General features: G+C 39.0%; 1 protein-coding gene across 1 annotated transcript; it reads left to right on the forward strand.

Annotated features, from left to right (window-relative positions):
* Positions 1-13,113: 13,113 nt before the first annotated feature.
* Positions 13,114-50,214, forward strand: tox3 (TOX high mobility group box family member 3). The gene is made up of 7 exons (XM_085156573.1): positions 13,114-13,943; positions 34,139-34,204; positions 40,635-40,886; positions 47,088-47,351; positions 47,466-47,696; positions 47,812-47,892; positions 48,123-50,214. Exons 1-7 carry the CDS (start codon positions 13,842-13,844, stop codon positions 48,963-48,965), a joined length of 1,839 nt encoding a protein of 612 aa, XP_085012699.1. The 5' UTR covers positions 13,114-13,841; the 3' UTR covers positions 48,966-50,214.
* The last annotated feature ends 21,875 nt before the right edge of the window (positions 50,215-72,089 follow it).

Here is a 72,089-nt window from a genome sequence, read left to right on the forward strand (position 1 = left end):
GAAGGGTCATGGCTCAGATCCAGCCACCCCTCTGTTTCTCTCCTGTTCAAACTGGCTGCCCTCCTGAGCCTCGTCTCGCACAACTTAATACACCGCTCTACTGAAAATACTGCATTTGTCTGGAAATAATTGCACAGTGGAAATCAATTACAATGAAAAAATATGAGTGGAGGAATCAACAAATTGGTCCCCACGAACAACCAACAATTAGTTTTGACTAGTTAAAGGATGGACCGCACGTGTTTGTTCAGCTGAAAGTGTGACGTTAGGGTGTTTTCTTTCACTTACATTAGCAAAAGTGTAACTTTTAGAGGTTGCGTGACATGTCATTTATTTGATGGTGGTGTATTCCTTATTCCTCTGCATGGCAGTCTAGAAGACAAGATACAGCAAGAAATTACAGCTTGGTGGGTTTGGATTGAAATTAACTGCTTGCAACAAATCAAAGATGTGTCACTCAACCTCGGACAGCCCCTAGTTAATTTATGAGCCTCTTTCTCTTCCAGACTCATCTATATCAGTAAATGGCACATTTATATTCAGCAGAATATGAGGTTACATTTTGTTTTACACCTGTGTTGACATTTAATTCAAAAGACAACGGCCAAGAGGGCAAGGCTATTCTCAGACCCATTTTAATGTATTTCAACATTCAGCCATCATAAAAATGAGCTCCGATTTTATAGTGATAATGGAAAAGTAGACTGGAAAAGTGGATTTGCAATTGGTTTGCACATAATATCTTGTGCTATAAAAATGAGATTTGCAGCCATAGGGAGAAACAAATCAAGAACCTTTCTTCAGTTATTGGACCATGGAAGAGAAAATGCAGTTCACTGTGCACGATGTGATTGTCAGGCAACAGACATACGTGTCTAAAAAGAAATTAAGAAGTAATACATGTATCCTTTTTAATCCAAAGAGTCAAAACCCATTGAACATGTAAATTAAACACTAAATGGGGAGCATAACTGATAAGAAAAAAAATATCCACTTTAGATGGGATCTTAATATTTCAACTAGATTACGAGATAGATGGATGCGTCCTGCAGGTTGAAGCATATAGCACTATTATTTGTATGCAATGGGCAATATGTAGATTTAGATTTGTGTCTCACGGCAAACAACCCTCAAGCAGCGCAGTATTTCATTTCATTTCATGCTGAGCATTCTGTTGTAGTGGAGCATAAATATTCATAAGGATTCCTCCAAACCCATGATATAAACATAAGAAAATAGCCAGTGACAGGCATTAGAGAGCGGTCACACTGGATCAAATAGAATAACCTGTCTTTGATGCTGAGAAGGTATCAGAATTATTACTGTGATTAGAGGACATATGAGGGTGAATACGACTTGGTAACAGATTTCTCCCTCTTCCTTCAAAGAAAGTTGAGCTGTAATCACAGTAGAGTTTAAAGTACACTGGGAATGATTAGACTCTGTTGTAACCATACCAAACCAGACCAATGCAATGCATGTGAACACGATTAAAAAAATCCCCAAATATTATTTGATACATTCAAGTGGAAAGAATTATGGGCCCAAACTAAAGCTAATGGCAACAAACAATCAAACCTCAGATGCAACAGCTATCACTGAGATTAGTCAATAGCCACAGAGCAATTCTATTAGACTGGGCTGCTTTGTGGTTAGCTGCTTTGCTAACAGCACCATGTCAAAATGTTCATGCTGACAATACTGACTGTTAGCATGCTGATGCTGATTAGGCATGGCTATTTTTAATTTTCTAATTAGAAGTTCAGTCTAAAAACAGTATTCTTTTTATTCAGTCAAATAAAATAAAGGTAATAGATGATCATAGCATTGGATGAAAAGCGAAGAGATTACCAAAACTGAACACATTTATTCTGAGGGAGACAAGAATGTTGGTGCCAAGTTTTATGGAAGTCCATCAACCAATTTACAAATTTGAATCTCGTGGTGCTGGTAGGGAAAGATTAAACGATCACTAAAGTCATCAGGATTAATCATAGAAGCTATCAATGTCTGCACAAAATGTTATGCCAATTCAACTAGCAGATTATACCATAATTCACAGGATGAGTAAAAGGATGGTCAAGAAGAGCATGTAGGGATTAAATATGTCTCATCCTCATCCTTTAGACAACATGAATGTTCTTCTTTCGGCTACTACCTTTAGGAATTACCACAGAAGATCCTGTGCCTCCATTTCACCGTATCCTTTGCATTTACAGCCGTCATACCAACAATCTGAATGTCCTTTCTCACCACTTCTCTCAAGGGACATGTCAATGCCAAGCCCCTGTGCTGAGAATGACATCCTTATAAGATGATTCTGGAGCTCACAACCTTCGATCTACTGCAAATATTCAGAACCAACCCAATAAGTATCCTCCCCTTTATATAGTACCTGAATAAACTAAAGAAACAAGAGTAGGTGTGGTGTGGAGCTTGGAATTAAACATACACAGTTTCTTTACCATTAACTGCACCACATTGGTGGTGTCTTTAGAAAATAAATAAATACATTAAAAACTCTGTCACTGAACATAAGCTATTGCATAGTTATTGCAAAGTTGCCAGGTAACAGCAGTCTTACACAATGATAAGACTGGTCAGTTCACATCATAGTGTCCAACCACAAGACAGTAAAATATCAGCATATCTGCATTTCCTACTGTGTCTGCATATGCCCACATTCAGCTCTCTACTGTCTGTTATCGGAGTTAATATAACAAAGGTGTGGCTGCAGCACAGTCTGTAAACATTTTTCGAATACAGGTTTACATTACTAATATCAACACTTTTTGTACTGTTAAAAGAAACCCATTTAGGCACCATTATACAAGAGACAGGAACTAAATGTTCATTGTGTGAATTCTGTAACTTAAAAAGGTCACGGCTGTGGGCGGGCACACAAAGGAGATACATTAACTACAACCAAGGGCGTGATTGACTTATCCTGAATACATTTTAATACTGATTATAATAGCATTGTATTGACATTGATATTACAGCACTAGCATCTGTATTGTACTGTACTGTATGGTACTTTGGGGTTAGAATCACCAAACAAATGTATAATATCCTGAATTAGGTCATGATACAGGAAAAGGTCAGGGATAGCTACAATTACTATGTGAAGGACTGATTTTGATTAAACAATATGATTTAGTGAAAAATGCTTGGACTTGCAATATGGCGAGCAAAATCCAGATCGCAAATTACGATGTATTAAAATCCCTGCATGTATTAATATTCTTGTAATTGTTCTTATGCCCCCCCTATCTTCATTGTATCTTGACACTCATACTGTGGTGAGATAGGCTGTAATCTTTGTGTCTGGTGACAGTTTCCTTCTTCACTATATTATAAGGAGACAATTACCCCGTGGACACTGTAATTTACATGTAAAGCTTTCCAAAAAAAATCTATGTTAAGACTATGAGACAGGAAAAAAAAGGTTAGCCCTGACGTGTTACAGAATAACAGATTGCATTCTGCAAATAAGAGCTCAGAACTATTCATCATGATGCTTTGGACATTCATTACAAAAAACTCATTACATTAGACCATTTAGAATATGTGCAGCGCCATGGGACACATTTATAAAAAAATTTCATGAGGAAGCCTTTCTGGAGTAACAGATGTTCTGTCAAAACACCCAGTAATTAACATTTTTGTGGAGTAATCGTTGCATTGAAGTAAATATTTTAAAAGACATCAACAATGCATGGAGGTTTACACGCACATGTTTTCAATTAAGCTATGAAGTTTGGGTTCTAATTACTTTGCTATATAAGGCAAATAAAAACCAAACAAAGCAGTCGTTAAATGGATAATATCTGCAATCCACGCTGGTATAATGACAAAAAGATTCAGTTTGATGAATCACAATATATTTATATAATTACAGTGTCCCACTTCCTTACAAGGCATTTTGCTTAATTTTAATCTATGTTTTATACCTCTGAGATGTCACCTTCACCCACAGTTCAACAGAGGTGCAAAACTTTTGAAAGTGCATTATTAAAATTCACCAGCAACACATTTTACACAAGAATTTCCTTTTTTTCTTAGTAGTCTTTACTGTATGCATTTTTCAGTCTCCTTTTTTTCTTTTCCATGCGAATGGGTTCTAATGAAATCTGCTGACTGTGAGGTAGATGCAAATTTAGGAAGCTCATCTAGGTATGTGCTGTATCAGCTCAGCATGAGGACCCATTTAGGCCTCTGTGCATCTAAGCAAGTGAGTAAACTGAGTGAAGCAAAGACTTTATACTGTAGAAATGTGGCACTTAAATATAGTTAAACAGATATGGAAGTCAATTTAGCTAAATGATTATATTATAATTCAGTAAATGGCTTTGTGTAAATGTGGTCACTGTGTAGTTTTGGATTTATTCTAATTAAGTAATACTTTGCAAGTCATGTAATGCAGTAATGCTTAAGAGCTTCACTCATTAACTGAATGAGTGTCCCAGGATGTCTTGTATTTATGTTTCTCTGTTTCTTTTTACGCAGTGTAGATATGGATAAATCTAAGACAAATTAAATATGAAACTCAAAAAACCTGGGGAAATCGAAAATTATTAAAAGAAAACCAAAGCGTATAATGTAATTACTTTCCGGGTTTAAGGGAACGTCAATCAAGGGCATATCTTGGAATCGCTTAATGGGATATTGAAATATCCTCTTTCAGCATGTGGCAAGGAAGGCAAGTGCTAATTAGTATGAATGACGAGAGCTAAGATGACTAATGTTGCTGAGTACAGGTTTTAATTGAGAATAATGTAATTAAGTGTCCTGTAGATTTGTCAGTATGTAGTCCTTGTTCCTTATTGGTCCACACAGGCCTAAGAAGTGCAATAAAATAGCCAGCAGTAGGTCCAGCAGCAAAAAGTGTTTTTTCTTTTTCTGCAGAACTAATTCATTATTAGTTTATTTGGGATGTGGTGCACATCATTTCATTTTGTGTGCAACGGATTAAATTGTGTATTTTATGTATGCATGTTTTGGTACAACACAATAAGAATATTAAGTAGAAGGGGAGGAACAAAAAAATAAATAAATCAATAAGCACATCTACCAGTAATGTTGTGTGCTTTAATGGATGATCATTTCTGATAAGGGTAATAGCCTATACTGGCCCCAACAGCTCAACATGAAAAGCAAACCTCGTGGTTAAAGGGCGCACATGGGGTTTTGGGTGGGATTTTATGCAGTAGTGTGCGGTGAGTTTTACAGCAAGCCAAGCAGAGATAAATAAAATCTAAACAAAACACCACCCTGAAACACAGAATACAAATCTTCCTCCGTTGTTTAACGAGACAGATTGGGCCAGATTAAAACATACCGTTTCAAGATTTTGTCACGCTTGTCTTTTACTTTTTTTTCTGGATGCTGACATCCTCCTGCAACATGCTGCACTCTGCAAGGATATTTTTATTTCTACACTCCTTTCTCACTGAAAAATTGTAAAATATTATCACTTCTACAGTTATCAAAAACATTTACCATTAGCTGACAATGCCACGCACATTTTTAATAACATTTCCTTTAGTAAATTTAGCAATAAAGCTGTTTTCACAGAATGGACTAATTGTAACTGACCTCAGAACAGCCAAGTTAAAGCCAGTGGCAGCTTGTCTTGCACACTACCAACCTTTGTCAATGGGACTTGGACACACTTATGAAGACAATAGAGACTAAAGATTCCCATGACTCTGAGTTAAACAGAGTTAACACTGCATCCACAGACGACAGCCAACTGTGGCCACGAGATGCTATTTGAAGGATGGACACAAATAAATGAGAAGCTTCATGGCAGAAGTGCGAAAAAACAGAATGGGAAAGCCAAGTTTGTTGAAAACACTTATTTAGTAGATTAGAGATGAAAATAGATTAAACATGGAAAAATTGTGTTTGTGTTTCTCAACTGATCATTTTAAAGCTATACCTACCAGGGTGTTACTAATGTAAACTAAAGGCTAGTCCCTTTAGGGGTTACCACAGCAGATCATCTGTCTGCATTCCACCATATCCCTATAGCATCTGTCACATCAACTCTCTGTATGTCATCCTTCAATTCATACATAAATCTTCTCGCTGATTTTCCCCTTTTCCTCCTTCCTGGTGGCTTCATTAAACAGTATTAAGAAAATAACAGATCTATATAGTTATCACATATTAGTTGGTTGTGGGTAGCCAGTCGCTTAGCTCTAATCTAAAACAATAAGCTGAAATAAGCCAAAACGCTCTATTAAAAGTTGTAGATCATCCGAATCATTACATAAATTAATGTAACTTGTTGTATTAATCAAGCTTTAAATACTTCACTCATACAATATCCAGCGACATATACAGTATACTCTCGAGATAAATTGACCTATAGAATGCACCTGAACTAGATAAAATAGTCTGAACTACTTGGTATACTAAAGTCAGATCTTATATCTCTTTATAAAAAGCAGACCTCTTTTCCACGTTCATGGTGTAATGATTATGATTAAGGAAATAGTCTGTCCAGAAGGCAATAGAAGGATAAAGGTGACGCATAATGACTTAAGACCTAAAAGCTATTCTCTACAAAAAGACGTTCTCTGACCTAATAAACAGATTATCACTGCTGTAACATCATTGATTAGGTTTTATTGCCTTCTCCTCTTTTGGCCTCACAGCCTTTTAAGGTTTTTAATAAAATGTGAATGGTAACTGAAGAGCATAATTATTATCATATTTTATATGGGACATGCCATTCAGAACAGTAATGAAACTTGTGATTTGCTGTGAGGTGTGTAGTGCGTTACCCCCTCATGTTTTCAGTGTGTGGCTCGGGGCCACTGTATATCTCTGAGAGGGTGTCAGACTTAAATTTGCCAGTGATGAGTGTGTGAGTGTGTGTTTTTTTAAGTCTTAGTGGAGTGACTGCTCAGTGACACTTCACTGAAATGGCTGTGTAGTTGTTCAGCCATTTCACTCCTCTAATGACGTATATCATGTTTGCCTGATATATAATAACACTTTGAATTTTACCAAAGGTTTTTTGTGCCCTATCTCTGTCACACTACAAATAAAAACAAAGTAGTTAACCTCAGTTGACTGATTATCAATATTAGGAAGAATTTAAAGATTCAAATTTCTAATGTACAGACCTACCATTTAAAGGGACCAGCTGAAAGCAACTACACCAATGTGCTTGGCTCCAGCAGCCTTGTTCTTCATTCACTGCACATACTTCAAATAAAAATTTAACTCCTTTCATTAAATTGTATCTGATAATTGCACTGCTCCCACCTGTTTCTCTCCCACTAATAATTTAAGTTTAACAAATTAATTAATGTTTCTCAACAGTTCCAACTACAGCACAATTGACTGTCCATAACATAATGCTTATTTCTTCAACTACTTGCAGTGACATTTAACTGACATTTCAAGTGCTTTCTGCTGTGTTAATCGCATACTGATAGATTCTCCTTTTTTCCACATTTTCAGGATTTCAGTCCTAAGAGTTTGAATCTTCAGGTCCTTTCAGCAGGTCCATTCAATTTCACTCAACACTTTCACTTACTGTAAAATAATACCTCAACTTCAGTAAACGCTTTCACTTACACTGATATTTCAACCTCTTTCAGGGCTCGCTGGTAGTTTGGTTTTCTTTTACAATTTGCAATTTGAATTGATCTCGCCTTATTTTATCGTTTTGGTAAGTCTCCGCCCGACAATTAAACACAAATTTCCGCATTAGGGTGTATATTTACACTGTGAATTATGGTGATAGTAACCATAATAGCTCTGAGGATGACAGGTACCCGAGGCCAGATGAAAGCGAGATATTGTGACACTTACACAAAAACAGACTTCAGTGGGGCTCCAATGACTAACATCAGACAGCAGTTATTTGTGAAGGTGTCACTCACCGACAGAATTCAGCACTTAATATGAAGGGGGGGTTGCAATAAATAAAGATTATTAGGTTAATTAATTATTTTGCATTTATTACTCTTTTGTATCTCCATATAATTACTCTGCACCGCTTTAATTGAATCTGAGCAGGAGCCAGCAGAAGATAATTTGTTTTCACGTTACCAAATGGTTCCAGTGTTGCCAGGCTGAGAGGAAATCGCATATAGTAGAAAAGCATAATTCATCTGGCTGAGACACTGATACTCAACCATCAGAAAGGAAATTAATTCCACTGCCTGGCTGCACAGCCAAACAACATTAAAAACAGGAATAAATAACAACAGCAACCAGGCTGAATTGGGAATGTGCAGCTTGCTTATCTGATATGTGGTGTGTGGGAGACTGCGTGGGTTTTTCTTATGTGCCCGTATGTGCATGAGTGAATGAGATTTGATTGGTGGGCGTATCAGCGTGTGTTGCATGTGAAGGCATTGCTTCGTTATGCATGCAAGAGCCACTATCAAACGAGAACATGACGAAAAAATGGTTTGCATATGCATCAATGTGTCCATAATTACAAAGTAGATTTCCTGGCGACTATCATGGATTGTTGACCATCTCTAAGCAAGCATTGGAGAGCGTTCAAATGAGGATTATCTCCTCCAATGCAGCACAGCAGAGTTTAGCACTGTATGTCATTGATTAAGCTTGCATATAGTACATGCCAACACGCATCCCACTTGCATAGGGTTTTTCTCTGTTTCATAACAGCTCCTCAAATGCATCCTATCTAGCAAAGACAAATTATATATAATTATATAATGTTATCGGAATATGTAAAGAAATGCAGCATAATATAGATGACAGAAAGTGGAAAAAAGCTATTTTGTGTTACAGTGATGTACTGTATAAGGCATTGGTGCGTTCACTATTTTCTTAACTAGCGTGTGACGTGCGGGAATAATTATTAATAATGTGCCGTAGCAAGCTGCAGAGTTTAACATGTCTCATGTAATATTCTATTTTACATCAACGGACAACTGAACATAACTGAAAAAGCACCGAAAGAAAATGTATAAAACAAAAAGTTGTGTTATTGTAATCGACACTATTAATGAGACAGTGATTAAGTAGACCGTGTTCATTTAGAGAATCCAAGAAAAAAAAAGACAAAAAATGACACACTTCAAAGCAGAGATTTAATGGGAAATAAAGCTAACCTGACACTTGCAGACAAATATGACATAACGACAAAATCTGGCTTATGTATTCACATGGAGGATTAATTCTCTGCTTGATTCTGATGTCTTCTTTTGTCAGTGCAGAGATGACTGTGACAGCTGAATAACTTTTTATGTCCTTACTGCACAACTAGGGTTCTAGTGAGCAGTAAGTCCCTAAAGTTTCACTTTAACCCTCTCTTTAGTTGTAAATTCAGATTCCTATAAAAGTTTTGTTTTACTAATGTATAAAGCATGGTCTTCTTCTCCAAAGAATTTTTCACAGGTGTAAACTATGGATTCCTTACATACACATACTCCCTCCCACTGCTATGGGGTACTGCTCAAAAATGTCTTTGATTTTCTAGCTGGAAATAACAGCTTCCTGCACCATCCTAAAAGTAACACTTGCACAGTCTTGTCTTGTTTCTTACTAAGAAACTGAGAAGTGTGTGCTGGTAGATAGTGCACAGGACAGAGTAAGTGTTTCGAGTAGAGCAACGCAACAAAGCCGTGAAGTGGACAAGATAGTGTAAAGTGGCCAGGGATACATACAGTATGTGTCTGGTTGAATCATCACTGCAATAATCAACTTCAATAAAAATGTTGCTTTCTTTGATTAAAACAAAAACAAAAGAGTAAAGGTGCACGTATGTGTACACACAAATTCAGATGGATGTTTGGTAGAATAATAGTTTTTTTTTGCTCTTTAGTATTTCTTCTTATCAGTGATTAGTTGTTAATTATATATTAGTCTTTATGTTTGAAGGTGACATTGGAAGAATGGCAGTCCCCTCTTTAATCTCACTGACAGAAGCTGTGTGTGATAATTAGTTTCAGCTACTGGTTAGTTTATCAATCTCAAATCAGACAAATGATTTTGTCTTTTTTATTAATTTGTGAATACAATGGACATAATGAGTTTCAGGCTGTGCATTTATTCATGTGTAGACTCATTCATTATGTCAGTATGGTTAAGTGAAGCTTGACAGAAGCCAGAACCAAGAAAACCCTTCCTCAAATCAAAAACCCTAACCGTGAATTTTTATTTTTATTGAAATATTTACTTTTTTGTAACTGTGCAGACTTTAAGAAATCACTGGCAAGAAAATTTGGTAACTTACGTTCAGGGTGGATTTCTTGCATCCTGTGTTAGAAATAATAGATGGGCAACTTGAACAGGTCAGAGCAGCCAACTAGTAACCTTCAAGTTGCTGGTTTGAGTCCCTGTTCAAATACTGGGTTCTCTGTCTGGGAATAGTGTCTTTCTGCAAGGGAAAAAATAAACATAACAAGCAATCTTACACGATGTTAAAGTGATATTTAGAAAACTACTTTGTTCTAGTCCATATGTAGCAGCTGTAGGATAGTTTCTACAGGCTGAAGAACACTGAAAATTATATTGCAGAGACAGACTCTCCAAAATCTGTAAAAACAACCTTGTGAGCTTTTTTGTGCCTACTTTACACTTAAAACACTGACAATAAAAACAAGACAATACAGATAAAATTCATATTCATTGAAACATATAATATAATTTGTTTACTAAATTACTTACCCTTTAGCTCACATGTAAATATAGGCATCTTTCAGAGAAATTTGTTTCATTACTTAAAGAGCGCATTATGCTGCTTATTCAAATATATAAGAATATTAATAATAATTCAACACTTCCCACACATCTAATTGAAAAGCTAGTAAATGCAAACAATACTCGGCACTCTTATAGTGCCCTGCACCAAATCAGAAATGCAAATAAAGACACAGAAGCTCTTTTTCTCCCACCAAAGCATGTCAGTAAAGATCTACGCTATGTTAAAAGTGCTAGCTTAACCAAGGGAGAGCAAGAGAGAGTGTCACAACACATCTTAGCATCGCAAAAGCTACTTGTAAACCAGACCTATGCTTAAATTGAGACAGAAAAATAAAAATATAACATAAACAACATGTTGAGTCATCAGTTTTTACAAGCGGGCTTATTAAACTTCTGTGCATATGTACCTATGACGACGTTAAAAGGGTGTACAGCAGGAGATTTTGGAGCTGGCCAGTGGGCTTCCCACTCAGTAAGAAGTTAGAAATGGTACTCCTGTTTTGTGTATTATTATTGTTATTAATTATTTCCACTAGGTGAACAAAACAAACTAACAAAAAATACTTTTTGTAAGTTTTGATTTGGTGTGTATTGAGTGAGCAAAAAGCTTTGTGGGTGGGCTAGCCCACACCAGATGGTATATTGGGTGTGAAGTTCAACACAGCCAGGAATTCTTTGCGTTAGCTGACTTGACAAAACTGATGGTGATTATCAACATTCTCTGTTAAGCAAAGCTTTCTGTTTCAGGCTCTGTATACACTCACATAAAAAGGGGCATTGCATGCACAAACGATCCCTATGAGCATAGCCTACTTCAAGTTATCAGACAAATGTTACCAGAGATGATGAAAATAGCCATAAAAATCTATAAAGAGCATAAATATGTCAAACAATAAAATGTAATGCTGTTGAAAATAACATGAGAAATTATTTCAAATTAATTATTTGAACCCCGAGCCAGCGCTTTGTACTGCTGTTTGTTTCTAACATGATGACTACACATTAGAGCTCTGTGTGGATCCATCCAAACTGGAGCCATTTAAACATTAAAAGGTTGCTGTCACGTAACATAATAAAGGAGATGTGGAAATCTCTTTAGTTTGTCAGCAGATTAGAGTGAAATTCATTTTACAGATTAAATTGTATTGCTGTGTGTTCTCTGCTCTCTGCTGTGTATTCAGCAATGTAAAAGAGAATGAGCAGAAGATTAGAATCAAGTAAAACAAACAAACAAACAAACAAAATTGAAAAATGTACACATTTTCTGCATTACCAGCTGAAAACATGCACATTCCATGGACAATGCAATGGACAGTTTGCACTGTTGTAACTTTACAGCTGTGCTTCACTTGTAATGCTAGTAAGTTGTGATTTCACAACCTGCACTTTTAAAACATATTTGCCCAGCGGAGACTCTGTACTGCACTTAAAACATGCTGTAAATAAAAGATTAGTGAAAATATGGTGCTTCCAGCCAATTTTAAACCAAAAATTCCAACTAGTTAAACTTAACTTATCATGGGAATTTAACCAGTTGAAAAGACACTTCACTACTGACAGCAAAAAGCAGTTTTCTGATTGTTTGGGATAAATCTGTAGTTGCCTTTTTCTTTTTCAAGTTGTTTATACCATAATACTAACCAGTTTTAAGATCTTTACTATCGAAGTTCATATATGGTGTTGAACAGTTTGGCCCTATTTAAAACCGTGTTAAATGTTTTGAATCCAGAGAACCTTCTGCTATTGCTATAATATTTTGTGTAGAGGTTACCAACCAAAAAAAGTATGTTTTGATTATATTTTTTCATCTCTTTTTGCAAGCTTCCAGCTTAGGAAAGGTAAAGTTTTCTTCAATCATTGAACTATGGATTAATGTCGACCTGGTGTATCATTTTTGTCTACTTATGTATATTGTTCGGTGCCCTGTGACCAGTACCAATATGACTTGAAAATCAAAAACACTTCAGCTACTTCTGAAAACATATGTGACAAACTGCCACAGACAGAAACGTTTATAAAATATGCATTAACATCAAATACAGTAGCAGTGGGAGGAAAATCACCGTGGATCGTAAAAGCTTCATAGTGAAAAACTGAACTGAAGGTTAAAATTCGCAGAATTAAGGAAAAACTAACGGGAGAAAAACTGCAGGAGCTATCGTACCTGTTGGCTTTGGCAGAGTAATGCAGAGTAAAAACAGAGTAAGATGTAAAATTACATTTGGATGTAACCTGCCATTCATTATGAAAGTCACCGTTTAAAAGGGCATAAAAAGGTATGCTAAGAAAATATACACATACAGACTCATAATTATGATTAATTATCATATGCCAACATGTCACATGGACTTAAATGCAGTGTTTTCATGGGAGTGGCTTAGTGTGTTTGGGGAGTGGCTGGCTTGTTCACACATTTTGCCTTGTTCATCACTACGACAGGCAGAGCCGAAGGCTGAACGGAGATACTCAGTGTAGTACATCACATTCACTAATTGCACCATCTGTGGAGTGTTGTTCAGCTTGTTGTACAAAACCTGTGTTTAGCAGATGGGCTCGAGCGGCCAGCTAGTTGCTCCTTCCTCAAACTGCTTCACCAACTAGTTTTACAAGTTGGAAAAATAAACTTCTGCGAAACACGGCGGAGGACGCGGGCACGTTTTTGAGCACTATCCTGACGCGCGGACTTTACTTCGTGGTATTTATTACCACTTTCCTAGAGTTTTAATTTTTCCCTTTCCTTCCCCCTCTCTGCGTCTGAGGGAGGAAAAAAGAGGTGGACCCACGCTCACTCGCCGGTCTCGTGGCTTCTTTGTATACAGCAGCAGCTGTGTGTAAATGCATGGGCACACAGCGTCTGCTGCTCTTTGAGGGACAGCTTCCTGGGCTCAGTCCAGCGTTCATGTGGATTTCCACAGAAATGAAGCGACTGGTGTAAGGTGTAAAAAGAGGAATATCCAAACTTTACCTGTCCCCCCTTTCTCTTACCGTAATATCTCGTTTAACCCAACAAAGCTTGGGTCAGTTTCGCCGCCTTTCTTTCTCCATCTATCTGTGCGCTTGGATTGTAAACGGCAGAAACAAATTGAGCTCCGTGCAGAGCAGGCTACAACTACAGCTGCGCGGCTCCGTCACACACCATGGATGTAAGATTTTATCCGACTGCCGGTGGAAATTCTATTCCGGGAGATCCACCAAACCTGGATTTTGCCCACTGTTTGGGCTACTACAACTTCAATAAGGTGAGAAATCCTTCCCGTTTCGCGCCGTAGTATTGTGTTGTGCGATCACGTTGGGACTGGAACCACTAGTGCACTGTTTTTAGCTTAATTATTGAAACTCTTACCGATATTAAGTTGATTTAATTAGAATTCCCCTTACTCACTTCCTCCTTCCTTGAATCAGAGTTCTCTTTCCGCCTAATCAGTACTTTCCTCTCTTGCCGCAAACTTTGTTGTTGTTCATTAGGAAAGGAAACGGGAGCACAGGACAAGTGTAGCGGCACAGTGTTACTTTTTGTCCAGCTCAAACCTGCCTCGTCGCACTGCTAAACTCTCACCAGACTGATGTGCTCCACAGTCATGGGCGCTGTTGCCTTTAGGGTTCCGTGTTTCTCAACATCCTGTCATTACAGTTCAAATGTGATTTAAAAAAAAAAAAAAAGATGTAGGCTGTCAGGTACCTGCTCTTCTTCATGACCGTCCACGTCACGCAGTTAAATAAAATGACAACACGATAAAGAAATGGTTGTTGGTCTTTTGGTTAACTACTGTGTATTTAACCTCATTTTCAAACCGCCTTCAGTTCATGTTGTTCACTGCATTTGCAAGCAGTTCTTAGAATGAGCTCCAAGTATCATATTCCTCATTAACATTTCAGGGGGAAAAAAAGCATGCACAAGCAAAAAGAGGAATGGACAGCTCGCTATCTGTTCCGTATGAATCTATTCATTGTCAGCGCTGCGCCGTTTTGTGCACTTATCTTACCCATGGCATCAGTTAAACTCTTGACTGTCATACTGTGCACTACAGTTTTATCTGCCCACTGCCAGGTTGCATGATGTATTTGCATTGTTTACATGTTGATCTGTTCGCTTCCTCGTATTTGTGTACAAACGCCACCGTGTCCGAGCTGTGAATAAGAACAAAGCTGAAGTTTAATAACTCTTGCAACTAGAGCTTATGAGGTTATGTAAAACACAGTTGATGATTTGTAATGTTTTGTCAGTGATGTAACACGCGCACTGTTAGGCCTGTGATCAGTCACTAACTTGACTCTCTTGTATAACAGCAGGAGAGAACATCATTGTGGCAGTCAAAAATAACAGTTTTTTCTGAAGTTTAAACAATGATACACCCCCCTCCCCACCTCAAACACACACAGACACACATGCACACTCAGACACGACACACTACCCCCCCTCTCAAATTATTCAGCCCCGTAATGCAGCTCTGTTTGCAATCTGATGCTGCTTAAAACAGTTACCAGGTTTGTCTCAGTGTTTCATCAGCTCTTTGTCATTTGGCCAAGTTGTCATATGTGCCCAATTTCATCATGTCTTCATCAGCCTCAAGAAACTTTAACCACATTGCTTTGAATTGGTGTAAAAGTTGAAGTGCGATTTTATTCCTGCTCATAAAATCCCCGGGTCAAGTGAAATTTTCCATCTGTAACAGTAATTGGACACAATGCAAAAGGAGGCATAGAGTGAGAGAGAGGGTGGTGAGAAGGTGCTTATCCAGTATCTCTACCAGTTATGTTGGAAAGAGGAAGAGAGAGAGAGAGAGTACAAAGCATGCATTTCATGCTAATTACAATGTCTTTCCACTGTGAACAAATAGGCTCTTTTGCATGCATCTTTCAAATAAGCCTCCAATTTATTTGAATCAGCTTGCTGAAAGGTAGCACAATGCAGAGCGGTTAGTCATCTAAAAGATGTGGCATGCTTACAAGTCACAGAGCTGAAGCATTACTTCTTTAATCTATTTATAAGCTGTCACAGCACCTTTTGCGAGCAGCCAAACTTTCACTAGATTTACAGTTTTGATTTGAAAACAGGCAATACCCACTCAAAATGCTGGCGCAGGAAATGTTCAATTTTAATGACAAGAGAGACAGAAGGGCCCAGAGGCACTTTCAAACATCACAGATTCTTTTAAATTTACAGAAAAATCCAAACGAGTGGCACAAACTTAATTAGGTGCTGCAGTCATGACTAATGAAGCTGCCATTTCTTTCCCTTTTTTTGGCACAGAGATGAAGGTGCTGAAGAGAAACATGCCACAACTTCACAAAGCTGAATAATTCTCATATAAAATCTATTTTGTGAGAAAAATTCCCTCGTTGCAGTTCGGAAAAATTAAACACCGTTTCTCTATTGAAACTGAAATTGTAAAGGCTTTTTTCTGTGGGTTATAAACATTGACTACAGCGTGTGCAGGGTGAGTGACGAGGCTGTCACAGTGGGGTCTATTTCTCTTAAACTACCTTGACTCGAGGGTGAACACGGAACAGGTATGCTCAAGGGCAAAAACACCAAGGCTCCTACTTTTACTGATTGGTTGTTACTTCAGGTAGCGTTGTTTTCAATTTATCTGATAATGACTATTGGTTTTCCTGGCTCTTTGGATTCTTCTAACAACACCTGGTTGTAGTCGGTAAAATTTATAAAAGTTCCCTTTTGAAATTTGATAAACTTTAAATCTGTGTGTGAGCTCATATATATATATATATATATATATATATATATATATATATATATATATATATATATATATATATATATGCACTTATATCTCATTTGTCTAATTTATTATTCAAAGAGATTTCAGTGATGCAACATGGTTAAGGCTGCTTGTTTTCTCTAGGCAAGCTCCTCAGTCAGGCACAACATAAACCAAAGACAAAGAGCTGTTTGGATTTAACTAGTTTTGGTATTTGTAAAAGTCAAATGTGATTGACTTTAATGGTTTCTTGAAAGAGACCCTCTGTTATAGCCATATTTATTGCCATCTGGTCTTTTTTTCCTAAAGGTTTAATAATGTTTCAGATACAGTATCCATTTAGTGTGGGCTTTCATTACCTCCAGGCGCCAAGAAATCACCAACAGATGTTAATACAAACTCCTCACCTGCACCGGTGCTAACACTGAAGGTTTATTTGGAAAACTAATACCAGCACCACTGAGACATTATAATTCATTGCAGTTGAGAATTGACCATACATTGGAGTATTTTAATGGCAGTATAGCAGAGGGATGTAGATAAACACATTGCTATGAGATCCCATAGCCTTTGTACATGACAAAAGCTACAAAGGGGGGGGGGGGGGGAGTCTTGCAGGATCTCTTATGTGTTGCTGTATAGTGCTGTTAAGAGACATACAACAGTTGTGCTTAATGAAGCATTTTAAAAGGAAAGGGCAAACTATAATTAAACACAGAAATTTGTGACTAAGCTTTTTTTTTAATAATGTTGTCAGCATTTTAACAATTTATATATTCAAAAATCCAAACTGTAGACATGTTTCACCAACCAATTAACTTGCAAAGGTAGCAAACTGATTACTGATTAAGACAGGGTTAATAGTTTGGCGGTTGCACTTTACACTGATTTTTAGATGCACATGCTGTGTTTGCTGTTGCATGAAACCACAGACTATTAACAACAGGTAGTGCCAAATCAACTTGGACTCAGTTGTTAAGGATTACAGCCTTATGTGCAGCATAATAAGTCTTTTCTGAGAAATGATCTTGATGACAAATCCTCTTTAGCTACACATGCTTTATTTAGTTGTTTTTCGACCACATATTGATAAAGGACTCTGGATAATTTGTTTATTGTCGGCTTTGTATTTTATCATCCAGAAGCTATAATATGACAGACTAGCTCTGCTGTTATTCCCTGATGAGAAAGTTCTTCAAGACCCAAAATGATGCACTTCTTAAAGGATTTCACTGAGCGGGGGGAAATGGGCCGTAGGCCATGAACTACTTAGTTTATATGAGCTCTACTGACACATGCATATGTAAGGAAACCTGGAACAACACAGATTTTAAGGTCTGGAGGAAGTGAATTAATGTAGCTTCACATTAGCTAACCCCTGGGCAATAACCTCTTTTGTCCAAAGCATAGTACGTCAGGTTTCTTTTGTCTCTGCTGTCACTTAAGCTCCAGCGGGAGGGAAGGGGTTAACTCTCTTAACCAGGGGGCCTTGTGCATCTCTCCAGTGTACACAGCTGGTGCCATTTCATCACACACATTCTAAACATATCCAAACACAACTTTAAATGTGTGTGCGCGGTAATGCCGTGCGTGCGTGTCTTGGGGAGGGGCAGGGAGGCTGTCTGCTTTGTCAAACTCAACACTTGATGGATATGACTCCAAGGTGCATGTTAAATGTTTAAATGTCCAAGAAGTGAATAGCTGATGTGTTTTGCTGAGTCCTTTAATTGTAGCTTGTCAGGAGATGTAGTTCAGCAGATTTATTAAACACCTAATTTTCCCAGTGAGACAAGAGAGTGTTATTTTTAGTTTGTTCTACACGAAGACGCACTGTGCACTTGGAGCTCCTGTCTGTAAGAATGACTGCTATATGTGACAGACAGCACTACACGCATTTTGTAAATGCCCAGCTCCATTTTCTGCATGCCATTTCTTCTGAGCAACATTAATGGTTGTTGCTTTGATCCCACAAGCATTCTGCAACTGTATGACAATCTGATCCAACAGAGTGGAAAACATAACATCAGGTTGTCCACTTTGTTTATGAGGTGGATGTGACAAATCCTCCAGCTCTGAAATCTTCAACAGACATAGACCATTACCCAGATCAGCACTCGTAAAGACCTTCTGTAATCTTGCCATCACTGCTCATAAATCCACTTCATTACATCTCCTTGTGCATTACTCACCGTGGTTCATTTAGGCAGACCTCACACTATGAAGTTATTTCCCAACTGGTGGATTTGCAAACCATAAGGCACCATTCTATAGACAAGAAACATCTTGCTCTGCTGATTTGGCCTTATGTAATCTCATGTCCAATGAAAAATAGGGGGAAACCACATTAAAAGCAAAAAAAGAAATCATGCTTGCATATAGAGTGTCTTTATGCTGTAGGCTTTCCTTGTGCGTATAGTTTCACCTCAAGGATCCACTCCACTGTTATCTGTCCTCGCCCTGTTTAATAAAACAACAGAAAATTCTCCCTTTTGACTATGTGTAGCTATGTGGCTGTTTCAAAAACATCTCTTCCAGTGGTATAAAGAGAACAGATGCACAGTGTTGTCATGTAAACAACATCACTACACCGTTCAAATCATGAATCATAACAAAAGATTATTTTAAGTTATTACAGAAGAATTGTTTTTTTCTTTTCAGTGTTTTAAGGACTTTCTGGGTATCTGCTTTCTGGATAAATCAACACTTGTTCTCATTTGGATAGCTTTAAAAAATGTAAATTAACATCATTTAGATCTTTAAGTTCTTAGTTACATGTGGAGCCGTTATGAATTTTCTCAAATATCTAATTAGTTAATGCATCATTAAAATCCAAATGAAAAATGGCGGTAATAATTTCACTGCTGACTTCATTAAAACATATGTTGAAGTTGTATGGCAAAGCATTAGCATGAGCTGAGCTCACTTAAAAAGCACCCATAACTCAGAGATGCACCAAAAGATGGAACCACCACAGAGTTTGCTATACAAGTGGAAAAGATGACATTATCCAGGTCAGCCAGGGGGTTGAGATTTAGCTTTAGGGTTTGATGTCTTAAGATAAGACTGAGAGTTTACTCAAATACCAAACAGAGTTGGCGTACAAGAGGTTTGTTAAGCTGTGACATGAGGAGGTACGCATTGCCTTTTTAGATGTGCAATATGTACGATTTTTTTAGTTTCAAAACAATAAGTTAAATGATTGACAGTGTGGAAAAATGAATGGTTGTGAGGTTATGTAAAAGGTGTCTGTGTCATTGCAGAGGTTGCCTGAAGCGCAAAGTAGCACTCACCCAAATCCTCATGGGATTGTAGTATGTAATCCCGATGTACAGCACTACAAGATCATGGTGTCTATGATTCTTGTTGATCATATGACAGGAAATCAATGAAATGGTAAATGGTTTTTGAAAAGAAGGATTAACTAAGAGGTTTTGTGTTAGCATATGTTACCAATATGATGGTTCCTTGCATACATGTTGTTGTGTACAATTCTTAAACAACACCAACCTCTTCTAGTGTAATGCACCTTTAAGTTATGTAAGGCCAAAGATATCATTAACCTTCAGAAGTTCTATTGAATGAGTCAATGCTGTGCCCATTTCTGTTCAAGACAGAGAGATTAAGAGAGATTTTCCACTATGATCAACTGTTTTAATCTGGTTTTGGCTCACTACATTTTTGACAGCTTCAACCTTGCTGACTTATTAAAAAGAGGAAGAAGAACCCCCTGTGCTCCAGAAAACAGTTTTTTAACCATGAATTAAGCAGTTTCAAAAGGACCAGTCAATCACTTCTGGTTGGCTGATTCAATAAGTGTTGTGTCCCTTTAGTGGTTAGCCTCGCTGTTAAGACGCATTCATTTTTAAAGCTTTCCAGAGAGGCAGCCATTCCATGTTTCATAGATCTAATGTCCAATTCTCTTAATGGGCTCACAGACTGTATCAAAACATTCTGCAGTTTTCCTTTTAACTTGACTTGCTTGACTTAAGCCTTTGGCTTGTTGTCAGGCGCACAGGCCACTGATGGATGTCTCATACAGTTATGGGTAATATTTTTTTAGCAGTGCAGGTTGAATTTATTGCTTCTGTTTTCACATTTAGACTTTATTCTTTAATTTCTGCATCTAAATGACCTTTGAGTTAGATAAATACTGAAAACTATTCAAAATTGAGATATTTTACTAAAAGGGATAAACACTGGTTGGGGGTTGAATTTGTTATATGCTTCAGTTTGCTTTAACTGTTAAAACGAAACCAGCCTCATCATAGATATTATTATTCATGATCCCAACCTTTGTTCATATATCAGGTTGAGTGTGAATTTCTCTCTCATTACAGGGCTATGAGCTGCAGGTGTGTAGTATTACTTGTTACACAGTGTGATTAATCCTCCCTTTTTTCTGCTGCCCCCCTCCTACATCACACATTCCCATAATGCAGCTTGTTACCAGGTTGCACTAAAAGGACTGACAATAGTAGCAGGTGTGCAAATATCCCTTAGACCCGTTGGACAAAGAGCTTAAATAATGTAGGTAAATAAAACTTTTGTTTGAATGGCAAAATGGATGGCATGTTTTCAAGCAGAACTGCATCAGAGTTCAAGGAAGACTAACTTGAAAGAAAACCTGTTTATCATGCAGGAAACGATGAAAGCACTCCTTTAAAAATTAAAAATTGGATGTATTTGACACTTTCTGGTAAAATGTATAACCTTGATTACCGTTTTGCCCCCTGTTTACACAATGTCTCAAAGTGTGAGTCAGTTAGATGATATTTTCTTTTCATAGTAACTACCATAGCAGGAATACTGCTGCCTACAGACCTGCGTTACCCCTTAAACAAGAGTTTTAATAGTCCCCAGAGTTAAAAAATCTGCTATCTCAACCTGCAGCAGCTTGATTCAATTTTCTATAAACATACTTAAGACTGATAGGAATCCTCTGATATGACTACTTTGGGGTTTTTTTTGTCATTGTTATTCAGTTGCAGTGAATCAAGCTCTCGTTACACAGCGCTGATTGCTCGAGGATTGTCTTTTTCTTTTTAGTCCCTAAGGGGAGTGAAACGGCTCTTCTTAAATGTTTGCCCTTTGATATCTCTTTCATACCTTGGTTTGTCAGAAATGTCTTTGTATCCATTTTCTTTAACAAGGCCACAGGAATTCAACAACAATAACTTGTATTTCAGCTGTCTGTTTTGCCATCACTCTTTATTTCTGCGCAGACCCGACCTGAAGAATGAGACACGGCACACTGAACTTTTTCAATATTGATCTAAGATGATAATCTTTTCCTCGCCCTCAACCAACAGCTTTTTTTTATGGCTCCCATAAATCCAGAAAGATTTTAATCTCTATTTGTCAGGAGTAAATCCTGTGGGGAACGCAAATTAAACATATTCAGCATTTAAAAAAAACAAAATGGGGAAAAAAAACCCTCTTGTCTTCCGTCTGACATTATTCTTTTGGTTATAATTGCCCATCAGCTGTCCTCATTTGAATAAACAGCTCTCAACATGTTACTGAAATAACACTGCTTTGAGAATTCTTCCAAGAGATTTTCTATTTGATGAAAATCATGCAGTATTCATGAATCTATCTAGTTTTTATTCAGTTCCACAATAAAAAGGAACAATGGACACGGCCTCAGTAAAAGCTCCAACCACATAATAAAGGTCCATTCTCCAGAAACCTCAATTGCGGGATTATGAATGGAGGCCATGAAATTCTTGAGTCAACTTCTGATATTTCTGTGAGGTGAAATTGAGGCTCATTCACAGCATGTCCTTGTTTACTGTCATGTGCATGTATGTTTCTGCTGGCTTGTGAGCTCTTGCATGTGGTCGTAGTGTGGGATGGCAGAAGTAGAAACAAGATCAAGGTCTGTGAGGCCTTTACATTGGCCAGGGCTTTCCTTCTGCGGACAGCCACTGACAATTCATTTAAATGACATTCCTTCCAAGGAACCTGATCGAGTTTCTAATCTGTGGTGGTTCTGACTCAATAGTGTAACTTTTCAAATACCTGCACAACCTTGGAAAACATTTTTTTAAGGAGTTCCAATATTATTTTTCTCCCCCGCTGATAAACAAGAAGAGAAACTGAATGATTACAATGTTTCAAAAGCATTACAGGCATCTGATTAAAGTGTTAGGTTGGAGTTAGCCAAGGTTAACCGTCCATAATGAAACACTTTGAAAATAATGATACGCTGCATGGTTTTATGAAGGCTTGTGGCTGCTCAGCTCAGCAGTGGTGACCTTCAGCAGTTCCACGAGCTAATCGTGGCAATCCCGCAGCACCCCTGTAGTTTTGAGACTCCATTAGCTTCTGATATGCATCCAGGAGAGCAGAGCTTGCACAAGGTCTTCCTCTTAAACCATCCTTGTGTCACTGAGGTGCCTGGCCAACTTCCCTTTCAAGTGACACCGAGAGATTTGTCGTCAGCTCCCACTTTGATTTGAATGCGGCTGTTAATATTTTATGGGTTTATTGTTTTGCCTTGTGCATTAATGCATAAGACTATGGTGTCAAATTCTCCTATATCCCCAAGTCTGAGAGGTTTATCAGTAATTGGCACTTCTACTAAATGTTCTCGAGCTGTTGTTAATTGCTTGTTTAACAGCCAGTAAATTCTCTTTGAATAGTGTTGCTGTTGAAATAGCGTTGCATCGGGTTCTGCAAATAAGTATTTTTGCTGATTTGTACCATTTTCTGCTGTGTGGGTGGGGTGGGTAGAGTGGGATGCATGTAAATTGCTGCATTATTCTGCTGGCATGCTTGACAATCAGGCAAATTCCTAACAGCTTTAGTTGATTTAACATTCAATTTCAATCAAACATGTACCCAGCTTGTAGCATGATACTCGGTTTAGCCAGTCCTAACATAGCTGTTGACAGGTAAAGGGACAACTATGTGTTCATCTTTTAGTGTTGGAATCCACAATAATGCATTCCCAACAGGAACTAATTAACAAATAAGAATAATTGCCCAGTTCTTTCATTCATCACCACAGTCTCTCATAACATGCAAGCTTCAAGCAGGAACAACAAAGTAGTACATAAATCAAAGTAGTTTCCTTTGCCAAGCCAGAACCCCCTGGGAGGTACCTTGGTGCTTAATTAAAATCCAGAAGGATCATGTTTTAAGTGTAGGTGAGCGAGCACTGAATAACAATGACAAACCATGCCCCAGAGCATTAGTGGTGTGTTTTTGAAAAAGAATAACAACATCTTTTTCTTTTTTTCCCCTTGTAGAAAATAAATGAGATTTAATGTGAAAGAAGAAAGCTGTTTTCAGTACATTTTGGCACACAGATATTTGTAAATGTTGCCTTGTCTCCAGAACCAGACAAAATCAGGATTGACATATTAATGTTATAATTAAGCATACAGAATTCAAATGAAACGGCTCATTGTTACACATTTGATGTTCTTTCTTTCTGCGCACTGTTTCCTATTCCTGATTTTGGTTTGCGAGTCCTCACATGTATAAACCAACTGCAGAATATAAAGGTGCACTTGGGAAATTGTCACTACAATATCTGTATTGGAACATAGAGATTTATGTCAAATGGATGGTCACAGTGGCAGACCTTCAGGCTATTGTTGTCCCTGATCTTTGAGGTTACAGATCTGATGTTTCTGCACTCTCTGCCCTTCAACCAGTGATACAGTGGGAAATGATTAAATCCACACAACGTGGAGTCACATTTTAAACAGATGACGATCAGAATATAAACTGTCCTACATACATGCTGTTTCTGCAAGCGTTATAACTCTGATGTTCACTGGCTCCCAGGAAAGGCTAAAAAAAGGAAAAGTACATTTCAAAAGGGAATGTGTAGTTATCAGGAGAAGAAAAACTCTCCCAAGTCAAATCCGCTCAATTACAGAGCTCTGGAGAGCTATCCCCAAGCAGCCCTTCCATTGGCTAATCAGTCACAGCAAATTGTAGTGGTGAATATTTCAGACTCGACATATTTGAATAAAGCCATCATGATTATTTCACTGTTGTACAGTACTCTCGAATAATTTTCACAGCCTTCAGCTGGGGCCAGCATAAACTGCATAACTCCTGATTTTTTTTCTTTTCTTTTTTTAAAAAGGAAGGGAAAAGTCAAGGGAGAAAAGCAGACACAAGGGCTGTCAGTCAATGTGGCAAGCTAATTGGGTCGATCTCTTTAGCGAAAGATGAATGAAGAGATTAACTCTCCCTATGTGTCCAGTGAATCTCCCCCTCTGGCTCCAGGTAAATTAGCTGATGACAAGTTGACAGTGGGATTTCTGTTCCGCACTCCTGCTTAAACCTGTAGTCGGTAGTTTACAGCATGGCGCCCCCTGTTGAAATCACTGATTTTTCTCATTACAGGCTTTATTTATATATTGATTAATTGGATCGGTGGAATTTATCTTTCGAGGCTTGTTACACGACTACTCCAGAGTGGGTGGAGAAACATTTTCATATACACGTCGGCCATTTACATTTAGCCGCTCTTCACCTCTGCAAGATATCACACATAGAGATGATCTCTACGGACTGTAGTGTTTATATTTACACTGGCAGAGGATTGGCGATGGGTCAAGCAAACCTAATGAAGATAAATGAAGAGTGATGGGAGAACATGTGCGCGGAAAGGTGCGAGTTCAGAGTAGATTGTCGTGCTGTCATTTATTTTAGTGGAAGAACTCAGCATGGTCCTAAAATAGAGGGCAAGGCTCAAATACAGAAAATGTCAGTGACCCCCCCCCCCCTCCCCCCTTAGCCGCCTGCACTGAAATTAGATAAAAATAGCTCAAAGGGAGTTGTTGTCAAAGCAGAAAATAAGCAAACCTGTACAGGGAGGATTTTTACAGGTACAATGTATTTATTTTCTCTTGTGTGATACCATTGTTAGGGAAATTAAGCCCAGATATGGTTGCTTTTGATTGGCCACAGACTGACAAGTCTTATTAAACAAATGCTTTTGCATTAGTTTTTGTTTAAAAAAAAATGTGTAAACACTTTCCTAACTTATCTTCTCCATTTAAAAATTAAAAATAACAAAATGCCACTTCCACACACAGCAGACCTCTAGGTTTTTCATACGCCTTTGATCTCCAACCTGTCTTTTTACACCGAGGAGAGGAATAGTTTTTGCATTATGACTAAAAGATGTGTAATGTGTCTTTGTTCCGAATCTTTTTAAATGTCAGTGCAATGATACGGAATCAAAGTTGAGGCTTAGTGTTTGTAATTATTCAAAGCTGGTATCTTAATCTCACGCTGCTTTTGAAGTAGGAAATGTTAAAGTGACATTTTGAGTTTAAATACTGTTAAAAACACTAGTGAAGCACTTAGCCTGATGGTGGCTGTCACAAGAAAAACAATGTCTGCGACTCAACAGCTGTCAGGTTTGCTAATGATGTCCTGGTGTGCTGTCAATCTAGCAGATGAACGGACAATAGTATGCCAAGGAGAAAATGCTTGAAACAGCTAATTGCTTCTAAGAGCTCACTCAACCATTCTGTAACTACTATGTGTTCACAGATGTCTTTTCCAGCTGCTATTTCATTATGGAACTCAAAGACATTACAGAAGCAATGTACTGGCTTTCTTTACGAGCCTGTGTTGTTGCACATCAAGTCTTAATGATTATAGATACATTATTGCAACCACAGGTGGAAGAAAATAACAGAGCACGGCATCTATATTCGTGCATTTTCATTATTTTACCTAATTTGCTCCCATCATTCCGTTAATCTCTGCCAACTTGTTGATTGTCAGTTTGGAGACGCATTTCTGGAGAGGAGCCCGAGAGTATTTGCAGCCGGACCTCTGTCAGTAGCGCCAAGCAACACAGCCACAAATTGGAATGTGGTACAGTTCTGGGAAAGCAGCCAAGATTTAAATTAGACAATAACCTCTGCTCTCTCTATATTGCCTCTCTTTTCCAGCTGCAGGCCTAGCCATTTGTTTAATACAGTCAGCCCTGTAGTATATAATAGACTGATATACGAGTCACTGCTCAGCAGTTTGTGCTTTTCAGATTTATAGAGATTGAACAACTGGCTGGTTTGTGCATACTGGTCTTCTGCTAAGAATACCAGAAAAGACACAGGTTGCATACATGAAGATTTTAATGGGCTTGAGAATTATGATGAAAAATGGGACTAACCCTCCAGTTTACTAATTGCTGTTAATGCCTTTTGTAAACATTTCTCAAAAGAAAGAAATAGATTTTATATTTGATAGCTTTAAATACTGTTAAACTGGGCTAATTACTTGATAACATTGCTCAAAAACACGCTATAGAATACATTAGGCTTTTAATGGACTGAATAGTTTGATGTTAATGCTCTCACCACTTTAGGCTTTTACATCGTTTTATATCCAACATTAGCAGATAAGAAATAGAGGATTGTTTTGAGTCCAGCACTAAAAGCTCTTGACTGTGCACATTCCCAGAGCCATTCATAATGATTGTATTAGTCAGTAACAGCACACAGGGAATTTTAAAAAAAAAAAAAAGGGGGGGGGGGGAGTGTCTGTGCTCCACTCCCTGCAGCTTTCAGTGGATCTTTATGTGAAGTCCTAGTGACAAAGCCATTTGACAAATCAGGAAAAAAGTACAACCATTAGTGCCATCAGAAGCAAACCTGTTTCCACTGGCACAAAGCTGTTCCTCTACTTTTTGACATTTGACCATTTAAAAAAAAAAAAATACTATTAGCTTCTTTAACCTGATAGCAGCCTTGTGCTGGAATGAATGGCAAGCAGAACAGGACAAGCTTAGGTTAAAATCCACACCCCGATACCATCTTGAGTTGGAGTTGCATCAAAGCTGCTGAAAGTAAACAGCCTTGAGACATGGCTTAGGAGTAAAAGCAAGACAACACCAACAACACAAGCCTCTCTCATGTTACTTCCTCAAGAGCCGTGTGTCCATGCAACGGCAGCAATTGTGAGAAAGCTACACCATGTTTCTGAGGCCCTCTCCATTGCCTAAGCTCCTTTGTGGCTGTGGGCCAATGGCTTTGCACCCCGCCAAATCAAAGATGGAACCCCATTTAGCTCGCGCTTTCTTTTAGGATTTGCTCTTGAGAGTACATAGCAGACTCAACAGCCAGGGAAAAATGGGATGTTGGATGTTGACCTGCATACTATTGAGGCTGCTGAGCTCAGGCTATTGGTCCATTATGACAAATCCTGAGACCATCTTTGTTTTGGCAACATTTGCAAGTCTTAGGCCTCAGAGAAAACAGTAGCCATGGAGAACCTCTGTGTGCTTTTAGGTCTACTGTGTAACTAGTGCGGTGATATTAGCAGCGACTATGCTATAAAATTAGTCCAGCTACATTTACTGTAAATTACACTTAAAAGTCCACATTTACACAAGAAAGCAGAAGTCTTAGAAGTTTATATTTTAAAGCGACTGGCTACATTTATAATATAAAATAAGAGTAACAAGGACTAATTTTAGTCATGTAGGCATTGCTGCTCTAACATTGGCCATTTTAGTCAGTCTACCCTTTAGTCCAGACTCGATTAGCTCAACAGGATGCGGGACGGAGTACTGTTAAATTTTGTATCCTACATACAGCCAAAGATTCATGATTCCCAACGGTAACAACCGTTTTGCACCAGATTTTCCTTTGTTTTATGACCCATTTCTGATCCCATTTCTATTAGCTGTGACAACTATGTGTATAGTACTCATTAGCAAATGTTAGCATCCTAACACACTAAACTGACATTTTCTATAATTATTTTACATTACCTGCTAAAGATGTGTTGATGCCCCTGATGCCTGACATCTCAAAGCAACTGTGCATAAATACAACTTGACATATCTACTATCTAATAAAGCACTGTACTCTTAGCATAGCAGTTACCAAATCCTATTAATTTAGTGAGCCCATAATTCAAGGTAGAGTGGATTGTCCACTAATTGCAGGGTTGGAGATTTGATCCTTGGTCTCCTTACATGCCGAAGTGCAGGACACTGAGCAACCAGTTCCTTCTAATAGTAGGTATGCATGGCAGCTGCACTGCCTTTGATTTGTTGTTTGTGTGTCTAAGAGAGAGGGGGAGAGAGAATAAGTGAACGACAAACACATTGTAAAGTCTTTTTGTGGAATCTGTATTTAGTAGCAGTTATTTTATTTGGAAAAATGTAAATTTCAATATGAAATCGGTAATTCACATTGTCACTTGATCTGTTTGCCATTATAAAATGTGGTTGAGGTCAAATGTTTTCCTCAAAGAAACTAAAATAAACAGATGCAGTATATGCCAGATGTTTACTTTTAGTCATTGACAACTTTTCTGCCTGACTTTACAAATGCTGTTTCACTCTGGTCTTTTTGTGTCTCCGTGTTATCGCTCTCATACACCGTGTCTGCGCTGAATATAAATTTTGCCCAAAGGAACATGCTGAATACACAAACTATAGTTCGCCTTTTACTGTCTTTTAACACAGCCATAATGACTGGGAAGCTTGAAAAAATATAATATATATTTGCTGAGCTGTGAAATCACTTGTAACTTTTTCCTTTATTTTGATAGTTAAGCTTGTCATTTTGGTTGGACATGCAAACTTATTTTTATGCGCTGTGACGGAATTATAGTGTTCCTTTGCCGTTTGGAGTAATTTAAAGAACAGAGGCTCTGCTTTTGGGTTTGCTTATAACAACACCATCTGTGATGCCCTAAAGTTTCTTATTTTAGAGACTTTAATGATTACACAGTCCAAAAGTTAAAGATCCCCGTTTAACCTTCTCTGATCGAATGCTAAATAAACGTGTCTCACCGTCGGAGCAGAATCCCTACCATTCTGTGGCCAGGAAACAGTCTTTTTGTGAGAGGTTTGATATCTGTGCAGGGGTTGAAAACTGTTCCTCCAGGTCAGTGTTTACTAAAGTAAAGCAAGCTGTGATACCTCTAGCTGAGACTATAGTGGTCTGTGTGGTGTGAAGGGAGGGTAATCACCACACAGCCTGAACAACACTGTCATCAGCTTAGTTCAGATCCCACTTTTTCTCACACCAGCTCCTCTGCACTGTTGTAGGGGTACTACCACTGAGAGGCAAAGGAAGACTGAGATGCTTTCAATGAACTTCCCCTCAATGCTACCTTATGTAGTTAAGGACTAGCAGTCTTAATAGTGGAAGACAGTGCTGGGCTGGGGGGAGTAATGATTTTAGCTTTAAACTGAATTACCAATCGATTCGGCCCGCAGATCAGAACACAGCTTGCTAGCTGACTGTGTGGACATGCTGTGTTGTGGAGTTGCTTTACAAATTGACTGCTGCACACATAGGAGGAAATATATCTATATATGTCAGCTTGCCTCTGCATGCACAGTGGCCTGCTGTGCATGAATAGGCCTTGTGATCACCAGAGACGCAGCTGCAGAGTGTTTATGCTGAATTGGGTTGTAAATGAGCATGTATTTGGTGAGGAGTACCTCTGGAAGATAACTTTCCCAGAGGCTACAACACAGTCCGACCAGTATTGCAGGGAAGGAAACAGTGCTGCTCTTTCTCCAGCCTCCTGCACTCAGTGTGAGAGTTAGCTAAACCTGGTTCTGGGCAGGGCCTTAAAGGAAATTGCATAAAATAATACATCGAAAATCACAGTGGGCTACTTGGGAGCGAAGATTGCGTTTTAACTGTGGTGTTTTCACTGTCTTTTATGGAGACCACTGGAGAACATATTAGCACAAGTGTCATGTTCCAGAGAACACATGCTAGGCTGTGATTACTGAGCTCAAGCTGAACTGTAAAATCGTTTGTCAGCAGTTGATTTGCTTCTGGAAAAGCCCAGGCTCTTGATTGAATTAGTTTGGCGGTTTTCAGTACGGAGCAAGAATGTGTCCAATTTGGTTACCTGCTGACAGACAGCTATGATATTATAACTTTATGATTGTACAGTAAAACCAAGTAGCAGTCTTTTGAAGCTGATTTGAAAATAAAAGAAAACACTCTTTTATGTTTCTCCCTTTTCTGGTGAAAACTGTCACCTTGGATTTTCCCAGTCATGCTTTATCATTTAATTGCCATTGATAAAGCAATATTTGATGTTTGCACTAAAACATATGCACATTTCATTTGTATGCATGAAGAGAAGGCAGCTGTGCTATCAAAGGCTCTTCAGGCTTGTATTCTGTGGATTCTTCGTTGTCCAGTTCATGTTTACTGATAGGATCTGTGTGGTTACTCCATCATATTGGGAGTGAGAGGGGGTCATGTTGGTGCAATATTGTGTTCACCCTGAGGTTGAAATAATTTTGTTTGCTGTAATAGCTGTAAAACACCTTATTTCCCACTGGACATTCTTTCATACAAATGTTCTTGCAGTGGGATTTAAAAGATAGCTGGAAAAAAAATCAAGCAAAATTACACTGGCTTTAGTCAGGAAAAAAAAACATGTTTAAATTGTGATTGGTACTACTGTCTCTGATAATGAATAACTGAAACATTCACTGCGATTTATAAAAAAAAAAAATCTCTGAAATCTAGTCAGAAGACGAATAAGAAAAGCAATACTTTTGCATTTGTAGAAAAATCTAGAAATTCACACGTATCCTATTTGCTGCAAGATTGCTTGGCTTTTCTAAATGCCTGTGATTATTCAGACATTGGAGTCTTTTCACTTCAGGATCAGGGTCCATGTAAGCTCTTAATTCTCTCCTGTTAAACAGTTATTGAAGAAATGTGCTGGTGGTGCAGAAGGCGAAATAAAAACACTGGGAACCCAGCATTTTATGCTGCCGTGTAGCCATGTCTGACTCCTAGCACAGTTCATATTACAGAGCACCTTTATCTGTGAATTCACTCTGTTAGTAAAAGCCTTCTATCCCAAAGCTATTTTAAAGCACCATTTTCTATGGCTTCCTCATGATTCCCCACCGCTGAAAGAAGCAAAGCCCAAATACATAACTGACTTTTTTGGGACTGGGAAGACTGAGGAGGCTGGTTTCTTGCAAGTAGCAAACCTGTCTGGGCTGTGACTGTAGTGCTAGACATTTACAGCCATTTTGTTGTATTTTAGGAGCCTTTATCTTCCAAAAATCAAGCGATCCCATCCTTCAGATTTCCCAAACTTTTCATTTAGGTCTGCATATGGGCAGGCACACAGTTGTTTGACTCTTCACATGGCAGCCACAGCTCTCCTCCAGCTCGTCACATCATTTTAATTACAGGGCCTTCATTGTCTACACTGACCCATTTTAGCGCGGTCCCTTACCGTCAACTGCGCGGTCCCTCCAATCACACTTAATTTAATCTGGCATTTGACTCAATCGGCAATGCCGCAAACATGGGCCCAAAATGGCCCCTACCCCAGAAATGAATTGGGAATAAAAATAACAATCTCCACTCCCTGCTCTGCTTGTCCGCCGAGGCCTCCGGCCCGACATGGTACAGCTTTTAATGGTGAAGATTGATACTGGTAACTGGGGACATTTCTTGGGATGTTAGGCACAGTTCTCTGAGGAGATTCTGAACTGCTCTTAAAGGGGCCTGGATACACAGTAAAACATGAGTCAGAGAGACAGAGCCCAGGGAGTTTAACACTGCTAATTGGCACATGGACTTGACTTGATCATGTTTTCTGTAATGAAGCTGAAGTGATTTGGATCAATATCTTTGTTTTACAGTTTACAATTCAGGGATGCATTTGTGTGATATTTGTTTTATTGGACAAACACACAAAAACTCACACTTTTTTCACTTCTTTTGTGTTTTCTGCGTTACAAAATGGTGTAACATTTCAAGTAATTGAGTTGAAAATGGCTATTAATGAGAGCAGGAAGTTTGCATGGAATCTAGGGCAAATTATTTTTCTTTATTTCAAGGCAACTAAGTAAAAATCAAAAGTTCCTTCTTTTTCACTGTCAATTTTTTCCCTCTAAATTCTCAGGCAACTATTTGCATTGGAGAGCAACTGGTGCCCCCCCTATTTAAAAAAATAAATAAATAAAAAAAATCTTTCATTCAGGCACAGGGCAAGAAGAGGCGGAAGCAGCCCTGCATGAAGCCGTATCTCCCCCACAATCAGAACAATGTTCTAGTGCTTGAATAGAGAAGGATATCTTTGAGACTTCAATTTATTATCTAAAAGAAGAAGGGGAACGGAGTAACACTTCCAAGATAAGCCCAGCACAAGGTTAATTACAAGCTGAGTAGCTGACGTAACCTAGCCATGTCATGACTCAAAGTTCCACACAGCTGGGAAGCGAAGCAGTGCCAGCAATTGACAGTTACTTTTCCAGCAGAGGCTCGTGTGTGTGTGTGTGTGTCTTTATACGTTTGTTCAAATATGTAAACTCAATTGAGTCGGATATAGTTTAGTAGGACAGCTCCAAGTAAGATGGCACTGGAAGCCTAGGTGGCTCAAACCACCTGCTTCAGCAACTGCTAGTGGAGCTTGTGGCTCCCTGTTCTCATTGGTGCGCAACACTGTTAACATTGCTGCTGACTCTCAACTCTCTCTCCAGGGCATAGACTAATTAATGGATACCATTCGCAGTTGATTAGCAGCAGTTCTTTCGGTAATTACATTCGCATACTAACCACTCAGAAGAAAAAGAGTATAGAAAAAAACCCCACAAAGGGCTCGAAAATATATTAATGCACTTCTCAGTTTGCTCTGATCTTAATTTGTTTCCACTATTGTTTGGCTTCTGCTCTGATAAGAAGCATTTTTCTCTCTGCCTCGCTCTCTTTCTGTTCCCTCTCCCCCCGTCTATTAGTTTTTTCACTCATGATGTTTTAAGAGAGTGACTTTGTAATAAACATACAAAAGAGATGACTTCAGAGCTTTGTTAAAAAACAGGTAAAACGTTCTCATGAAGACGCAAACGTGCTGCGTTTCTTTCTCCTCTGAGCTGTGTAGGCTGGGGTTTGCTCTCCTCACTCACAGAGAGGTGCATTGTGCTCGTGGGCCCAGCTGCTAGCCCATAATTCTTCATTCTATGTCCCATTGTTCCTACCTGTCAGCATGGTTGTGTCTATGAAGAAAGGAAGTGGCTGCCATTTTGCCAACAGGCCATGTGTGGGTTGGTAGGGGCGGGGGGGATGTTGTAAAAACATGTTATTTCTTTCCAAAGTACAGGGTTTTGATAGCTTACCAGCTCCCTTAATCACTAATGTGTCTTTACAGTATGGCTCTAACTCACCACTAAAGACTGTATCTATTAATATGTAAATGCTGAAGTAGAAAACATATTTTTGTAATGGATCAGGGGGAAATTAGTTTCTTCATGAACATGGACTTAGTCAAATGTTCCCGTTGACCTAAAATGTACAGCAGCCATAATAAAAACACCCTCTACCTCCTTATTTCCCCCCAGTATCACTCCTCTCCCATAGGTTATTTTAAGTTAATAACCTGCCACTGCATCTTGATACTTGGCTTTGTGATGCAAACATATCCTTAATTGCTATCCCATAAGAGCTGAATAGCTGGACCAGATTCTCATTACCCTGGTTTGAATTGGCCAGGGCCTCTCAAATGCCTCTCATCATGTCACAATAATGGCAGAGTGGCAGAATGTGCTTATGCATGTAGAGACAGGGGTTAACCCAGTGTGCAAATATTCAGAGCCATGTATGACAATCTGTTTGAGTGACAGGTGTTGGTTATGAGAGGGAAGTGAGTTGATTTACACTGGATGTTATCTGGACACCACTCGGCTGATTGTGTTTTTTTTCTCTCTTTGTTTTCATTTCCAGTTCCAGAATAATAACAACTACATGAACATGGCTGAGGCGAATGGTGCCCTGCTCGCTGCTGGGGATGTAAGTATACTGTTTTCCATGAATGTAAACAAATTTGGGTGTGAAAATGAGTCTTTGTTTGTCTTGTTTTTTAAACATGACTAAATAAAATGATAATTTACACCTTTTTTATACATGTTATGGAATAAAGCAGTCTCTGCTTTTGGCGTTTGAATAATTCTTTGAAAATAATGGGATACGGTAGAAGTGCCATGAATAACTGTCAGAATAAGCTTCATATCTGATAGGAAATATTCCTGGAAATGAATGGCTATTTTGCCATCTCAATCAGGAAATAAATTTTTACCATCCAAATTGTTCCTCCTCTCCTTAAAACCTCTTCAGGCTTGGTTGTAACTTGTGAGAGTGGACGCTAATGTGATGTGACTGCTTCAACTATGCTCTGTAAGATGAAGTGATATCTCAGAAAGCTGAGGATAAAAACACCTGTTTTCCTTCTCTTTTCAAAGATGTAATAAAGAAGCATAAACAAACTCCGTAGCTGTGTCACTCTTTGAGCTGTGCTATCTCCTGGCACTTACAGAAAGTGAAATGTCACCAGCAATCTTTGGCTGAGGAGCTGCTGGAAAAACTGTGTACTATACTGTCACATTGAAAAGAATAAGGGTGCAGTTGTTCTTCTGGAGGTATATAACGGACTCTGTGAGCCATAGCAGTCCTAACTGTGTGCTAAATTTATCCATTTTATTCCCCCTCCACCCACTCGGCTGCCCTGTCATTAGAGACAAGTGCACCAAAAATACCCATCATCCTCTGTGGTTCAAACTGTCTAATCTCATCCAGTTTAGCAGGGGAGATTGATCTGGCTTCAAAACCCAAAGCAAAGCATCATTACATAGTAGCTCCAAAATACTGAAATAGATGTCATTGTTAACCGTATTGTTTTCATTCATGTCAGTTGGGCAGCAGGGATGCAACTGTGACATTCAAACTCGGGCAACTACACAGAAGTGTCTGGAGCGCATGACCTCATGTTCATAAAGTGGCTGCTTCACAAAGCCGCAGAGTATTATGGAAGAAGTCTAATTTTCCCCCACATTTACGCTGAGTGGGCGCATCCTCTGTATCCACGGGCTGCTGAGGCCCACTGCAGCAGGGACCATGCCGACACAGGCTGCTTGGAGAGCGTTCAGCCCCCAGCTGTGAGGGCCCACTGTGGCAGTAAGTGAAAGCGGGGGGGAATGGGCTGGGGGTGCACTCCTTAATAAAAACAGCCCAGCTCATTTGCATTTTATCAAAAGGAACAACTGTTTCCAGTGTTAGGGCACAGATGGTATTGTGCTTTGAAGGAAAGAAAGAGCAAGAAGAAGCCTTAAGCATAGGGTTTTCTTGTCAAGATTTGGAGTGTCCAAAGTATTGTTTGTTGCAATCTGAGCTAAAGTGAGATTAAAGTGATTTCCACTTTGAGTTGTGAGGTTTCACACCATATGTACAATAGCACTGGTTAAATGTACCGATTGTGTCTGGTTTGTGTTGTGGCTACAGGAGAGGAAAGGAAGTCTCCTTTATGAAGGCTCCATGATAAACACGGCAAAGTTAAATTTACGCCCCCACGTTTGGTTAGTTATTGTTTTCAAATCGAGCCATAGGGATACTTTGCCTACTCTTTCATGTGTAAGAATAAGCATGGGTTATTCCTTGCTTCAAAATTACTATATATACAGATGTTTTGCTTTACCACAAATGACTTAAAGCAAAAACAATGCAAACCTGTTTACGTCCAGCTACTCTTTATTTACACAGCAGATACTGTATATTTAAAACTGCACACAGTGTGTGAGATTGCTTCTGCTTCAGAGCGACAGACTCGCATTGCTGTTTGAATGGCTGTTGTATCATTTACCTTATGCACTTAGAGAATGAGATAAGATGACCTTGGTGTGCCTGGTAAAGCATACATCCTAGGAGAGAAAGGTTGACTGCTTTCCTAAGTGAAAAGGATACTGTACACTGAGATTGTGTTCCACTCAGATGTATCACTTTACTTTCCTAATCAAATTAGCATCATGTAATGAACTATAAATATGTAGAAATGGACTACAAATGATCCAAATTTGAAATAGTGCCGATTAGGGGTGCCATGGTTGATGTTGTCATTTGAGTAGCTGCACTCTGCCTGTCTAGATATTTGAAACTGGATCCTCGGTCCAGCCTCTATTGATTCTGAGGCCTATTATATGCAGTAATTGCATGCTGCTGCCTTTAACAACTCTTGGTTATTACATCTGTGAATTGCATTACTACATTTATTGAACGACTGGAAATATTGCCTGAAAAGCTTTTTCTTCCTCTTGTTCTGATATTGAAAGAGCTCCAAGGCACCGCAGGGATAATCCACTGGAAGGGAAAATTCAGTGATTCCCATCCCAGTCACATCCCTTTTATATTTCTGTAGTTCATACATTCTCTATAAACCAATGTTATACTGTTTATGACAACATTTTGTGTTTACACTAAAGTCTTGTGCTTTCATTCTTTTCCACTGCATGCTAGCAACAGGACTCTTGGGGATAACTTGTCCTTGAGCACCATAATAAGGTTGACATTTTTGGCTTTCAGTGACATCTTGAAAATGAAAAGGAAAGCATGGGCTGCCAAGAGATTTGGTACATATATTTATTATGAAACCAAGGGGACTGATGCTGAAACATTCAGTTCCACATATTTCAGAAAAGATATTCAATCAGGTTCTGCCTAAACTATGGAATATCTTTACTAGACAGAGTAATTTAGACAAAAATAAACTAACTATAAAAAACACATGCGCAGAGAATCAAGTCATAGTTCCTAGATATGCACAACTTTCTAGTATCATTCTACTTTTTGCTCTGCTCAGAGCTCCTTTTGCAGCAACATATGCTAAACATTTTTGTTAAAGTGAAGTGCAACGAAATGAAACATAATTCAAGTTAATAACTGAAGTTACATTTGTCATTTCTCTTAACTTTTTAAAGTTTATCTATGATACAAGTTTATCTATGGCACCATTTTTACTTGTGTTTTTACTATGACACAAGTAAAAATGGGAAAAGGGATATTTAAATCATTTGCATTGTCAGTGCAAACATTGAGGATGCTGTTCAACAAGACTTTGAGTTAAGCTTATATTTTTGTAAATTTTCCTTGACAGATGAAGTGATTGATTGATTATTGCTTTTATCTAAAATCACATAGATCCTACACTGAAAATTGACCCAGCACAATATAACAACTGTTGAGAATTTCTCTTGGTACAATTTGGGCTGATCCACCTCCAATGGGTTCTAAGAACTGGGGGATTTCCCACACACCTGCTTAGGATGCTCATGCTGGGTACATCAGGCCTCTCTGTTACAAGCCCTTGTCTGTCCTCAGACCACTGAACCATGTGTCTGCCAATGGAAACACACACACACACACACACACACACACACACACACAATCCTTCTCTCTTTCTGTCTGTTGTGTTCTGCTTTGCCCACCCCTTAACATGTACATGCCTGCACTTCCCAAGCCAGCATCTGGCTTGGCACTTGGCTTTACTGAGCCTTTCAGAACAATTTAAATGGATAATCAGGCTGGTGATGCGAAGAAAGTGGATTGTGCATCTCTTAATCTCCGATCAGAGCCCCCTAAGCTGCTCCTGGTGAAGAATTAAACTGGCTTTATGTGAAATGACACCAGACAGTGTGCAACACTGTAACACTCTGTGGGATCCAGTAAAATCTGGCACCTCTTCCCTAGGGAGAGGGCCTTCTCTACACAGACAGCTGACATCTTCCATAACCTCCCCCCTATATGAGGCAAAAACTCCATGTCTCCATTATCAGTGCCCCTGGTGTTGATGTTAATTTGTATCATCATTAACAGAGTGAGGCAAAGCATACAGGCGCAGACTGTGATACTGATCTTGCTCCATCTTCCCACATCCACTGTGATTTTTGCTTTCGCTATCCTCCACTTCCATGCTGTTTAGCAGATACTAAACACCAGCATTCCTCTCCACCAAGTCTGTGTTTCACTTAAAGGTCACAGTCATGCTTGTACTGCTCCCTTACAAAAGTGTAGCTGACCTCAGCCAACCTTCCTCTTTGACATTTGTCTCAAATCTCTAGGTTGGCTTTGTAATTCAGGCCACAATGCACCAGAATATAGGAGCCAGTGCCCTATATAGTACTGCCCTGATTTACCTTACACAGTGTAACACCACAGGAAACCTACTTAGATCAGCAAATAGTATTCATAGTCGAGTAGAGCAAAAAAATGCAAGTGATGTTTTTTCCCCCCCCTCAAAAACATCCCCGCAGGGCTTACGTGGATGAATGTGGCCATAGAATCACAGCCTAAGCAGTGTATCTGGCTGTAGTGGACAAGGCAAGACCGAGACAGGATGAAACTCTCCTGTTAGAGAGATTATGATAGAGTGCCAATGTCTTCAGATTGTTGTAGGATGTGATCCAGATGAGACTGGGGCAATAGATCTGAAGGCTGGTATGGGGATTGACCCTGCTCCACGGGGGAAGTTGAAAAAGTTGAATGACGGCTGTGATGATAGACGATCTCTGATCTTTTCCATGTGCTACTGGAACATTTTGTCCATGACTCATGACAGTTTTGTTTTATTAACCTTATAAACGTACACTGGGTTTTCGTTCACATGCTGCTGAACAGGCATTATTGTGAACTAACTTTCAGTGGTTTTTGAGTGGACTGGAGCATAGTATGACAACAGTGGACTGTTAGTAAATGCTCCTAAGGTGCTTGTGATTTATTTCACACTTTGAGAGCCAGAGGCCTGGAATATGACCTTAGCTCCTTCCGAAAGGAGAACTGATTCTCTAGCTATGAAACAAGCACTGAAAAGTGAAGCAGTGGTAGGGAGCAGGAAGAGAGAAAGAAAATGGGAGAATAAAAACTCTATTAGCTTCTCCCGCCACTGGAATTCATCAGTGCTTGTCAAGACAGCTGCCCTGAGTAGGCAATGAATTAGTTTCAAGTGTCTGTGTGCTAAAGCAAGCAAAGGGAACATTAATACTCCCTAATCAAGGTCTGTGTTGGCATATTCCCTCCCTTGTCTCTATTCTGTTATTCTATCCCCTACCTACCAGAGGCAGAGCAGAGGAAGACGGGGTTGTTAATATCAGGTTTATAGGTGTTTTAGATAACACATCTTCACCTCTGCTGAGGTTAAGGTCCCCATTCCTGTTTGTACACCATGCCAGAACTACAGGATGTTGAATGATGCTTTACATGTGAGTAAGTGGTAAGAGTAAGGGAAAAACGGGACCCTTTTCAAAGGAGCTTATCTCAAAAAGCAATGCATGAACATCTCTAGGACTCTCAATCCCTCTGAGAATTACAGGCAGGTGTGTGAAAAGGTGACTCGGCATGTGGGAAACTCATCTGTGGCTGTTCGAATTGGCATAAGTGCCTGCTTCCTTCTGTTTTTTTTGGCCAATTATTTTCATGCCATGATTGTCTGAGAAATTTCAGGAACTAGATGAGGATTTGGGAGGAGGCTTAACAAGCAACCGCTGCTATAAAAGTGACGCAGGGCCAAGAAAGTGGTGTTTGTGATCAACCTCAAGCAGATTCTTGATGCAGAACTAGCTTCTCTTTGTCCACATACCCAAAATCTAACATTTCCAAGAATTCTTGGAGTTTAACATGAGTTTTGTTTTACTCAGTGTGAGCATTTTAAACCATGTTACTTTCAGTAAGTGAACTGTGCTTTAAAGAGGTCGTTGGTTACTTGGAAGCGCAGCAAGCCTAGCACCTAAGATAGCAGGCCCTGCATTTATGCGAACCTGCAGTGTGGTCATTGTGAGGGTATGAATATTTTGGCTTTGCAGAGAGTAGCTTAATGCAATGCATAGATGAAAACAAGACCCAAGTAGGTGAACAGTTCCATCTCCAAGAAGGCACATAAGCAAATTAAGTGTGACCAAAAGCTTTAATTCGAAAGGCAGAAGGATTAGGCTGTTTGATGAGCAGATTTAAGGGTGCAGGCAAGGGGAACAAAAAGAAACACTTCTGGCCAAGCGTTATAATCTTTGAAAATGTTCTTTAAACCCATCTCCCTGTGACGTGTATTTTCACTGCACTTCAACCCAACATCCCCAAGATTAAGGGCTTTTATCATGTATCCTCTCTCTCCCATGATTGCTGCTTGATATTTTTGCTTTTGACGTCTTTCTCCACACTCGCCTTCTTCCTTCTTTTTCCTCAAAGTGGACTTTAATAGGTTTAGGAAATATTACATCTTAGTGCACTTACAGAAAAGTGCGTTACCACTCCACTAAAACACTCCATCTCTTAAACAAAGTCATCTGATTTAATCCCTGAAGGTTTCCTTCCAGCCTGTTAGATAAGGCCCACCTCAACGAATGCTTCCTGCCTCTTTTGTGTTGGTGGGTTTTGTAATTTTCTTCTTTGTTCCTCTTTCTTGCAGACTTTTCATACACCCAGCTTGGGAGATGAGGAGTTTGAGATTCCTCCCATTACACCTCCACCTGAGACGGAGTCCGGTCTGGGTCTGTCAGAAGTGGACTCGCCATTCCCAGCAATGCCTGAGCCCCCAGCTCCACACAGGGGTCCCTTAATCCCCCAGTTTCCCCCACAGAGTCTGGATCTGCCCTCGATTACCATCTCACGCAACATGATGGACCAAGAAGGGGTGTCTGTCAACAACGGCCAGTCTGTGGTGAGCGCTGCCATCTCACAACTAAGTGAAGAAAAAAAAACATTATCTTGCTCTCATTTATCTAGAATAGGAAATCTTGATTTATTTGTTGATGATGTATCCAAACTGAAAGACTTTAAGACAGAATTTGGAGAGCTGCACTAATCCACCTTTATAAGAAGGCCCTTTTACTGAACCATACTGTAATGTCACCTTCAGAGTTTTGCATGCCTCCTATTGTCGGTGCATCTGGCACAGCATCTGGCCTTGTTTACAACACAGGAGGTATATGATCACATTGAGTAAATGTCATGATATTATGTTACTTACTGTGAGCATTTTTTATCTGTTAAAAAAAAACAAAAAAACAAAACAAAACAGGAATGTGAATGATCCCTCTCTATATGAGGTGAACAGATGTGAATAGATCACAGGTGTTAGAGTACAATGCTCATTCATCCCCAGGAGGACGGTGAAAATGGGACCCAAACGTGCCACAGTTTCACATGCTCATATTTAATTCATGTTACCTCCTGAAACCTTTTTTTTCCTGCTGTAAATGCTGATCTGCGCTTCAGCAAAGTGTCACATGAGGTCTTCAGTAACGACACATGCTATTTTTAGAGTTTAGGACCGGGGAGAATTATCCCACTAGTAAAATGTTGATACATAGAATTTTAATTGGTTAATATGATTACACTTGATTAAACATAGAACTGTAGAGTGAACTAATCGCTTTCTTTATGTTGATACTGTTGTGTGCTACAGATTGTGAGATCGTTGTCTGAGGCTGGACAGGCATTTTCAAATGCCACAATCATGGAAGCACTGAGGAGGAAAAATGGAAATGTCACTGGCTGCCTAGTTGTCTTACAGAGCCATTACAAAAATGGAAGATTCATTTAGGAGGGAAGAATTGAAAGGACAAAGGCATCAGCAAAAAGATGATGGTATTGATGGTGCATTTGCTTTGTGAGTCACAAATCAGATTGCATTGAGATGAGGCGCCATTATTATTATTAGAAGTGTGTGTGAATAAATGTAATGTGTTTTAGACCCTCTGCCCCCATTTCTCCCTAACACATTTGTTGAATCACAGTGATATTAGGTATATTTATTTACATTCCATATGGGAAAGGACTGTAACATTTTTACAGCTCTTTTTCCTGCTCCCATGCTTCTGGCATGTGAAATAATTGCAGCTTTTAAAATATCTCGGCTGCATACAGTAAGTGAGCCCCTGAAGGCTTTTTGCCTAAAGAATTTTCATTTCATGGTCAGTTAAGCTTTCTGCATCTGGAAGAAACGGAACCTTGACACAATTACATTCCTGACTGTTCTCATGACTTGCTGGAGGATTAGATTTGATTCTCAAACATTATTCCTCTTTAACACCATTTGCATGGCTCATGTCTCTGATTGTGCAGAGACTCTATTAAAAACCGAGGGGAGAATGTGGGTTTTTACTCTTTGCCTCGTGGCATTGTCGTCGGCACACTACTCACTCGTTATCAGTCATCGCACATTGTACCGCAGGAAGACTTGTGGTGGCCCCTCATTTTTCCTGTAAATGGGATTGATCCCCAAAAGTCTTGTGACAATGCCTTTAGAAATTCTATTCATCTGTGGTTTTATCTTTGCTTTGAGAAGAGAAGGCAACTAAATGAGATAAGTAACAGCACTGTTTTCACTGTATTCCATATATAGAGACAATGATTTACGAAGGCCCTAACAGGGGTATTTTGTCATTTTGTCAGCACACTGATAAAGGAATGACAACCTTATATACATGATTACATTCTGTGTTATTTGTTATGGCTTCAGGGGCAAACAAATAAACCGTGCACTATTGCAATTACATTTTTCATCAAGCCACCATGCTCATATTTCCCAAACTCTTGTCTTGGTTTCCTTCCTCTGTGCTAGCTTACTCGTGTAGAATACTTAGCCTGTGCGAAAGCCTGTCTCTTATCAGAACTTAATGAGAAACCCAACCAGCAAATATACCTGGGCTATTTTCAAAAAGCTTCTTCCATGTCATTGCATTGCCAAGTGTTCTGCTAATTCCTCTCCCCTTAATGTTCAGCGTATGTCTTGCAAATTGGCCACAGATGCTGGGCTTCTACAAAGAGAAATACATTTTCTCAGCTGCAATGTGCCTGGCAAGCCCTGAATCTGAAGTCATTATTTATTTAATCTGCTCTCCTAACAAGCTTCTGACTCTCATTTTTGTCTCCCAGCATGTGTCCTCCTGATTTGTGATTGAGTCTCAATAGTGCCAAATAGTACTGGAGTTAGAGCTGCCAGTATTGCTTTATTCACAATTTCTTCTCGATTTTCTCCCTGCTGCACAGCAAGGGTCTCTGGGTTCTATTTCAAAAAACACCTGGTGCCTTCACCACATTTGAGGGTTTTCTTGACACGTGTAAGCATGTAGTGAAATGGGCTCTGTGTCCTCTCTGATTGGATTTGATACCTACACTAGTCAACCGGTTGTATTAGATGTTAAAATCAATATTTAGAAGATATGAGCCCTGCTGTCTTATTACATTTACCACTATGTGGTAATGCATTATATATTTTTCATTACCAACTAGCTGTTTCACATGTCATTAGCTTTGCAGCAGCAAAGATATGCTAATAAGCGATGGTGGCGTTTGAACGGCATCCATCATGCAAGATAAAAGTAAGTCTGAAAAAGCCATTTGTAGTTTGCCGTTCACATGATTTGATATGCCACGATACTGTGTAGATTGTGAGTGAGTATAATACCCACAATTCTGACTGGTCAAAAACCACTATATCCTGAATCAAATGGAAAATGTGAGCAGTGTTGCAGAAAGCATGTTTTTCTACACTGTCCTCTTATCTCCTTTCCAAGCCAAGAAGCACTGACATGAGTTGTACATCAATTTAAGAGATTTTTTTTCTTCTTCTTCTTCTTCTTCTTCTTTTTTCTTTCCTCTCCCAACAGACAGCTATTGTGACATATTGGGTCAGTCAGAAATGAAAGATATTCATGCAGGCATGCAATACTTGTAATGAAGTCTCAGCTTGACCTTCTGCATGATTGATTCTGTAATTTACTTTTCTCAGGCAGCTCACAAACTGAAATGATGTCATGTTGGACAAGTTTTAAATACCCATAATGCACTAGGAGAAATGGTGGATAGGGGTATGGGTCAGTGGCTGCACCAGACAAAGGGGGGAGGGGACCTGCTGGCCTTGCAGTTTGAGGGGGGAGGAGAGAAGGAGAGAGATTTGTTTTTAAGTGGGGGTTAGAGGTTGGCGAGATGGATGGAGTGAGTTTGCACACCACAGAGAGGGAAAGAGAGCGAAGTGTGTTTGACTGAGACAGGGCAGAGGAAAGAAAAACAATTTATCTTCGTGCTATTATAGCCTTTACCGGCATTCAAAATTCCATTTTTCTCATTTGGCTTAAGCACAGACTTCAGCAGGTTGCAGAAAATGGAAGGGAAAAAAAAATAAAATGATGTTCCCGTTTAGAAGCCGAGTAAAGGAATATGTGCAGAGCACTGATAAACTATCTTTAATAGGACTGACCTTTCATGCTGGCGAAAGTTACTGGGGGATTCATCCTTATAATTAACATATAGATGATTTTACTCCTCTCCTGCCACGGAACATTTCCAAGAGCTCTGGCATTGATTGAATGGAAATTGAACTTGTTAACATTCTTTTCAGCCTGTTACAGCTTGGTGCCACTGTTCATAAATTCTTCCCAAATTCTGATTTTCAATATCTTTAAGAACAGACTAGAGTCTGTTTTCATTGACATCGGTGTTGAGATTTTTATCACTTGGCGAATGCATAATGTTGTTTTTTCAGCTCCGCTGCTGGTTTTATTGACCTGCGTTTTATTGTGGAAAGGGTTTCATGCATTGTCAAAAAATAAATAAATGAATATAATAAACATTTTTTTTACACTCATGTGCTAGCTTTCAGAACACTTTATGCTGCTGCTGTGTTCAGAGTGGTTAAAGTCGGTGATAATGTACAAAACAAAACAATCTATTTCTTCTTTTTTTGCAGCATATTCTAAAAATCATTATTTTGTTGTGAGCCATTTCAGCTTTGCAATTTTAAAGCAACACAACGGGGTATCGCACAAACTGAATTTACATTCAAAAAACCTTTTATTGATTAGAGAGTACATTTCAGCTTGTTAGTGTTTGATGTGCAAACACACAGATAGGAGCACATCTAGAAACGCACAAATCTGATTGAGGAGGGCACATCTGGCCACTGTGTACCCAAGATAAAGAATTATTTGCAGATTTACGATGACTATCAAACTATCTGGTTGGATGTCTGCTGTGACTCCAGACAATGCTGCAATCAAAATGCAAATGAGGAGCCAGAGGGACATAAATAAACCTCCCTAGTATCAGATTCATATTCGCAATCAAGACAACTGTTACTTAAGATGATTTCTTTGACTAACTTATTAGCTGTTATGTTTTTATTCAAATCAGATGTTCTAATGCTGGCATTTCAGTGACGCAACTGCCGTCGCTTTTTTGTAGAGTGAGGTGCTAAATTGCTGGTACTCTGGTTATTGCAGAAACATGTAAAACCAGATATTTAGCAGGGTGTTGAATGTGATATAATGATGTGTCTAAAGGTGATCATTAAAACATTTTTTTTCTTTGTTTCTTTAATGCACTATATTTAATTTGAAGCCATTTCAAAGAATTCACCACATCCCAAACGGCAAAATGAGCCACTGCTCTAAGTCAAAACTGCACCATAAGGATTGGGCAAAAGTGTTATTATACAGATGGCCACGACTAATGAGCTCAGTGTGTGCATCTTTGATGTTCGTCGCGAGCAAAGAGCAAACGGTGAGCCATCGTGTTCCCAGTAATGAAGATGACAATAACACTTGGAACATAGTGGGTTGCTGATATGTAAAGCACAGTCATTTGGTTGCAGGCTTGTTTATTGCAGCTTTTATTTGTGAGGATTTCCATATTTGAAGAACAATAACAATATGTTTTTAAAATTTCTTTCCCCAACTTTTCCTCATCTCTTTGTTGAAACCCGCTCTTTCATGTAAATATAAATCCATTTTCACTTCATAGATTGTATTTATGATAAGCAGTAGACATGGCATATGAGAAAGAAATGGATTGTAGATCCAATATGTTTCTGTCTGGAATGGTGTTACAATATTGTTTTCGAAGACGGGCATTCATAAGGTTCTTTCAATAAAGCCAGGTGCGTGGGTTTATGATGTGTTGATGTTGGGAGAGATTGAGTTTGTGCTGCTGAATACCAGATGGATGTACCCAGGGAGAACAAATCACCTTTTCTGTTGTGTTCACATCCCCTCTCTGTTCCATGTCAGCTCTGTTGGCTGTCTGATCAGTCTTCCCTCTGGAGAGCTGGCAGGCTTCGTAATTTCCTCCTCACCACAATCAATGCAAACACTTCGCCTGTACCTTCTTTAAGACTCTTTCAAGAACTGAATGTTTTACTAGGAAAAGGTGAAAGAGAAAATGTTATTACATTATACCCTGGATGGCAGAATGGATGGGACCTGTCCAAACCTCTTAAGCTTCATTCCTTCAACTGGCTGATTTATGGAGCTGATCTGTACAAGTATTTTTTTTTTCCACTCTTTAACAGTGAAGCATGATCTTTGAAAGGTGCCTACTTCGGAGTTGTATAACCTTAAATAAAGTAGTGCATACAAACTGACACACACACACATATGTAATATTACTGTGGCATTTGAAGCCCACTGCTCCCCTACAGGGACTGGGCAGTCTAAAGCTGTGTCACAGATTTCCATACAATAGAGTTTTGAAATGAATCAACCAAGCTGTGTAGTCATCTATTACTGACGTATAAAGATGGCACCTCGAGTGTTGAGATAATTTATCAGGTCTTGTAATAGAGACATTTAAGACCCAGGACATCATGACATGTAATCTGCTACATAACAACCCACAGAATCCAATGACCCCATTCCTGCTGTGGTAAAGGAATACAGGTTCTCAAGCTTTGGGCAGGATGGTGTCACACCGAGTACAGCTATTCAAGCTGGATAGCAGAAACAAATTAGGTGCAGCATGAAGTCTGTACTGGGAAAAAAACAGAAAGGGCCTCAGTCAACAAAAACAGGAATTTTTACAGTACAGTTTTATTGAATTATTTTAACAAGTGGTGTTTGCCATTATGTGAATTTCTTTGCAGAACATTGGCCCGGGTCATCTACGTCAATATCCATCCAACCCAGCCATGGTGATGAAGTCCATCATCAGCATGAACAGCCCCAATGGTATGATGTCACGAAATCAGCTGACCACCATCAACCAATCCCAGCTCAACACACAGCTAACCTTAAACATGGCAGGACCCAACATCACCCACACTTCCCCCTCACCTCCTGCCAGCAAGTCTGCAACACCTTCACCCTCCAGCTCCATCAATGAGGATGAGCAGGATGAAGCCAACAGGGTGAGCAAACTTTTAATGATTTGGATTACTGTATTAAAAGGTAGCAGTAAAAAGTAGACTCTGTTAAAGAGCAATTTTGCTATTGTCCTTATGTTAACTCTGCCATCATTTCAGGTCATTGGGGAGAAACGACCAGCCCCCATTGATCCCACAAAGAAATCTAAGACCCCGAAAAAGAAGAAGAAGAAGGATCCCAATGAGCCCCAGAAGCCGGTGTCAGCTTATGCCCTTTTCTTTAGAGACACTCAGGCTGCTATCAAGGGTCAGAATCCTAATGCCACCTTTGGAGAAGTGTCAAAGATTGTGGCATCTATGTGGGATGGTCTTGGAGAGGAACAGAAGCAGGTACTACAGAGTTTAGCGCCACTCTAAAGTAGTATGCAGTCTACCTTAAATTATTATTATTTGCCTTTTTAAAAGCTGTAATTTTCTGTTCACACACATTTTTGTGTCATCACAGGTTTACAAAAGCAAAACAGAAGCTGCCAAGAAAGAATATTTAAAAGCTCTAGCAGCATACCGTGCGAGCCTGGTTTCCAAGGTGAGAAACCATTTCTTCTTTTCACCTTTAAAATGTGTGAATTTATCAGAAAGGTGGTGTGAATTATTGAGTTCATTGTGTCATATTATGCACTGTGAAGTTGTAGAGGACTTATAATGACTGAAGTAGTTACTAGATACTATATGCTAGTCATTTAAAGGGAGGTAGTGGGATTTTAAATGGGTGAAATCTGTAATCGTAATAAGTTTTTATGTTTTTCACTTATCCAGGCTGCAGCAGAATCAGCTGAAGCCCAGACAATTCGCTCAGTGCAGCAGACCCTGGCCTCCACAAGCCTGTCCCCTGGCCTGGTGCTGCCGTCACCCCTCAACCAGCACCCCTCCATGCCATCAGCTTCCCAGGCTCTTCAACAAGCCCTGCCACGGGCCATTGCCCCAAAGCCTCTGCAGATGAGACTAGGGGGCAGTCAAATCGTGACCTCTGTTACAGTTTCCCACCAGAACATGTCATCTGGGATGCCTCCGCAGCTGCTCGGCCAGATGGGTGCTGGAGGGTCCATGGAGGCAGGTGCCCAGTCCACAGCAGTCTCTCAGATGAGCCCACCCATGCAACCGGTGCAACAGCATGCAATGCAGCAGCTCCAGCAGCAGCAGCAGCAGCAGCAGCAGCAGCAGATGCAGCAGCACCTCCAGCACCATCAGATGCAGCAGCAGCAGATGCATCACCAGCAAATCCAGCAGCAGATGCAGCATCAGCATTTCCAACATCATCTCCAGCAACAGCTGCAGCAGCACCACATGCAGCAGCAACAGCAGCAACAACAGCAGCAGCAGATGCAGCTGCAGCACATGCAGATGCAGCATCAGCTGCATCAGCAGCAGATTCAACACCTCCAGCAGCAGCAGCAACAGCAGCAGCAACAGCAGCAACATCATCATCAGCAGCAGCAGCACCAGGCCCAGTGTTCTCCACCTCAACACTCTCCTGGTACACCCCATTCAGTGGGAGGCTCTGCATCACTTGGCAGCCCGCAGCCAGCCTCACAGCAGCAGCCGCATCCTTCCCAAATTCAGGCCCATGCCCAGGTCCTATCCCAGGTCAGCATTTACTGAGCCAAATGGAAGTCCTATCTAAAAGAACAGGAATAGAATAAAAAGCATCAAACATGTTGCTTTTCTAAGTTGCACTTAAGAAGTGTGTGTAAGATTTAGAATGTTATACAAAGAACTTGTCCATTGATATAGACAGATATGCACATGCGTGTACAGGGGATTAATATGTTAACTGGGTTTTTGTCTATAAAATAGGCTAAGCTATGACGGAAGCCTTTTAGGGCGAGCACCCAGTGATTGTTTATTTGTTTGTGAGGTCTTTCAGTTTTCAATTTGAACTGACTGGACACACAGTATGTTGAAAGAAGCAAATCTTTCACTGTTTTATTTAACAATAAAGCTTTATTTATGAGGCCAGAGTTGTCAGTTCAGCGCAGTGTGAGGACGCTCAGAATGCGTTTCATCAAAAGGATTTTTATCAGCTCTTGCCTGGACTGAATGACTCGCAGGATCCTTGCTGGAAACCAGTAACCATCCGTCTTTGTTCCCACACTGGCCGGTATATAGCAAACTTTCTTTAGTCCAACCTTTCTCGTTCACCCATCATTCTTGCAGACGTAACTCTACAGATCATCGGATGTTGGAGGCCCAGTGGTGTTGGAACACAAATGTAAAACATTTCACAAATGCAGACAGTGTCTCTTCAAGAATGAGGGCAACTGAAAATAACAGGTCTTGGGATCCAGATTTGTGGATGAACGACTGAACAGACAGAGAGAGAAACTGCCATAAATCATTTATTTCATCCCATCATCACTCTGTAGCTGTAATCTGCTGTACATGTTTCATAGAGTGGGAAGAGACGAGACCTCCTTTATCCAGTAATTTACCCTCCAGATGATTTGCCGAAAAGTGTGTAACTGGCACCCTCCCAAAAAAAAAGTCTTCTTTAATCTATTTGTTTTTACTTCAGATGTTTAACAATTAAATTATGTTTTTATTTTGTGTAACAAAGGGGATATTTTATGGTAAATACAAATTTCTGGATCAAGGCAGATGGTTTGGGGATTGATGTATTTTTACTCTGCTCCTTGATACTGTCATTGTTTAAAAAAAAATGGAAAAAAGAAAACTAGCAGAGCCAGTTTGTTGCACTGCCAAAGCCAACTGAAAAGGCATCGGAGGTATTTTTGCCAGCTGTACAGAAGTCCCGGGGGAAAAAAAGAAACAAGAAAATGTTGTACATTTTTCATATCACCTGTTGTAAAGTTTTAATATGTGAGGCTTTAATTAAAACATTGTTAAACGACCTGTGGATTGCTATATCACATAGTGCATTTCTGCTCTTTTATACTTTTTTATGAGTTACAATAGCAGCAATTAATTTTGTTTGTATTTTGCTTAAAAACCAACTGCATTTGAAAACTGTCCATAGAGTCGATGCATATCCGTATGGAGTTCTGAAAAGGTTGTTTTCTGCTCAAGATAGAAAAAGTAAATTAATGTTGGAGTTTCTGCTCAGCCATGAAGACGAATCCAGAGACATTCCACCACTAATATGATAGTAGCCATAATTTTGTATGAAGTATTATATATTTCTTTGTGTCTCTGTTGAAAATTAAACTCTCAATCACAAATATTTATTTGAAGGAACTGTTTTCTTTCAAAAATTTATATTAATCATAATTTCTATTCGTAACTTCTTCATTTCCTTGTTAGTTATTGAAGAGAACCGCAGTTATAGATATTCATAGCGCTCACCAGATATAAAAAGATAAATTTGTATGTTTTCTATGAAGTAAATCTATGAGAACAATACTTTACAAGGTTATATGAGCATTCATGTTGGCTTTATTATACTCTGTGCTGTTTCTCAGTGATTTGAATGGAAGTCCATTGTTACTGTGTGTAAAAACAGTGTTGATACTGGACGAGGTCAGCATGTAACTGGTACTTGTCTCAATAACAGTCCCCTTCTCACACACCAGTGCACTGGATTCTGCCTCTTTCTTACTCCCTTTTAAAATCACTTCATTTCCAAGACATCCCCAGGGGTTTGCTGTGCTCCCTTGAATAATATGGTGAGCGGGGGAGGGAAGGCAGGCAAACAATAATTATCATATCTTCACAATAGGCTGTGAATCCACTGGCCCAGAGAAGGGGCCTTTATTTCTTCCAATGGCAGCTGAGACATTTTAAACACGGGTTAATGTTAGTTACAAATTAGGAAAGTGAATTCGCTCCTGCGCTTCTGTGATAGCAGCTTGATAGAATTTTCACATTTTGGTTTGTTTTCAATTAGTTAGTTTTAGGAAGGCATTTGTAATTTGGAGCGGAGGCCTGCCTCTGCTGCCTCTGCTGCTGCGGTGATTGGTTCTTCAGCTCGGTGTGGAAATGATGCCCATTTCTCTGCCGTGATTAATTGCAGCATCTGTCCTGTCAGAAGCCTGAGTGAAGAGGTCTGCAGGAAAACTGCAAATAAGCACTGGCAACAGTCTTAAAGTGCTTATGATGAAATGAAAATTAAAAACAGCAAGTGCCGCGCATGACCTGAATCTCAATACAGGGGGAAGAAGAGAATGTGAGAGCGGGTGTCCATGGATACCAAACACATGCTTTAAAAACACACAGTAATGAGGCTCTGGGAAATCGCTGTTATTATTCTGAACAGATTCACAGCAGAGCCCATTAATAATGCATGGAGCTTCTTGTTATTCCATAACCCCTCAGTACTGCGGTCACTGTGTGTACAAATATCTCATAGCCAGGGTTGGAGTTATGGGACTGTGCAATAAAAAGGTTACAGATATTTTCAAAACACCATTATACACACACACATAATTTACAAGAATAATACACTGCTATACATCCCCGGATCATGAAGGCTGGCTTCATCTGAATAGGTGAATAAATAAATGTATTCACCTGCTTTATGCATCAGCCTTGTATCCGTAAGATCATTTGTTTCCTCAGTGCGATATGATATGATCACAGAATGAAGCAGTCAATAACTTATGCAGTTCTTTCTTCCTGTCCTCATCATTAACTAAGGCTGATGAAATGCATGAAGGGCAGTATGACATTAATATGTCATTTGAGTAATGCAGTCATGAAGTGACCTAATTGTCCCCTTCTTCCCCACTGAGGTCAGTTGGTGGGCACAGTGCCAAGGATGACTAAGGAGTCAGATGTGGAAGCTAAGGGATTCTGTATTTTAATGATTTATTTGGCTCTTTTGTTATTTTCCCGTTCACTGCACAGATACAATATGAGCTTAACAAAAGCCCTGCTGACACTGACCATCTGACCATAAGACCCACGCTGCAGTCACTCGCACAGTCTGGTCGCAGATGCAGAACCTGCCACTATGATACGGCAACCTAAACATTGTCTCCTAAAGAAAAAGGAGGTAAAACAACCCTTTTTTTCCCTAATAAGACCTGATCCAGTAGAGTGCAGAGACATCTGCCTCTACAAGTCCAATGTCAAGCTTTGTTTACTAGGAGGAATCAGACCTCCAGTGAAATGGCTGACTACATTTAAAGAATTCTTGACCTTGCGTTGATGAGCTTCACAGAGAGAACTATTGACCTTTGAGATGAATAGTGAACTTTGTTTGGAAGGGGCTGCTGGCTGCTCTGTTAGTCTGCCGGACTGCTGACATCCCTGACCAATGGTAACGCTTGTTTAGGGAACTTTTGACCTGCCAGACTGAAGGAGCACCACAGACAAAGACTCTTAGCAAAGTTAATAGAATATTCAATAGGCTTAGTGTAAATATTATGATACCCTTTGCAGCCTTTCTGATTTAGTCAGTTAATTTAGCACTTTGATTTAATTTAAAAATATAATTTTTTTGAATTTTAGGGGAAACGGATTTAACAAATATAAATTTATCAGGCTGCAGAAAACTTGATCCATGCATAAATATTTAGATTTATACTCTTTTGCTCCCTTTCCATCTTTCTGATCTTTCGCAAACACGTTTGCACAAGAAACATGCATGTGCACACACATTTTCCATCCACGGAATTCAGCACAATGATGTTGCCTTGGAGACCGAGTGATTCAGCCATTAGGCTTATCCCCTGCTTTTGTTGAATTCTGTTAAGGTAAGTCTGATCTGCCAGTCTTGTGACCTCTGTCAGCTTGTGCACTGCTACGCTGTCACAGATCTGATACCTCCATGTTAGCATGCACCAAAAGAAAAACGCACATCGCTGGTCTGTACTCTGGTGACTTGGTGCTAGTAATGAATAATCCTCTTTCCCCACAACAGTAAATGATTAACTGTATGTGATCATAATAAATAGAATATTGAAACAGATCACAATCTGCTGTTATCTAATGTTTAAACAATGTTTAAACACCATGTATTTGAGTGTGGCTTAAGCAGAAATGGAAAGCAGATAAGAAAGCCACTACTACCTTACAGTCAACGTAATAAACGTCATGGAATAAACATCGAAAGTCCAAAGAAAAACTGTTTATAACAGTGACATCAGTGAAAATATGAGTTAGGGACTGGTTTGTTTCAGATTATTATGGTTAGCTCAGTTTGTTATTGTGCATTGTCAGTTTTTTGCAGACCAAATGCATCTGGAGCATTTATCCTCAGTTGAATTATACAGTTGCTCTGAAAACATGCTCAGCAAGCTGTCAGTGATTTGAAAAAGCTTCTTTTTTTTTATTGTGACAGATCATCATGCCCCAGAGGTTGACAGATGTCCCTGCGTTGCATGGAAATGATAGCAGTTTCTTTTTATTTGGACTTTGTTTAGTTTAAGAATATAAAAATCCAGCTCGCTCTCCCCCTGCTGCCACTTTCCGATTTATTTCATCAGTATTTTATAGGCTTTGTGTTCAGCAGAGGATCCCAACTCTGAAATTGCCTTTTATTGCAACTTACTTAGCCTGTTAATATAGGCTATTACAGAGCCAACATGTTTCTATGGCAACAAAACTGATAAAGTGTACCAGGAGACTAGAGTGATAGATTACACGTGCATGCTGTGTCACATCCAATTAACTCAAACTGACTGTACACCACATTATGCCACGACTTGCAGGAAAATCAATAAATATGGACGGTACCCAACAAGGTTCCCCCTCTGTTTCTTTCTTTCATCCCTTACGATGGCAGCAAAGCCAAGACAGATCATGCCACTAGGATGTCCCTGCTGCTACAAGAGGCAGGTGCTGTGTAGACACCATTCAAAACTTGGCCTATTCAGTCCAACTCCTCTAACGCTCCATTCATGCATAGCAAAACACCATCTGCTCCTGTTTTGCCCGAAGCAATCACAGCTGACCAGAAAAAAAAAAGAAGAAGAAAAAAAGAAAAAGAAATCCATGATAACAGCTGTTGCCAAACAAAAGCCAAACAAAAGGGGGTAGGAAAAGGTTAGAGACAAGTTCGACACCAAAAATTACTCATTGGAGAGGGTGAAGAAAAACATTTACTCTTGGTAATAGTCGGGGAAAGAGAACGCCATCCAGCAGAGAGGAAAGGGTTAAACGTGAGACTGTTCTATCCGTGGACCTGGCAGACTTGCAACAGTACAGGATCAGGTGATAATAGATTCAAGCTGAGGATGATTCTTTTACACAGTCAATTCTCAGGGTGCAGGAGCAGAGGCAAATGAGCCATAGAGTTTCCTTACAGTGCAGTCTGGAGTATATGCAGGCATAGATACACAGAGAACAGTCAGAAACACCATGTTGTTATTATTGTAAGGAGCTTGGAAAGAACAGGGTTGAAAAAGAAAAGGGTGTATACATGTCTGTCACACTGTTGTTGCCATTTTAATATTACTATTACTATTTTTATTGAACACTTTTAAAAGACTGCTAATTTACATTAAATCGGGAAATAGTATAAAATAGCCATTATGAATTATTTAAACTGCTTTAAACAGAAATACCTGTACAGCATGTAAAAACAGTTCTATTTTTAAATGGGAGATTTATCAGGAAATTGCACACATAACATTAAAATTCTACCACAGTTCTTTACTAGTAGTAGATTTTGAAGGCAGATTAAATTTGGCATATCAACTCGTGACATTAATGCAAATAAGGGATAAATACCATATCAGGGAAAAGATACTGACTACCAAATGATAAAGAGATAATATTTTTTATAAAGGCTTATAGTTTTTTTGCCCTCCTGCGTATCGTGCACTGTGGAATGATTGGCACTGGTTGCTTGACCCTTTGAGGCCTAGCTTGATCTAATGTATGGCCGCTGACCTGGGGGAGGGGCCGCGAGCGAAGGTGAAAGACTGAACAGCTTGGATGCCTCCAGACCTCAGCTGCCCATGCAGACAGGGAGCTTTAAAACCACCGTTTGAGCTCCGCAGAAGTGTCATGGCTGCCATATACAAATATGACAGGAGCTCAAATGCAGTTGATACACAATACAGGCGTTAGAGAGCTAAGAAGGAGCAAAGTTAAAGTGTAGGAAGAAGCGGAGGAGGGAGGCATCAGTAAATGATGATGATCTTACCCATCGTCCCTATGGGGATAATTAAGTTTTATCTTATCGTACCTTGCCGGGGCTATGAACAGACCTGGATCTAATTGCATTTGCACATAATTTATAACATTAAAACAATTCCTTAACCTTACAGCACCAGATGCCTGACTGTGTTTTTGAATCCATACAACAACTGAACATGATGGCTCAGACATGCACAGGAAAGCAGTTGAAAAGAAATTCTTCATCTTTCTGTGATGTGATTTACAACCTGCCAGCTGCTGTGAAACTCCAGGAAGAAGGTGCACAATAAATTCTAGAAATGATTTGCAAACGTATTTTTAACAAATTTGACTATGAAACATGCAAATGTCTGGGTTGAACCCTGATGCTGCGAGAGATGTGATAGGCGGAGCTTTTATTTATCAACAGAGGCTTCTGTGGCAGTTGATCAGTCAATTTGCCTAGCAAATAACTCCCCAAACACATTTCCAGTTGACTGCATATGATGGCCCCTTTGTTTGCAACACCATTACAAGCAACCAAGATTGAAAACAGAAAATGAAGTAAATGTAAAAAAAAAAAACGAGTGATGCCTGAAGAAAAAGAGTGGACAGCTGCTCTTTAAGGTCACGTCCTGAGCTATGAACTCTGTTGAGCAGCTTAACATGACTATATGGATGCCTGGAGAGTGTACAGTAGACTTGTAATGAAGAGGAGAGAGACAGGACAGAAGACAGGCTCCAGCCTCACGCCATTAGAGGTGATTTGTCTGCCAAACTGATTCCAGTCCCTGTAGTTTTATCAGTTTAATGCCCAGACAGTGTTCATTATTTCTTTGCCGGGAGGGTCAGCCTCTCTTCAGCAGAACAAGTGTGGGTTGTGTTTCTGTCAAACAGGGAGAGGGAGGGGGTTAGTGCTTGACCCGCAAAGCCATTCAACTCTTAGAGTGATCCATTGTTTGGGTCCTCTCTTTGTTCAGTGCCTGCAGAGAGAGAAGGGGCCAGCTAAAGGGGAGGGAAGAAGCAGAGCTGGGGGTCTCGCTGGGTGCCAGAGGTCTTCACTTACCCTCAACACATTATTACCTACAGTCATTTTAGTCCTAAAAGGCCATGCTGCCTATTGTTTATTATGAGCGCGAGTTTTGCTGCACATACATGCACTGCACTGCACTTCAGATTTACACCAGAGGTGATCATTTTCTAGATTTTCAATATGTTTTCAAAAAATTTCTAAATATTTTATTAGTGTCAGGCTGGCAATATGAATTGCTGTTTTCTCTATTCAAGGAAATTATATTAATGTTGATGCCAGCATAGCCTGCAAGTAAATTCTATGGGCAGTAATATGGCACAGTGGAGGAGTAAAGGAAAGAGAATCCCTCAGATCTAAATCTACTCTTATAACATCTAAAAGTGACCAAACCAGTTTAATGAATAACTCCCTCAAATCTTGCGACAATCCATATATTTCACATGAAACAACAATATTAGCCACGTGAATACAAAGTAAAGGAAATTTTATCAAAATAATTATTATGAAAACATTGGCACTTGTACCAAAATTCAAGGCGAGTCATTGTTTTGATGTGTATTATATTACATAATGCATGAATTTCCTTCGGGATTAATAAAGTTCTATGAATAAATGAATGCATGAACGATGATTCCAATGAATATTTTAGTTATTTGGCTTTTTTTAGTTATGGCCAAAATGCTGCACTGCCTTAAGAAAGCAGCAGTTTGCATGGATCTTCAGCGAGCCTAAATGAACAGTTGCATTTTTGTTGCTATAAAGAAAAATTGTGTGATGTTGTGTAGCTTTGGAAAGTTTTGAGCTAACATGGTGTTTGTTTGCTCGTTTAGTCCACAAGCTCAAACACTGGATCACTGCGTGTTTGCTCAGTGGTGTCTAAGTAGCTTTTTCATACAAGTTTCTCTATCTGATTCAAAACATCATGCACTAAATAACTCTCCTCAGTCTTCTTCCTCTACGCCTCCGCCATGTCAGAATCAGCTCCTATGAAAACATCAAAAGGCGGATAAATCCATGTAGTCGACATTTTATTGATATCAGATTTCACACCTTTTGTGAATGTATAACATTGTGGTTTTTCTGCACTCAAGCTGTCAGCAAAGGGCAAAATTACTAAAGAGAAGCAAGCTGGAGAATGGTAATAGAAGTCAGTGTGGTCAGTATTGTGTGATTCAACAGTGCAGTCAGCCAAAGAAAGCAGATCTACCATGGAAATACTTTAAGCTTCATTTTACAAAGAGACCCTCTAGTTTAGACAAAGGTTTTATTCACATACTGTCAATAGGAGATTATGATTATACATTTACAAAAAGAAAGTCGTAGGTTGTTTAGATTTTCAAATAAATTCATATCTACAGCTGAACACAGACGAAAAGAAACTGCTGAAAAACACCCAGTTCATGCTTTGAAAGGTTTCCACCCTAATATCTGCGGTATCAGGTGTAGGTGTGCAGCCAGTTATGCACACTGAAATAGCTCCTTTTCCCCTCATAAAGCCTTTTCTGTGTTTGCTTTGGACTGTGTTTCAGGTAAGTTTACAGCAGGCCTATTGATGACAGCAGAGTAGACAGAAACAAAGCCATATTCATCATATAGCTTATATTGGAGAGAAAACCATCTTAACCAATATTCAAACATACTCAAAAAATGCTTAAAAAAGTTCATATTAGCAGCCAACCACACATCGCTGAAATAATCAATAATAAGCGCAATCATACGCGTAACTAAATGTTATTACTACCAGTTTATTATTATAGAGCTTTATGCGTGCTTTAGGTCATGCACAAGGAAAGAATTAGACATATGAGGAAACAAAGAAACACAAAGAAACAGAAGATCCAAGGGACAGTAGAAATGCTGAAAAGCTGTTGTTTAATTAAGTAAGGAGTATTATTCCATTCACCGCCAATACCATCATCAGAGGAGCTGGAGACATTCATCAGTTTTGCGGTAGCCTCATTAAAGAAGAAAAATACGTGAGTATTGAGAAAATGAGAACCTGTCAGAGGATAGAATTAGAGAAAGAGATGTTTGTACATATCATAATCAGAGTAAAGATAGCAGTTGGGAGTTTAGCTGACATGAAGGTGGATGAGAAAATGAGCAGATATCAGGGGTTACAGTTATAAAAGAAAAGGTAAAAATAAATAAATATAAAGTTAAATGTAAGATAAGCCATCCAACATAGCTATGTAATATGACCCATTGTAAAATGGCTAACAATTGGTTTTTGTTCGGAGGCAAGCTAAGATTAGCGAGAGAAAAGACATCATGATTGGTTTTGATCGCTAAAACCCACCAAAGCTCCCTTCATGGTAAATGGACTGATTCTTATAGCACTCAAAGCACTTTATATATACTATTTTTCTACATCTAAGTGCTTTCTATTTCTTAACATTCACACACACACACACACACACACCCACCCACACACTCTGTGATGAATGCATCGGGAGCAACTCAGTGTTAAGTATCTTGCCAAAGTATACTTTGCATGCAGACCACCTACCTTCTGGTTAGTAGATGACCTGATCTACCCTCCTGTGTCACAGCCACCCCACTCATGAACTGAATGAACTTTTAATGTAGTTCCTAGTTTTGGCTCCAACCTTGACTTATGATCATTTCTAGCCAGAAGAGTTTCACCACTTCACTGGCTAATGCTTGATACTATTAGATTACAATTATAAATGGTAGACGTAGCTTTCAGGTCTGATAAATGAAGGTGTTTGTAGTGGTACTTCACAAACGAATGGGTGACTTTACAGTGGCTGTCTGTCTACTGTCTTTGTATCCAGCTTAGTAACCAGCTAAGTTGGACGCTAACCTGAACCGTCTTGCTAACAAAATTCATCAGCCAAATCAGTTTTTTGTCCTTATGGTAAATGGCCTTGTATATATATATATATATATATATATATATATATATATATATAATTTGTATAGCGCTTTTCTAGTCCCTAAGGACGCCAAAGCGCTTTACACAACCAGTCATCCACCCATTCACACACACATTCACACACTGGTGATGGCAAGCTACATTGTAGCCACAGCCACCCTGGGGCGCACTGACAGAGGCGAGGCTGCCGGACACTGGCGCCACCGGGCCCTCTGACCACCACCAGTAGGTAACGGGTGAAGTGTCTTGCCCAAGGACACAACAACCGAGACTGACCAAGCCGGGGCTCGAACCGGCAACTTTCCGATTACAAGGCAAACTCCCAACTCTTGAGCCACGATCGCCCGTCTTATGTAGAATTGTGTGTGATTTGTTGGCCTCAGTAATGAGCAGATTCCTTTGGCAAACACTGGCCAGAAATACTCATGACCGATGACAAAAGGGGGCAAAGAAAAGCCTTGAAAACAGCCTCAGAGTGAGTATTAACAAATTCTTTAGATTTTACTGAAACAGATAAATCGTGTCTCTACATTTTGTCATTTTGTAATTCAGATCATGTTGTTGACAGACAGCTGTGTAGGAGCTTCAATGCAAGCGCAAAGTGACCAATGAAATCAGCTTAAACTGGTGGTGCAGTCAGTTAGTCAAACTGCTCTTTGAGGTGATTTGGGGACTGGTCTTGGTCTTGGTCGTCTATTTGTCATAGAAGTCCTAATGTGCTAATTCTGTGTTCATAATCTCACGCAGCATCATCGATCAACATTGGTTTGACAAGCCCCTCCCCCTCCTTTCCTCTCAAAGCTGTTCACAGGCGTAAGGGGGTCATTTCTTCACAATGTCCTAAATTCAGAATTGCACCCTGGAACAATACAAATGAGCTTGCTCTGCCATTGTTGATTAATGGAAAATCACATCCCTTCATCCTTTTTTTTTTTTTGGTTATTAAAGAAACGTCTGTGTTTTGGATGAATGGGGTTGGGATAAAAGATACACCCCTCTCGACTTCTTTCGTGTCTGTTTTTAGGAATAGAGAATGATTTTTCTTTGCTGCATTCGAAGTCTACAACGCTACAGATCTCAATATTTGTACGTTTTTACATATTTGTAGGCTAAAGCTTTTCAATTATCTTACAGCACCATAGCAGTTAAACCTCAAGAAATTCCTTTTATACTGAGCAGCTGGATTCAGCAGATGGGAGAAGCATCGAAATTAAGATGCTTAGTTATTATTTGCTTCATATTTTCACATTCACAGAAAGAACATGGAACATTCACCATGCTTAATACGCCGTGAATATTGAACATATACTATTATATGAAAAAGTTTGAAGAAATTAAAGGTGACACAGCTAATTCTGCAGGGAGACATCAGACATGAATGCTTGCTTTGACCTTTTCTATGACTATAGAACAGAGTAACTCACAGGGGGAACTATATTAGAAAATAAATGAAAGGTTCTGGTGGAAAGGTCAGGACACATGTTTTTGTGATATGGAATAAGGTCTGTTTATAGCAAGGTATGGCTGGCTGCACCTCAATACAAAGAATCCTCTACAAATTAAATTTTAGTGAAATACCCTTTGCATATACCATAGTATATAACCACATTTTCGGAATTGGTAAAAGTTCAGGCTGAGAATCTAAAATACATTATTTTTTATCGACTATATACTGTTACAGTGTAGTTGCTCAGGTTAAACATAGCTGAAGTTTCAAATAAGAAGTCAGTGTACATACAATTTGATCAGCTACCATAGGTGCTGTGTATACCCTGGACAACTTGCCAATCTAACGCAGGGCAACTACAGAAAGCACTCACACTGACACCTTTGGCCCATTTAGAATACATCAATTAACCCAACCCCACTAATTGCATGTCTTTGGACTGTGGAAGGAAGTCAGAGTCCCCGGAGAGAATCCATGCTAACACAGAAAGGCCCTGTTCAGATGGAGGAGTCAAACTCAGGATCTTCTTGTTGTGAGGTAACACCGCTAACCACTGTGCTACCGTGCTGCCCTGAACTGAAATGAATTGGGAATGAAGATTTTTAATATAATCCGAGGCACACAGATACAGACCACTCAACTACCTTTTAAGTCTTTTGTTTGCAGAGGGCAGCCAATCACACGAAAGTAAGTTTAAATGAAAAGGGGAAGGAACTAAAATCACCAAGAAACTGCACAAAGATAAGAAATATATGCAAACAAAGATTAACGGTTATTTTAAACTGCAAACCATGTAAAGCTACTCTGGCAGAATCAAGTGATGAAGTTGGAAAGTCCTCACATTTATAACAGCAAAATCTCGTGGTAACAATGAGCGTCTGCCATTCACCTAACTGCTTCTGAAATATATGAATTGATTTTGAAATGTTTTCATTATTTATATATATTTTTGCCAGTCATTAACAATTAAATTTCTAGGTTTTGTTACTTATTATGATTAATAAAATTAAAGTTAAGAAATATAGTCAAGAAAAACACTAACAAATGAAAAGTCTGTCCATTTGTTTTCATTAGAGTTTAAATATGAAAGTTAATATGGCTTCCTTTACCCTGGAGAATAGTTGGCAAACAGTCATAGAATTTGCTTATGGAGTTATCAGATATGGAATAGAAGGCTGCCTTGAGGCCATCCCAAAGGTGCTCCAGGTTTCAAGCTTCCTCCTTCATTCATCTGATATGCATCTGATATGCTGCGTAACAGTCACATCAGGAGACAGCTATGGAGGACTTTACTGGCTTTTTTGAGGGAATTTCTTTATATTAAGCACAGGTAATGTTCCCATCTACCTTATGAATCCTCTGACACCCCCTTACTGAATTTTACTTAACCATAATCTTTACCTTTTGGGTAAACTGAGGATCCAGATGAGCTCCAGTACTTCATCAACAATATTGGCAATGCTCAAGATTTTTTTATTAATTGGAAAAAACAGTTCATCTCAGTTTTTCTGCTGTGCCACATGGTTGCAAACATGTGGTATTTTTTGTGGTCTGGTATTTTCAGCTCATTTTTAAGCTGTCTTTGTTTGGGACTAGTTTCTAGGCAGCAGTAAGACCATATTTACAAATATGTGGACAAATATGTGCTGAAGAATTCTCGTTGAAACAGGTGTTGCTGGTGTCCAGTTCTTCTGACAATAGGCTGGCCTTAGACTTTCAAACCAGCAAGCTGTCCTCTCAAGCAACTGTCCTATGTGGTGCCCAACCCTGCTCTCTCATAAACATCCAAAGTTTTTTGCTAGCCCTTTCAAATTTTCTTCACTTGCCACCCAGACACATTAAAGAGATGATTTGCACTTTGTTCTCTGGGCTGATCTTAGGTACATTGTCAGAACAGTTGATACATCTGAACTGAGGTCTTGTGAGTCAGATTTCTCTTTTTACTGATAAAATACACATATTACCCTCTTTGATTTCCCAGGTGTATTTAACACAATTCGGCTGCTGTTACGGAGAGAGAAGCTACAGGAAATGTCAGTAAACCCTTCCACCATCTCATAGATTACCAAATACCAAACATGCCACAGTATGTGAAATTGGATAGCGCTCCTTTGAATTTGTTAATGTGCAGTACAGGAGCTCCAAAGGGGACCATGCTATCTCTATTCGTGTTCACCCCGTACATATCGGAGTCTGGTACAACTCCAGGTCATGCCACCTTCAGGAAAACTCTGATTGAATCTGTAATATTAGTGATAGGCAGGAAGAGGACAGAGCACTAGTGGATGATTTTGTGGCGTTCTGAATATGAATAAGACCAGAGAGATGGTAATCAACTTCAGAAGAAAGAGGACTCTCTGTCTTGGGACAGGATGTTGGTGGGGTGGAGGAGTATAAGTTCCTGGGTGTTCACATGGCAGCATGTGACAATGCTGAAAGACTGAACAACTGTTTGACCAACAAAAATGATGACCAGGCTGAGATTCTGTAACAACTTTACTGTGGTCTCCCGGGGGAGCAGCACTGGCTCTAGTGACACCAACACACTGAATAAACTGATTAGGAAGACTGGGGTCTATGACTGGCTGCGAACTGAATATTTTTGAAGCTGTAGTGTAGACAAAGTCACCGAACAAACTGTTATCCATCGTGAATAATCCTGACCATCACTTACTGGGTAGGCAGAGGAGCTCAAACTAACCAATTCAGCTCCATTGCGAAAAGGGAAATTTTCATATGACGTGCATCAGTCTATATAATACAAGAGTCTGTGTAGCAGAGAGAAATCTGCTCAAGATCAATAAAGTATTTCTTATTTATTCATTATTCATTCTCACATCTGAGGTTTGTTGTAACCTAGAAATTAAAACTATTTTACTGCAACAAGACTGCACAAGACTCCAGGCATTTCTATGTTGTACATATTATATAGAGTTATTTTTGAAATATTATTTGGCCAAGAGCTTATAACCTTTAAATTCTTGAGAATCATTTGAGTCATTTTGGCCCCTTTTAATTAATTAGGTGTTAAATTATTACTATATAACTATATTCAATATATAAACTTTATGCACATACAGTATATTGCAATTTTCAAGCAAACCAATATAACAGCAAATATGCCATTATTTATTCAAAGCTAGATCTTTACAGTAAGATTGTAATGTACTATTACCTGAAGCACAACTGAACGCCACAGTAATAGACTGACGTGAGCTTGCGTAAATTGAACTATCAATAAGAAGTCTACAAGGCCCTAGACCTAGATTCAGAGCAGGATAGTACAGTGCAGAGAAGCCTGATTCTTTTAATGGCAGCAAGAAGTCAATTTAGATTTGGTTAATTGGTTAAACAACCAGGCCTGAATCACCACACACAAGAAATTGGTCAGCTATATCAATTATATCACTGATATAGTTGTAGAAATTGGTATTAGCCATACAACCTTCAGTTCACCTATGTAAATAGTCATAGTCATAGTTATACAATTAAACAGTAATCAAAGTGCTTAAAATGCACATAGAGTTTGTGTGCTTTGATCATATTAATCATAAAAATAAAAAATAAATCAAACTCTATAGGGGAAACACCTTGTTTGATCTTTTTTTAATTACATCAAAATGTTTTCACACTTAGAAGGATTTGGGAGGCTTGATGTGTCTGGAGTATAACCCTACACTCACATTAACTCTACCCAGACAAAATAACCTTGAAATCCAGAAAAGAAGAGGCCATATGCCTTTCGAATGTGGGTCCATGTTGTAACTATTGCAGTAGTTTACATCACTGTGGCAGACTTTTAGGCACAAATGGAAATTGGAGCCTGTTTCATGTACAGACGATCCAAAGAAAGGGGATCAAAATACCAGCCAAGGTTAGAAGGTATGAATCCATGAAGTACGGCTCCAACATGGAGTTATAAATATGCAGTTTCAAAATGTTAGAGGTCCAAAACTGCATTTATATATTTTTAACATGGTAACTATTTTCACATAGATTTATATCCAATTATGCTTTTTAGGTATATAATTAAAGGGAATATCTGTCATTTTAGCTGCTAAAAGATCTACTTGCTACTCACTAGCTTTATTTTTCTGGCATTTGTAGTATGCCAGAAGTATGAGAATGAATCAAAACAGTGACGCTGTTAGCCCTAAAACCAAAACAATGCGCTAAAAGATACAAAACACCGCAATAAGCTGAATAGGCTATCAGGAAGTAATCATCCTCCCACTATGAGGAAGCCTCTACATAAGATATACATGTCTCATTAAAAAAATGTTTAAAAATCCTGCAGCAAAGTTTGGGTTTTTATTTATTTATGTGATTTTTGTTGACATACATTTCCCTTTTTGTGGCAGGTAAACAAAAAAACTTTTCATCATTTAAAATAAAGTTTTAAAATCGTCCAGCTTTTTTCTAGCTTCCATTTAGCTAATGAAAACTTGATGTGATACAACTGTTTATCACTGCTGTGAATAAATGTGCTCTGCAGCTGTTTTCAAGCATAATCAACAACAATCAGCTTGTCCAAAGTTAGCTGACCACAAGCTTGCTGTGTATTGCATCAGTTCTCACATTGGTGCAAAACTGCACAATTGGACATCACACAGATTAATATATTAGTCTCTTACACTGCTTTCAGTCTTATTTCTTGTCTCCGTGTCCCTGTGTTTTGTAATTGTCGGTCCCACTCTGATCAGTTTCATCTTTGTTATATTTGTCTCATTTGTTTCCCATTTGCCAGTGACCCTCCTCCGCATACCTGCACTTGTTTATCTCCCATAAACTCTAAGACAGATTGCCTTTTGTAGGGAAGCAATGTCTAGAAAAGTTGAGGGCTGCAGTGCACGCATAAAGGAGGCTTTATTTGCAAACAGGCTAATGGCAGTAAACTAGTAAACTAGTCAATATCAGCCTCAACCATTATCTCAGTGTATTCCTAATTCAGTCTATTGCAATCTAGATGTAATCAATCTTAAAATCTTACAAACAAGTTAGAAAATGTGTGATTATATCAGTATTTTGCTGCAAAATCTTTGCAGTTAATTTATTATTGTAGTCTTGACAGTTCATGGTTTAGTTTAATAAGGTATCTTGAACATACTGCTTTGGTATGTGTGCTTGCATGTTTGTTTCTATATTCTCTGGAGTTAAATTGTGTACAAAAATAATGCTTTTAGCCTTTTCTGAAAATTAGAATATTTTTGCTGTTCAAGAAAACAGGGGGAAAAAAAGCTCCACTGAAAATTACTCTGTTATCACTTTAGCTCTAAAACCAATTCATTAACTGGTTAAGATCGACTGACTAATCAAATGGAAACTATTCACTAACCCACTGCACCTTGTGTTAAATAAGAAACATGATGAGTGTCTGAAAAGCAACAAATTTCTGCAGAACTAAAGGTCACGCTGGCTATAAATCCACTGGCTCAGTAAGATGAAATGACTTCCTTCAATTGTTGTCCAGTCTTTCATATGCCCCCCCCCCCCCACCCCTCTCGCTCTCTCCCTCTTTTCTCTCCCTAAGTCGTAAATAGTGATTCACAGCTCTGATTCTGACCAAGCTGATGATTTTAATTTTCTGTTTTCAGAATAATAAACATTGACATGAGAACGAGCCTCAGGCAGCAACTTCTAATGAGAAAATGAAATTAGTTTTTCAGCTGACTGATCAGAAACATTTCATACATTATAATCAAGCATTTATTTGACGAGATTTGTTTTGTGTGCATGCACAAGCACGCGTGTACTGTAGTGTACGCGTGTGTTTGTGTGTGCACGAGGCATACGTGTGCACATGTAAATACATTATTCATGTGTCTGTTTGTTACTATGCTTCTGCTTGTTATTGCTACACCACGATGCAGCTTATGACATTTTCCAACCTTTCGTACCAGAACTAGCTGGCTGGCTGTCTCACTATATGCAATTTTATGCCTCATCCTTCACTATTGCATCCATCATCTCACATAAACTACACCAGTTAAATAACCAATTACAGCTGGATCTGTTGATGCAGGGACTAGGGTGGGAGGCAGGGATGTTCAGTTTGCTATAATAATAGACAAAAATCTGACACTTCACATTATGTCGGCAAAAAAGGTGGATAAATATGAAACTCTCTCCTTGCGGTGGGCTTAGATTTAAAGGACATTCTGTTCTCATCCACAGCTAGCATGATGATGCAACAAATTTGAGTTTTCTATTTAATTCTCAGGGGTACATTTGAAAGCTATCATATTATGCTCTTGATGGGAAAATGTTGACAAAAGGAAACTGACAAAGCGCTTTAAAGTTGGAAAGACCTTAAACCTTAATTTTGATGTATTCAATAATTTATCTCAAAAGCATAAAATAATTGCTTGCAGGAAAACTGTGCCACGCTTTCTGCAAACTCAATTTTAGAAAGAACTCTAATGTAACATTTGAAATAAATCATTTTTACATAAAAATAACTCAAATTATCATGAGAACAGCTCATAAGGAAAAGCATTTTCTTGGTTCTACTAACCAAGCCATGTACGAATCACCATCAGTACAGTGTTTTTTAATGTTCATCCTTGCTTGTGTGAATATCTTCTCTTCCCCACTCCCCTTTAAATTGTTTTAATCCTGTTGCCAGAGGCCTGTACTAGAACATCATGTTCATTAGCATCTGTTTGCTGTTCATGCAGAGTTCAAAGTGTTTCCTTTCCTCTTCTTATGTGTGGATAAAAGCTTGAATTACTGCAGCAGTACCTGAAGTCTCCCTCGGTATCATCTGACAAAAGTAGGGCAGCAAGAAGAACAAAGGATGGGCAACGTCTTTACTGTCATGTTACATCACTCACTTGATCCTTTGTAAGAATTTTCTGTTGTGATCTGGCTAGTTTGATTCCGTCTGAGAGCAGCTCTGCGGGCTTTTAGAGATACATTCAATTAACAAAGAACAACAAAATATAATTTTAAACTGCTATTTATCTGTATTAAAGTGGGTGCATTACCTTGAATGCTTGCCATGCAGCATTAAATCAAATTCCCTGCTATTTTATGCATCTTGAAAAATTGCACTATAATGTATAGGCTTAGATTTATCATAGTGGTGGAACTGTCCTTTTGAAATGTAATAACCAGCAAAAATAGGCACCGCATGAAGAATGCTAAGGGCTACAAAGCCTGTCCTGCACAGTGCAAGACTACACTGACAAACCTAGCAAAATAAAGACAGGCAAAAAGACAAGATAAGGGAAGGGAATTTTTATTATGTGTTGGACTGTATCGATAAACAAGCACTGGTCTGAAAGCTCTGTTATTCTAACACAGAGGGTTTAGGTAAAATGCTGAAAGGGCAAGATTGCACATCTGGAGCAGAGAATAGCTGAACACATGCTGAACCTGAGCCCTCACTGCTGCCCCTTTTCTCTGCTGCATGTTCTATTGTATCATGAGACCTGCTTTCTGCATGCTTCACTGGCTTTCTGTGGGCTCACTGTCCATCTGCTGTAGGGAAATGGCAGAACTTCGCAGAAAGCACAGGTTATTATAGCTTTCAAGAAGCTGGGTGCAGGATGCTTTAGAGTCACTTGTACAACCAAGTGCTCTTATTGGTTAACATTTGATGATGTTAACTGCGAGATAGATATGTAAAGACAAACTATTTAAGTTCAAATAAAGCAAATCCTTTGTATAATCAGACTACTTTTATGTCTTTTGTTTTGGGGGTGCATCCTACTGGACTTTTATAGCTCCCATGTGTTCTGGTCATATACATAGACAGAGCTTTGGGCACATTCAAAACATCATGCATCTTTTTAAGCTATCATTTACATCTCTTCTATGGACACTGTAAGAAAATGATGGCCCTTCTAAAGTTGAATAAAGTGGCTCGCAGCTTACTTTTTGAGAAAACTTGTTAATACAAGATCTTTAACTCTTTTTTTATTTATGGATCTGATGTGATTATAAACACTGGCTTTTGGAGTCTGAGGAGATGAAGAGATGCTACGCTGCTGCTGTGTGATTACAACACCATGTTTATTTATATGTGGAGTTAACATTCAGTGAAATAATAATTTATTAGCATATTTTGAGAAGAATAAGACCCATTATAAAAATATAAAACTGACCTGAGGCATTTGTGCCTCACTAAGGGACATCATTGGGTTTTTTTTCTTCCTCTAAGTAATTATCTGCTCCTTTCATGGTTTAATTGAGCGTGTATTCTAAATATCGAAGAGTTGTATCTTCTGCTCTCCTCATGATATCAGTAGTTTTGGCTTTATTGGTCCCAGTGTTTCACCTTATTGCACTATAAATATACAGATGCTTTTACAAAAAAGGTATAGAAAACAAGTAGAAGGGGAAAATTTCAAAAAATTATTACCTTTGAACATCTTGCTAGATTTTTTAAAACTGTGTATTAAAACTAAGCTTTAATGTCCAATCTTAGTCAGCACAGAACAACTGTAGTCAGCAGAATGTTTAAGAAAAGCAAAATAAAGTGAAATATGCTAGGAAGAAAATTGGTTTTACCATTTTGACTCCTAAACATGACTTTCCGCATTGCACATCTTGTTTTGGCACAGCGAGACGCTTCACACATCACATCTATTCTTGGTAATATATTGTTTCCCTCTGTGATTAGAACCATAAATGCCTCCATGTTTTCATCCATATTGTAATTATTTAGCTTCCTGTACTTGATGTTTGTTGTCCACACCGTGTGGTAACAATATATAGATTATAGCACTTTATTTTCTATGCACTTCCGTTTTTGTGGAACAATGTGACTAAATTACACAGGAGACAGGATATTTGTCTTGCCTGGAAACCCATTTTCAGCTAGATTGTGTCAAATTATTATTTCAATCTGACAACAGAAGTACAAAATTTACACAAAAAAGCGTTTATTACTGGATTATTTGTGGATATTCATCATTCCAGATAAAATTTGTGTTATTTCAAAGCTAAATTGTGGCCATTTTTATTTATATGAGGAGCATCTCTCTGATTGTTGCCCTCACTGGCTTTCTGCAGCGCTGTTAAACAGGATAAACAGCTTAAAGTCACTGCACCATGTTTCCACCTTCTCGGTCATACTCTGGACATCTTGGAAAAGAAACTGCTTTTTTAATCTTTTTCTCAAAGAGGATCACTGTGTTATTCCATTCTCATCCCAGGAGGTCAAATACAGTCATTCTGTCTTATGTTACTGGCTTTTCAGAGATCCTTTGTCCTTTAGCATCACTACTTTGTCATCAGCTGAAGCAGTATTAAAGAAAGATTGAACACTAAGAAATAATTGTCATCTTTTAAGGTGTTAAAAGTCCAGATTAGGAGCCCAGAGGGGTGGCAGCACAGTCGGTCATAAATTTTCCAGTATTTTGGAGCTTTGTGTCTTGCATTTCGGTTCATCTTTTTTTCACTTGCCTCTTTCATTAGGTTATGGAACAAAAAAAATGGTTACATTTTAGAAACCTTCATAATATTAAAAATTGTACATTGAAAACTGACCTTTAAAGCAGAGCGTTTAAATGTGATGTTAAGAGGTCTTCATCATATGTGACAAGCTGGGAGTGATAGACCTGTCTATCTATTGTCATATAGCCAACAGCTTTCACGGAGAGCCAGTATTTTACAGCCTCTGAATGAAATTGGTTCTTCAGAACGTCTCTGGAGTTGGAAATGCCGGTATAAATAATTTTCATTGGGTCTTGCCTCCTTGTTGGACTTTTTCACGCATCTCTCTAACAGTCACAGTTGGTCAAATTAGATTCACAAGGACAAGTTAAGAAAGGAACAAAAGCAGTTAATGAGAGCACAGCGCATTACTTTAGAGGACAAAACCACTCTCTCACCATTCCTCGACTGAGATCACCAAGCTGCTAGACCTATTTATAACACATTTAAATATTTTCAGCACACCTTCAGTTGTGTTCATGTTACCTTGCACATCTATTAAAGTGTACCAGATTGTAAAACTTGAGCTGCTGAACATTTTTGTTGTGTTGCCTGAGGTGTAAACAGAGGTATGAGCACACTACATAACGCCCTATTTGCAATACGTTTTGAGTCTGTGTGCCTGGCTTAAGGAAAGAACTTAAGAATATAGCACTGAGAACCATAGAGACTGAGCTGATGTCATGCCAGGCAAGCCCTTCCATTTATTACAGCCTGTCTGGGTATGCTTAAATCCATTAATACATTTGTCTATTGCCTGGCAACACAGACCATGTTTGCCGGACTGTTCGAGCCAGATTTGATGGTCTCTAAGAGCAAGGAAAGCTCAAAGCAGAAACTCATTAAATAACACGATGCAATAACTTACAAAAATGAAATGTTGTATAGTTCAAGTAACTAACGTATCATGCAGAAATACATTTCCTCAAGCATTAAAATTCTGGAGGCATTACATAGAAGAAAGATTTACATCCTCTGAGGACTGAGTGGGTTCACTGTTTATTTTAGCATCTGCTCATTAAATCTTGAGATTTCTAATAAATGTACATACTGACTCCATGGTGATTACTGTTATCTGAACAACAGATTTAGCCAAATGGAAAGTTTTGAACCTTATACAGCACCTAGTAATGTTCCAAAGGTCTGGGGGCTTGGATACAAAAAAGATATGTAATCGCACGGTGGAGAATAATAGTTCAGTATACCTTGATTGAACTTTGTATGTGATATTTCAAACAATAGGGAAGCCTTATGTTGTAATTATAATCCCTTTGATTGTATGCTTCTAATTTTATGCTTCATAATGTATCTTAATAGACCTTAAGACACAGGGCAAGAAGGCATACATACACAACAAAAGAGGCATGCCAGGTTTAATCCTTTTTTAAGGCTTTATAGTTTGTGATTTCTTTTCACTTGCAGATTTTTTTCTTTTGAATGAATTTTTTGTTACTCGCTGTGTGGAAAGGTTTAGCTACCAAATATTGTAAAACCAAGCTTAAAGCTGCCCACTGTGATGAAATGTGATGCCAAGGTGTCCTGAATAGGAATCCCCGTGACAGGGTGAATGAGATTGGTCTTGCCATTGTCCTGACTTGGAAGGATAGCTTTCTGTATCTATCAGGCACCAGAGCAGATAATCAGAAGGCCAGTAGCCCCACATGTGCTTGACATATTTGTACTGTATGTGTGTGTATCACAGTGTTAAAACCAAGCAGTCCATATGTTGCACATATTCAACACTGGAGCCATGAAACGAAATCTTAGATGGCATATTAGGAGTGAGACAAAACTGAACCTGTGACCTTGGCTAAGACAAAAGTACACTTCAGCTAAGTACAGCTTCATTAATAACGTGGTATTTTCTTGTTGCTAAAAAGGAAT

The sequence above is a fragment of the Neolamprologus multifasciatus genome, chromosome 1, assembly GCF_963576455.1.
Source record: "Neolamprologus multifasciatus chromosome 1, fNeoMul1.2, whole genome shotgun sequence".
Taxonomy (NCBI): Eukaryota; Metazoa; Chordata; class Actinopteri; order Cichliformes; family Cichlidae; genus Neolamprologus; species Neolamprologus multifasciatus.

Excerpts from the sequence above, each read along its gene's own strand:
- tox3 (XM_085156573.1), top strand. The coding sequence starts at position 13,842 with ATGGATGTAAGATTTTATCCGACTGCCGGTGGAAATTCTATTCCGGGA. Across the intron at positions 13,944-34,138 it reads GCTACTACAACTTCAATAAG|TTCCAGAATAATAACAACTA; the intron begins GTGAGAAATCCT and ends TTTCATTTCCAG. Across the intron at positions 47,697-47,811 it reads TTGGAGAGGAACAGAAGCAG|GTTTACAAAAGCAAAACAGA; the intron begins GTACTACAGAGT and ends GTGTCATCACAG.